Source organism: Lepus europaeus, chromosome 19 (assembly GCF_033115175.1).
Source record: "Lepus europaeus isolate LE1 chromosome 19, mLepTim1.pri, whole genome shotgun sequence".
NCBI classification, from domain to species: Eukaryota; Metazoa; Chordata; class Mammalia; order Lagomorpha; family Leporidae; genus Lepus; species Lepus europaeus.
The window spans coordinates 55,658,156-55,719,103 of record NC_084845.1 but is presented as its reverse complement, the minus strand read 5'-3'; the positions used below and the strand labels follow the sequence as shown (position 1 = coordinate 55,719,103).

At 43.6% G+C, this 60,948-nt stretch overlaps 1 protein-coding gene across 2 annotated transcripts; it reads right to left on the bottom strand.

Moving 5' to 3' along the window:
- Positions 1 to 5,202: 5,202 nt before the first annotated feature.
- On the bottom strand, positions 5,203 to 52,810 carry LOC133748173 (cytochrome b5 type B). 2 transcript variants are annotated; one of them, XM_062176784.1, is made up of 5 exons: positions 52,544 to 52,808; positions 24,456 to 24,584; positions 22,475 to 22,504; positions 12,546 to 12,574; positions 5,203 to 8,730 (listed from the first exon to the last, which is right to left on the bottom strand). In XM_062176784.1, exons 1-5 carry the CDS (start codon positions 52,703 to 52,705, stop codon positions 8,640 to 8,642), a joined length of 441 nt encoding a protein of 146 aa, XP_062032768.1. In that variant the 5' UTR covers positions 52,706 to 52,808; the 3' UTR covers positions 5,203 to 8,639. The 2 variants fall into 2 exon arrangements, with proteins under 2 accessions (XP_062032768.1, XP_062032769.1); XM_062176785.1 differs by lacking the exon at positions 12,546 to 12,574 and having other exon boundaries at positions 52,544 to 52,810.
- Positions 52,811 to 60,948: the final 8,138 nt, after the last annotated feature.

The following is a 60,948-nucleotide window of genomic DNA, read 5'->3' as shown; positions in this document are numbered from 1 at the left end:
ACTTGGAGGGAAAATGCATACCAAATACAGAAAATGATATGGGTGCATCCACCTTAGTAAAATCTCATTTAGAAAAAAACCTCTGAACTGTTTAAAGAGTGATAATTCTCATAAAAAGAGATTCCTTAAGGAGCAAAACTGGGCTACTTAAAAATAATTGTGCTGCTGATGGCCGGCGCCGTGGCTTAACAGGCTAATCCTCCGCCTTGCGGCGCCGGCACACCAGGTTCTAGAGCCGGTTGGGGCACCGGATTCTATCCCGGTTGCCCCTCTTCCAGGCCAGCTCTCTGCAATGGCCCGGAAAGGCAGTGGAGGATGGCCCAAGTGCTTGGGCCCCGCACCGGCATGGGAGACCAGGAGAAGCACCTGGCTCCTGGCTTCGGATCAGCGAGTTGCACCGGCCGCAGCGGCCATTGGAGGGTGAACCAACAGCAAAAAGGAAGACCTTTCTCTCTGTCTCTTTCTCTCTCACTATCCACTCTGTCAAAAAATAAATAAATAAATAAAATAATTGTGCTGCCAAAATGACTTCTACTTTCCAGGTATAAAAGAGGAACACCACAGCTGAAACTGTCAGCAAACTAAACATCCAATCCTACCTGGAACAGGCACCCTTAGTGGCAGGACTGTAAATTTGTGCCAGTCTTATCAGAGGGGCTTGGAATGGTATAAAGACTTATCAGAATGCATAGTCCTCAACTCCATAATTCCAGAGCAAGATATTTAACCTAAAGAAAAAAAAATAAAGAAGCAAAGGGTAAGGTTTCTAGCAAAGATGTCTTTGCAAACAAATGAAGCAGTACAGAATCCCTGGTACATTCTACAGAAAAAATAGTCTAAAATGCTATGAGCATTGAATTTATAACAAGGGGAAATTCTGATTTAATATTAAATGAAAAGAACCTGATACAAGATTGTATTTATACTACAAACAAAGTAATGCAGAGAAAAGCACTAGAAGAAAATACACCAACATACTAATACATCACAGCAATAGTTCATTGCTTTGAATAGAGGACTAACAGGCAACATTTTTGTCTTGCTTTTTTTTTTTTTTTAAGTTTTTAAGGACAGGGTTTGTTTTTTTTTAAACTTTTATTTAATGAATATAAATTTCCAATGTACAGCAAGGACAGGGTTTTTTAAGGTTTTTTTTTTTTTTAATATCAAATCAACAAACTTAACTACATCCGATTCTAGTCCTGCCCAGCGACAAGAATATTCTGAATATAAATTCCTACTCATATCAATGTATAAAGTCTCAACAGCAACACAGCCCCCAAAACAGGAGCAAGCTTCTAGGCTAGTGGTGAAGGTGCCCACATCCCATACCAGAATGCCTGGGTCCCAGTCCCAGCTCCCAATTCCAGCGCATACCATGGGTGGTGGCAAGTGACGGCACAAGTAGTAGGGTCCCTGCCTCTCATGTGGAAGACCTGGATTAAGTTCCCAGCCCCTGGTTTAGCCTGGTCCAGCCCCAGCTGTTACAAGCATTTGGGGAGTGGACCAGCAAACAGGAGTTCTCTTTTTCTGTCCCTCTGACTCTCAATTTTTAAAAAGATTTTCCCAAATAATTATTGTATCTGACCCTGAATGATTTCTCAATGAGAAACAGATGGTAGAACCTAGTTCTCACTATATGTCCTCTAAAATGAGGACAGTAGTAGCATTCAGCTTGTCAGGCTGGTTGGGCATTAAACGTACTATGATGCATATACAGCGCTTAGCACAAATGGTGCATCATCACTTGTGCTTAAAGGAAGGTTTCTAGAACCAGACAGCCTGGGTGCAATTTCAACTCAGTATTTACTTACTTTGTGACACTGGGCAAGTTACATAGGTTTTATGCCTGTTTCTTTATATATAAACTAGGGATTATAAAGTAATTTATCTTATAGGATTGTTAAGAGGCTCAAATGAGGTAATATGGGGTTGGGCCTCCAGTGCAGCAGTTAAGATGCGGCTTGGCACGCTTGCACCCATATGGGAGTGCCTTGGGCTAGTCTTCGCTGCCCCACTTCCCATCTAACTCTCCGCTAATGCAGACCCTGGGTGGCAGCAGATGATGATGGCAGAGGTTGTTGGATCCCTGCCCCCGACATGGGAGACCTGGATGAAGTCCTGGGCTCCTAGTTTCAGCCTGGCCCAGCCCTCGCTGGGCAGGCGTGAGTGAACCAGCAGATGAAAGATCTCTGTGTCTCTCTGCCTTTCAAACTAAAAGTAAACAGGGAAATAGGAACAGAGCATCTAGTAAGTACTTTTATCACTAACAGAGTATTGGTTCAATTAATTCTCAATTCAAATGTAGGTCTGACTTCAGGACTTGAATTTCTTTCTAATGTGTTTCATATATTAACAAAGAGAGAAAAATGACAATGCATTTTTAAGCTTTGTATTTACATTTCTTACAACTCAATTTTTATTTTTCACCAGTAGGACACATTTAGAATTAATAAGTTGAACAGTATTATAAATTTTTGCTGGGGAGACTAGCACTGTCCCATTCCTTGAGTTTTCCTGTGGAGGGCTTTGCCAGGCTCCTGCCCTTGACGTGAGTGCTCTGATCTGACCAATGAGTTTTGTAAAAAGACACAAGATTTGATCTTCCTGGTCAACTCCTGTCTCTCACAGATGAACAGAACTCAACCATGGGGAAGTGTTGCATTTGACCCCGGGAGGCTCTAAGGAGCAGGGGTCTTTGGCCTTGTCTCTCCTCCTCCCCAACTGATGCACAAAAAAAAAACAAAAAACAACAACAGAAAAAAAAAAAAACACAACTAAACTCTCATAGCTGTTTCTTCTGTTGTTCACCTCCATGTCTGCAGAACTCTCTCTATTCAATGTTCAGTTTGAGACAGATCTGTTGAGCTTTCTTATACCGTGACCCCACCTGGGCTTCTCTCTTACAAGTAATTCGTTGATAATTTTTGTTAGGCATTTACATTAGGACCCTTGTAAGTTCAGTTCTGTGATCACATTTCCTTCTTGTACATGTTGTTTTGATCAGAGCGATCATTGCCATTTTTCACTTCTGGTTTCCTATGTTGTTATCACTAATTTCAAATCACTGGATGTGAAAATCAATCCATTCCACATTTTTTTTTTTCTTGGAGCCCGCCCAAGTGCTCTCCTGGAATTTCTCTCGAGCACTCACCATTGTGGGAATCTGGTTCACCTTTCCCCCTTCAACCATCTTTCTCTTGGTTCATTTCAGTCCCTCCTGTCTGTGGCATGTGTCTCCTGGAGGCTTGTGAGGAACCACACTGATGAGGCAATTTCTTGGTCTCTGGCCTGTCTGAACTGACTGAAGCTCGATTGAAAGGCTGACCGCCCGCAGCACCCCACTGCACGCCTTTCCCAGGGCTGCGGTTGGGAAGGTTTGATACCCGTTTCCTGATTCTTTGTAAGTGACCTATTTTTTTCTCCCTGGGAGCTTTCAGAACAGTGGCTCTCGACCCTTACCATGCATCAGATCCCCTGAAACGGACTGATCTGTGGCAGGATGGGACACTGCTGTTTTTTGCAAGGTGTTCCAAGGTGATATCATGCTAAACCGTGCCACATGGACTGAGCCTTCCCCACGGCCCACTCAGTGCTCTGAGTGAATGGAGACATTCACACCCCACTGTGCGATGCCAGTTTTCCTTTAACCCCCCCTCCCAGTCAAGCCTAAGGAATGGGTCCTCATGCCCTTGATGGGATCAGAAGTAGACACTCTCACCAAGGTACCACTCACCTTCTCGCTTCTAGGAATTCCTCTCCATGACGAATTTGGACTGGGAACTGTCCGCCTGATTCCTGCCGTCCTGCTGGGTCCTGGTTCTCACCCCTCCTAAGGGAAGCTGTGCTCTCCTCTCCAAGGGCCCCATCCGACAATCATTCATCAATGATTCCTAACAAGTAGTTTCTTTCACCTCTGTGAGCTTAAATAGGTTTCTGCATCTTACTCTAGGGCAGTAATAAATGATGTGTTTTAAAGTGAGGCATATTTCTTCTTTCCAAAGATACTTCGCGTACTGCCTTATGGGGGCTTAGAGATACTCAAAAATACACAGTACAGGTATCTATTTAGCTAATTAACATTAAATTTCGGCTACCAATTACCAGCAGCTCTATAGACTGTGTATCTCTTACCTTTTATATTTGCGTTAACTGGAATCACAACCTTCTATCTCAGGCTTTCATGAATCAGCCAAGATCTGTCAAGTATCTACCAAATATTCATCACCAGGGAAGAGAGCTGTGATAATGAATTCCTATTGGTATCAAAGATCAAACATTAGATTCAAACACTGTTTGTTTTTTGTTTTGTTTTTTTTTTGACAGGCAGAGTGGACAGTGAGAGAGAGACAGAGAGGAAGGCGCCCTGACCAGGACTAGAACCTGGTGTGCCGGCGTCGCAGGCGGAGGATTAGCCTATTGAGCCGCAGCGCCGGCCAGATTCAAACACTGTTAATAAGGATGGCATTACCCTCTCCTGCTCCTGCTCCTCAATTCCTGTGACTGTGAACTAACCACACCCCAGTGAATGATCTTTCATCTACAAATGATGTCAGTATTGTTGGAAGGCTATCTATCAGTGGGGCCGGTGCTGTGGCATAAAAGGTTAAGCCTCTGCCTGCAGTGAGAGTGAACCAGTGGATAGAAGCGCGCGCTCTCTCTCTCTCTCTCCTTTTCTCTGCTTTTCAAGTAAATAAATAAAAAAAATTAAAAAAAAAAAGCCTATCAATATGTTTTAAAGGCAACTGATGGTTTATTTCCCTTGCTCTATCAACAGTCACTAGAACTTCAATCTCAGTGTTTAAGTTTCCCCATTAGTTTAGATATTTCCAAGAAAAAACAATCATTTGAAGACTAGCACTGCAGATAACAAAACATTGCATATTATCTTTCATTTTCGTTTTATCAGATTTCAGTAAAAACAGAACCCCCAACCTACCTGTTTTCTCTTTACATCCATTAACATGGAAAAAGCTTTGATTTTTGCATCTCATAATTATTAAACAAGCAAGTCACCTCCAGCAAAGAGCAGCAGTAAGAATCCTGCACCGTCACAAATTCCCCCCCAGCTGCACTGTTAGCACAGATACAGGTGACTTGCCTGCTTCACAAATTCCTCTTCCAGAACACCTGAAGTTACAAAATCAACATGTCTACTTAAAAAAAAATTTTTTTTTTTTAAAAGAACGAAGTCAGGGCAAGAAACGGAAAACAGTATCTTTATTGTGTGTAGTTCTAACAAACATTCACTGTGTGCACATTCCGGCAGAAAGAGACAAAGATCTTTGTTCAAAATATGCTGAAATAAAATAGGTAAACAAACTCCATTACTGAATACAGAAAAGGAATGTTAATAATACTCTTTCGTAGCTGAGGGTGAAGTAAAAATGAAGTTAAACAGTCCAAATGTTTTGCTGAAATAGCAAAATGTGTAGGTGTGAGCGAAGAGCAGCTACTACACTTCGGGTAAGACGCTGGGTCTAGAGTCGTTAACTGGACAAACACATCTGTGCTTCTGCAGAACCTTTGTGCTAGTTATCCCCACAAATTCCAAACCCAGCTCTTTCAGAGCACGACAGTCAAATGCAACTAAATTCCCCATTACTCTGTGATATTTGGCAACAGTGTAAGTTAAAAAAAAAAAAAGATTTCTTTTTGGGACCAGAGATGTCTGAATCCATTTCTCTGCGGGTAAGAGGTAATCAATGCTAATACTCAGCATTCCAGTCTCCTCAAATGGGATGAAAGCAGACAGATATCACTTACGATTTTAAGTATGAGATATCATGATGATATACCTGGTCTGTTATAGGCGTTTTTCATTACTCTGCACTGGAACTAAAAGAATACAAATTCAACAATGTATTTATTTCACAAAACATGCATTTCTGATGGCTGCTAGAAGAAATTACAAGTTCCAGTGGATTTTTGTTTCTGCTTAAGAGGTCACATGAAGAGATCTAAATACAAGATGAACTTTGCCGGTATCACAGTCTTATCTTTAAAGATGTGCAAGTCGTCTGGAAACCAAAATCAATTCCTCAGTCAGGAGCTAGGGACACGCTGGGAAATGGGCACTAACGCCATCTACTTTGATGGCACAAAACTTCCCTTAGTGCTCATCAGCCATGATGCATACACCATGGCGTGCAGCAGTAGCAACCAGTCTTCCCCAGGAATAAACCACCACCAACTGAACCCCAGAGACCAGCCCCAGGGGGTCCGGTCAGCCACAGGGACCTCACTGGCTCCCAAGAGGGGTTTCATGACCCAGTAATGTCAAGACCATTTCTAGAATTCCAGCCACTTCTTAAACAAAAGTCCTTTCTGATGGATTTGGCAAGCACACTGTATTACTTTATTGTTCAGGAAAACCTCTGCAAACTCTCACACAAATGTACCTCTCACACCTGCCTGTTTATGTAGGTAGCAGAATCAGAGTACATGAATCCCTACGTGTTTTTTATAATACAAAGTGACATCACATTGGCAGTATTCAAAAGAAGCTCTGTGTATCTGATGGATTTCATGAACAGTACAGAGTCTGAAAATCTTTTTTCTCTGGCTCTCAATAAAAACATGCCAAGATATAAACAGGAAAAGAAAATCAATATGAAATAGAAAAACATACCTTTTGCACCAGAGTTTACCCTAAAACATCAGAAACATCAATTTCACTGAAGACTACAGCTCTTTGACATCTTCTATCAGCATGATGCTCTGGATTCAGTTTTAGAGACTGTCACACACTTCTACAGCTGACTCAAGGTCCCTTCTGGCTTAGTCCCCCTTCCAGCTCCTGGATATTTCTGTGTTCTTCTTTACCTCTGTCCTACCATACTCCATGGACCCGTGCAAGGTGATGATTACAGCAATGCTGTCTCCATCTTTATTTAGGGCAACGCTCTCTCGCCTTCAAAGGAAGGAGCATCAAGTCAGGCCTCTTTTGTTAAATAACCAAGATAAATTGTCCTAAATCAGCATCTAAGATACATACAAACATTCTCTAAAGAAAAAAACTTTGACTAAATCCATATCCTTGACATAAAAAAGTCAGCCAGAAATCTCAAGTTATTCCAAAAATATCATATCCAAGTGTGCAAGTACAAGGTTAATATTATTTTGATGAATTCTAAATTCATTCAACTGCTAAATCACAGAATACAAGACCTGGGTTGAACTTTTTCTTAAATAGTTTGCATGGGCAGACACTGGTTTGCTGGGCAGTTTCCTATCTCATCAACTCCCTGGCAAGATGGGAGGGCGAGAGGGAGGAGATACTGAGCAGCAGGCAGGGTCCTTCTGGAACCAAGCTGCTCTCTGCTGGATATGACAAAGGCTCAGCGCAGACTGGCAATCGCCACAGTTGCTGGCAGAAAATAGCCAGCGAATTATCCCCTCAGGTGCTTCCAAGGGGAAAAACAAAGTCAAATACGCCAGAGAAGCCCTGAACCAGGGAGAAACAGTAACACACTTGTAATTTTAAGTCACAACCGATTTCTCAATGAAACACACATCTGAGGGATAAAAACTACCAGTATTTTTTATTCTTGATGGAAAAACAGAACAAAACCACAAGTTGGAGCCATGGAGGTAAAATACAGATGAAATGGAAAATACTCTCTTGTCACGATTTCCCTCTTTCAAATGCCATTCTGCATGGAAGTTATTTTACTGGGACAAACAGAAGACCAAATTGGAGTTTCTTACTTTTGTAAAATGGGAAATCAAAAACCTGCTGATCAATAAACAAAAAAAGTAGCAAGAATCCCTGGTAAAGCTATTCTATACACATAATTATACGTTTACATTTTACCAGTAAAAGACAGCCCAGGGAGAGCAACGACTAGAAACTGGCACCAAACCAAAGTGAATGCTCTGGAGCTTTTTCTAAACTCCTGTCCTAGAGTAGTGTTTTCAGTGTCTTTTGAAAGAAAGATTCCTCCGAAGCATTTGAGTCTTAGCATCCCAATTCACTCCTCCCTTCCTTTGTCTCTTCCCATTTAAGGGAAGCATAGTTTTGTCCAGCACCACTCAGAAAGAAAAGGGGTTGGACTCACGGGATGGGAAGAGCTGCCTGCTACAATGATTTGGGTGGAGTTTTTCCCTAGTTTTAACAAACATAAACGAGGAATGAGATCAGTTGGCAGTTCTGTTTTCACTAATAGGTAGGCACCTTTACTTCATGAATTATGCTCCTTAGAATAAATAATAAAATTAAATCAGACTTTTAAAAAATTTGGTTAAAAAAAATGGAAAGATAAGAACTTCAAAACTCGAGTACTGTCCTGTTAAGAATGTCTAATGTGCATTCAAAGTATTGGAAAGCAGGCATTTTTACCAAAAAGCAACTGTCACTATCACACATGAACCACAGTTATTAATAGAAAGTAATAAAAATGGCAGGGTGCGTGTGGAAACCAGAGAGGAAACACCAGCAAGGACACAGAGTGAGCAGGTGCTGTGGGTGTAAGGCTCTGAGAGACGAAGGACTCTGGTCCCAGAGGTGGGTATCTGCCCGACCGTCTTGGCTCCAAGAAGGATGAACATAACTGGTAGGATCTGAGGAGAGGGCACTGCTGTAGACCCCAAAGCAGGCCTCTAGTTTTCGCTCCTAAGTGGACTTCAGCAAGGTCTCCTCAGGAGGATCTGCTTTCCGACGTGTAGTGACGATACAGGACACCTATGAGAACAGCGCCTAGGATGGGGAGAATCCAATACGTCCAGCAACTGGAGGAGGTGGGGGATGAGGAAGAGAAGCAAGAGAGCTGTGAGCATTTTATGCCAGATGTTAACTCTCACTTAGCATTCACATGTTGATACTTAAATGGGCAAGAAATTTTGATTTATTTTGGGAAACTTAACGGCTTTTAACACACAGTAACCAGAAAAAAAATCTAAATATTTGGATTGGAGTGACAATTCTAAAAAGAAAATTTTTAAAAGTGAAAAAAGTTACCTTTTAAAAAGTAGTTTTTAACAAAGAGGTTAAAGCAGACTACAAGATGATACCAAAAAAGATGCACACTCCTCTCTGAATGTATTTCTACAAAAACATAGTGGGTATTTCTAGATCATGCAATTATGCATAGTTTAAGATTGTATCCTTTGTGCTTTTATTTTATACATATTCCCAATGAGTAGTTTTAAATAGGAAGAAACATCATTATATAGGTATTTATACCATTCATATATATGTATTATATATGTACTACCATAAATTTGGAAGCAATAGCATGTAATGCAACTATCAACAATATTCTATCTGCTTCATGTATATTTTAAAAATTAAATCCTTTGGACGTGGCGCAGCAGGTTAATGCTCTGGTCTGAAGTGCCGGCATCCCATATGGGCGCTGGTTCTAGACCTGGCTGCTCCTCTTCCGACCCAGCTCTCTGCTATAGCCTGGGATAGCAGTACAAGATGACCCAAGTCCTTGGGCCCCTGCACCCGCGTGGGAGACCTCGAGGAAGCTCCTGGCTTCGGATCAGCGCAGCTCCAGCCGTTGCGGCCATCTGGGAGTGAATCAGCGGATGGGACACCTTTCTATCTCTACCTCTCTCTGTAACTCTGTCTTTCAAATAAATAAAATAAATCTTAAAAAAAAATTAAATCCTTTTTTAACAACTTGATGAAATAGATGCTATTATTCTGATCCTATGCATAGGAAACATAAGCTCTGCACCCCAAATCACAAAGCAACAAGGGAGTCAGGCAGTCTGATTTCAAACCCATCCTCTTAATCTTTATTTAAGCCTGGAAACTAGCCAGGACACACACACTCAAAGCATATTAATAGTTCTAACAGAATTAAGCAAATGGTTGTAGGCTTACAAGGTACTGCAAGAGATTTTCCTGAGGAGTTTCAGAACACTAATTATTCTCCTTAAAATAATTCCTCTTTAATAGAGCTTATTAGCACTGCTAGTTTTAAGATGTAATTCTATGTTCCAAACGACCTGGCTGCCCTCTACTTAAGACATATACAAGTCTTGGTATTAAAAAGTTTTGAAGCCAATAAAACCAGCTGAGGTTCATAATAAAAATTATTCTCTTTGCCTAAACATGCCTAGTATTTTGTATACTTAAGTATGGGAGAAAGTTACTCCAGACAAGTTCAGAATGTCAGCTGGGTAGGGGTGCTGAAAACACAAGCAATACAGCAATGTAACAGCAACTTGGCACCCGGGGGCACTCAAGTACTCTCCCCATAATGGCAACACTCAGACTTCTTAAGGAGTAACAACAAAAGGCTAGAGTCCCAAAGTAGTATTCCCGAGAAAACACTTGAGTACACAAATCTTTCAGTCCTCACAGAATCTTTCCTAATACTTCACTGCCACCAATGAGAAAACCAGAGGAGACACATCTCCACTGCACCAAAGGAGACTCAGGTTTAACAATAATGTCCCGCCATAAAGTAAAATTCTCTCCTTGGAGATTCATCCAGGCTATTCCATGTAGCTATTGCATGAAGCTGTGACTCATTTATTTGTATTGCCTTACAGCATTCTACTGTATGAATACATCACAATCCATTTGTTCATTTTATTAATGAATAGATATTTGGCTGTTTCCAATGTTTGAATATCTTGAATAATGCTGCTGTGAACATTCTTATACAAATTTCATGATACACTTGTGTACACATTTCTATTGAGTATTCCTTAGACACAGAATTGCTGGGTCAAAGGTTCACAGTGTCTGGGGGCTGGCATTGCAGCGTGGTGTGTAAAACTGGCATCCCATAGAGGTGCCAGTTTGTGTCCCAATTGCTCCACTGCTGATTCGGTTCCCTGCTTATGGCCTGGAAAAAGCAGCAGAAGATGGCCCAAGTATTTAGTTCCCTGCCACCCATGTGGAAAATCCGGATGAAGCTCCTGGCTCATGACTTTAGCTTGGTTCAACTCTGGCTGTTTCAGCCACATGGGAAATGAATCAGTGGGTGGAAGACTTCTCTCTCCCTCTCTCTTTGTCACTCTGATTTTCAAATAAATAAAATCTTTTTTAAAAAAAGTTCATGTTGTCAAATTCATTAGCCAAATAATTCTAAATTGTTTTCTAAAGTGATTGGGGCCAGCACTGAGGCAAAGTGAGTAAAGCTGCCTCCTGCAGTGCCAGTATCCCATATGGGCACTGGTTCGAGTCCCGGCTGCTCCACTTCTGATCTAGCTCTCTGCTATGGCCTAGGAAAACAGTGGAGGATAGTCCAAGACCTTGGGCCCCAGTACCCGCATGGGAGACCTGGAAGAGGCTCCTGGCTCCTGGCTTCGGATCAGTGTAGCTCCGGCCGTTGCAGCTGACTGAGGAGTGAGCCAGCAGATGTAGGATCTCTCTCTCTCTCTCTGCCTCTCCTTCTCTCTCTGTGTAATTCTGACTTTCAAATAAATAAATAAATCTTTTAAAAAAACAACAACAACAAACTGAAGTGACTGTATCCATTTGCATTCCCCAAAGAGCAGTTAAGTATCCTGGTAATCCATTTCCTAACCATCATCTTTTTAGAATTTTTAATTCTAACAATCTGGTAGGGGTTAAATATATCCAAAATTTTAATTTGTATCTGATGATAAAAAAGATTACATGCTTGTATATGCTGATATTTATGTTTCCTCTTCTATAAAGTGCTTAAGTCTTCCTCTTATTCTACTGACTTATTTTTTAAAAATTGAGTTATAGCAATCCTGTCTGTATCCTGTATTGTAATTCTTGATCAACTTACATGTACCATAAGTCTATTGCAAGTCTGTGGCTTTATTTTCAAACTGTTTATACAGTATTTGGATGAGCATAAGGAAATGAAAAAGTTCACACTTTTCATATTTGGTTAATCACCTCAAATAAAAGATCTGTTATATGAAAATAACTACTTAATTTTTCTTTCTCTGAAATGCTGTGAGATCTCCAAAACAGAGAACACATAGCTCTTCATAATCTTTATAATGATTTTTTTTCACAAACAAAGGTTTCCACAGTCACCTCAGGTAGAGACACCTGACAAGCAGCAATTTATACCTTCCAGACCTAACACTATGGTATTACTAATTTTACTGCAAGGGATGTATTGTAAGTAAACCTGAGAAAACCCAAATTCCTTAATATGACTGTAATAATGTTGATCTTTCTATAAAATATAAGAGCATATACCTTACACCAAGTGGTTATGAGGGTTAAATGAAATTGAGCTTTAAGTGGAAGTCCCATGGTAGGGCTGAGCTACAGTGGGGTGGGGAGAGGGGAGGACGAGAAGAGCCCTGACTGAATCATAGTTCCTTGTCCATACATGCTGGCCTTTTATTCTCACTCCAATTTATGTCACAACAAAATTTAAAAATTACTCAAGGAATGAAACTACTAGATGACTCAAGAGTTGAAACTGTAAAACTTAATTTTGTTAATATCAATGAATTACTGAATTTATAGTAATTTGGCGAAAAAAATGGATTAGCTGCAAATTATACTCTTATGTTATATATGTATATTTATGGAAGAACATCTTGCGAAACATGTTGAACATAAGGAAGTCCATTACAGGGATACTAACCGTCTGCATGCATTCTTTTGCGAAGGGTCCTAAAGTAGATACAGATTTTAAAAAAAGCAAAAAGAAAGATTAGCACAGCATATAAAAACCTTCATGCTATTTATATAAACTCCATAGCTGATAACAGAACTTCATCTTTCATGCATTTTAACATTTACAACTGTAAAAGCAATGAGTGGACTGGGAATTTTATTTCTGACAGCACATCAGTACTCCTTAGTGTAAACTCACTAAGGAATACACAGACATGACCTCAAATTTTTTAAATGTAAAAAGTGCAAATGATACCAACTATATTGAAATAGACTAATTCCAGTCAAAATGATATGCCTTGGTCAGCTGGGCTTGCCACTGGTAGTAGCTAAGACAGAATTTTCTGAAAACGTTTACAAAAGCCCCCAAAACTCTTGTAACACACAGACCAACTGTGAAAAGCTCTAGAAAAGATCACTGCTTTGTGGCTTACGAAAATGAACTATTTACTCTTGTAAACAATAATAATTATGACTAGACCTTAGGGTTTGTTCCACAGTGTAAAGGCAAAGAAAATATCAAAATAATCTTTAAAAAAGTCTGCCAAAAAAAAATAATGAAGTACTGATATGTGCTCCATTCCACATTAAAACATTACCCTAAGTGAAAGAAGCCAGACACAAAAGATGAAGTTGTATAAGGCTGTTTATATGCAATGTCCAGAATAGGACAATCAGTAGAGGCAGAAAACAGATTACTTGTGGCTTAGGGCTGAGGAAGAGGAATTGGGGGAAAACACAAAATGACTGCTAATGAGTAAGAGGTTTATTTCTGGAGTGAAGAACTTGTTCTAAAATTGATTGTGAATATACTAAAAAGAACTGACTTACACATTTTAAATAGGTAAACTGTATACTATGTGAATTATATCTCAACATAGCTGTTATTAGAAAGTTTTTTATTCCACATAAGTATCAGATGAACAGATTCTATAATACAATGGGCCTGCTAATTTACTGCCAGAAGAAGTAACCCACTATTTGCTACTCCCCAACACATCATCTCTGCAAAGATGTAGAAGTGTGCCAGGGATGAACACAGCATCAGCCATACGTAACCACAATTTTCAATCATCTCTAATTTCCAGAAACCACACATAAAGGTCCAGACATACTTTAGAGCACTCCATGAAAAGAGCTTTAATCTTACATGTCCACAACACTGCCACACAAATGCACAGATATGCCCCAAACCTGAAAGAAATTAGCCTACAGACAAGTGAACATCAAATAAAAGTTTTAGACAAACTAAATTAAAATACTAGCACATTTCTTTGAGACCTTGATAATGACTGCCATCTGGGACATTTCTTTTTTTTTTTTTTTTTTTTTTAAGATTTATTTATTTACTTAAAAGTCAGAGTTATACAGAAAGAGGATAGGCATGGGGGGTGGGGAGCGAGAGAAAGGTCTTCCATCCGCAGGTTCACTCTGCAATTGGCTGCAGCCAGAGCCGGGCCGATCTGAAGCTAGGAGGCAGGAGCTTCTTTCGGGTTTCCTACAAGGGTGCAGGGCCCAAGGATTTGAGCTGGATGGGAAGTGGGGCACTGGGACTCGAACCAGCACCCATATGGGATGCCAACACTGTAGGAGGCAGCTTTACCCACTATGCTACAGCGTTGGCCCCCTGGGACATTTCTGCCAGAACTTTATAGGTTGGGCTATGAGGAAACTGTGTTACGGTCAGTCTTTTTTTTTTTTTTTTTTTTTTTGACAGGCAGAGTTAGACAGTGAGAGACAGAGAGAAAGGTCTTCCTTTTCCATTGGTTCACCCCTCCAATGGCTGCTGCGGCCGGCGCACCGCGCTGATCGGAAGCCAGGGCCAGGTGCTTCTCCTGGTCTCCCACGTGGGTGCAGGGCCCAAGCACTTGGGCCATCCTCCATTGCACTCCTGACCATGGCCCCATTTTTAATCAACTATAATAAAAAAAACTATAATAAAAAATAAAAACAGCGCTGTACATAATAGGTTAAGGCTCCAGCCTGCAGTGCCGACATTCCACATGGTGCCGGTTCGAGTCTCGGTTGCTCCTCTTCTGATCCAGTCCCTTCTAATGCACCTGGGAAAGCAGTGGAGGATGGCCCAAGTGCTTGGGCCCCTGAACCCACATGGGAGACAGGAAGAAGCTCCTGGCTCCTGGCTTCAGGTCAGCTCAGCTCTGGCCACTGCAGCCATTTGGGGAGTGAACCAGTGAATGGAAGATCTGTCTCTCTGTCTCTCCCTCTATCTATAACTCTGCCACTCAAATAAATAAATAAACCTTAAAAAAGAAAAAAAAAAGATGCTTAAGGCACAGCTCTTAGCAGCCAATTCTCTCAGCCAAGTTTGAAAAGAAGCCAAATAAGTTATTTTTCACTTTACAAAATTGAAAAGAGTTCTAACACATAACCTTCCTTCATCTCCACCCTTCCTCTACGCACGGCTTCCAGTCCTCATTTCCACACCAAAGCTCTGTGCTGAATCTAATGGATGCTTAAGTGAAATGCCTACAGTTTATAGCTAACTTGCTTTTATCCCTTTGGGTGCTCAGGCGTATCTTGCTGGTTATGTTCGTGCCCAGATTTTTAATGCTCTCGGCCCTTCACACAGAAAGTAGTAATTGTAATACTACAATTTTCGTTACAACACAGCAGATCAAATCCAAAGTTCTTCTAGCATAAGCCCTACCAAGTAATTCATATTCATGTTTCTTCTCCAGGGAGTTTGGAATTTACTTGCAAACAACAAACTATTCTAAGGCTACTCTGAATTTAGTTCAAAACTATAAAACTGTTTCAATAAAACTGGTTTCTAATGTCCAAGGTGTATTAAAGCTTTAATACCACCATAAAATAATTAAGTAAATAAACTTACTTATATACACAGAAGTACTAAATTTTATGTAAAGCTGACTATAACTGAAATTATATTTACAGGTTTCTTCAAGCTCAATATCAAATCATTTTCTCATTTGCAAAATGAAAGGCTCAGATCAAATGAACTTGAACTCTAAAGCCATATTCAATTAGCACAAATTTTTTGAACCAAGCATACTTTAGCAAAAACTATAAAACTACAAAAACTACTCTGCAGGGCAGAGAGAAGGACACAGCACCCTCTCCTGTCTAGGAAGCCTGAATGAGCAGCACCACAAGCAGATGTCTCCCTCTTTCCCACCAGCTATGATAACTGAGAACTTGCCCGGATACTCTCCCGAGAAGCACTACATACAAACTGCGACCTGACCCAGTCTGAAAATGGTTAAAAGAAAAGACAAGAAGTTGTCAAAATGGACAACCATGTGAGAAAGGATTTGGGGATCTGAGAGGGTGGATTTCATTTATAAGAAAACACGAGAGAAAAGCAGACACTTAAGGAATGTGGTATACTTCGTCATCAGGATATAAATGTAGGGAAGAATGAACCAGAATTATGACAAAACACATTAAAACGTACCGACAGTACAATGAAGTATATCTTCAGTCTACAGAGTTTACAACTAGGTTTTCAAAGGCTGAAATAAAAGGCAAATACAAGGTATATAAGGAGCCTATGTTTTAATTCCTAAATTAGATGTTTGCTATTCCAAAAGGATTCCAAGTAGTTAAAACTACAGGAAGTGGATTTTAAACCACAGGACAACTTTGGCAGATTTCATGGGTATTTGGGTGGTCTAGGAGTTTTTGTAGCTTTTTAGTTAGAACACTTTGGTATCTCTGTGACCAGTAACTTCTAAAAACTTGGGAATTTCTGGCTTCAAATGCTACTGGAAAGGACCCCATGCCTAACACCATCGACCTTACAGCATGAGCTAATTCTTAGGAATTTTAGTGTTAGGTTCATGTTACCACCTAAACAATTTAATAAGTACTAAGGGTAAACGATTTCACCATCTTACAGTTTCACCTACGACACAGTGCCAGGGAATGGATTTTGAGGACAGCCTTCTCACAAGGCTCATGACACTAAAACGTATAGATCACTAGGAAACATTTCTTTTTATAAGAAAACACAGTTTAAGTACTGTCTTGCAAAGCAGATATTCCTAGGTTCAACCAGCTTATGCAGAAAATATTTCCGTCCAGCACCGCGGCTCACTAGGCTAATCCTCCACCTGCGGTGCCAGCACACTGGGTTCTAGTCCCGGTTGGGGCGCCAGATTCTGTCCCGGTGCTCCTCTTCCTGTCCAGCTCTCTGCTGTAGCTTGGGAGGGCAGTGGAAGATGGCCCAAGTGCTTGGGCCCTGCACCCACATGGGAGACCAGGAGGAAGCACCTGGCTCCTAGCTTTGGATTGGCTTAGCGCGCCAGCCGTAGTACACCTGCTGTGGCAGCCATTTGGGGGGGTGAACCAACGGCAAAAAGGAAGACCTTTCTCTCTGTCTGTCTCTCTCTCACTGTCTAAATCTGCCTGTCCAAAAAAAAAAAAAAAAAAAAAAAAAAAGAATATTTCCCTGAAGACAGGGCAACATTTAAAGACAAAAACACTCCAAAAACAAATTTGTATACTACTCTGTTCAGAATCCATTGTGATAAGACATATATCACTGGAGGAAAAGAAATCAAAATAGTCACAAGTCACATGATGACCTCCAGTGGGACCAAAGAAGTAAAAAATTTGTTGTACCAATGGAGGACTGATGTGAAAATGATGTTTACTTTACCCCTGTGATCTCCTGTTTTGTGAAACTACCTATCATTTCTAAATACAGCTTTTTCAGGAAAAGATAGAAATCCTTCAAGTCCCTCATCAAAGGATACTCTGTCTTGCATGAGTGACTAGGCCATCAATCTATGCTTTATTTCAAAAGATCATGTTACAAGACACAAACTTAGACCAGGGAACAATGAAACAACCAAACAGAATTCTTTGGTGAACAGCAATCACTGCTCTTCTAAAGGGCACCTGCATCCACATTCCAAGCTTTAATAAATCAGGTAGTAGATGACAAAAACCCTAAATAATTATTCTATGTAAATTTTTCATTTAAGATAACCATCTAACTATATGACCTAATTATAAACCGTGTATTCTTTTTAGCTGACCAAAAAAGATGCAAACTGTCCTGATATATGTATAAAACATGATACACAAGAAGCTCCCTCTATAAAAGTCAGTAGCATCTGGGGGAAAAAAATGAACCACCCGCTGGTTCACTCCCAAAATGGCCACAACGGCTGGAGCTAGGCCAATCCCAAGCCAGGAGCCAGGAGCTTCTTCTGAGTCTCCCATCCAGGGGCAGGGGCCCAAGGACTTGGGCAATCTTCTACTGCTTTCCAGGCCATAGCAGGGAGCTGGATCAGAAGTGGAGCAGCCGGGACTCAAACCGGTGCCCATCAAGGATGCCAGTACTGCAGGTGCTGGATTTACCTGCTACACCACAATGTTGCCTCTGAAGGTACTTTTATTTTAAAAAACAATTCAAATCCTGGCACAGCAAATGTTATCACATCAAAATTTTTGTCTATGCAACACTAAGTATCAACTTAAAAGAATGAAGATCTTTATGAATTCATAAGGAATAATAATTAAAAATTTGTAAGTAAATAGAAACAAGGTGAAACAGTTTGTTTGACACTTTTTTAAAAAACAAGGGATTGGAGGCCAGTGCTGCGGCTCAATAGGCTAATCCTCTGCCTGTGGCGCCAGCATACTGGGTTTCTAGTCCCGGCTAGGGCGCCAGATTCTGCCCCGGTTGCTCCTCTTCCTGTCCAGCTCTCTGCTGTGGCCCGGGAGTGCAGTGGAGGATGGCCCAAGTCCTTGGGGCCTGCACCCACATGGGAGACCAGGAGAAGCACCTGCCTCCTGGCTTCGGATCAGCGTGGTGCGCCAGCCGCAGCGCGCCGGCCCTAGCGGCCATTGGAGGGTGAACCAACGAAAAAGGAAGACCTTTCTCTATGTCTCTCTCTTTCACTGTCCACTCTGCCTGTCAAAAAACAAAAACAACAACAAAAAACAAAAAACAAGGGATTGGGTCTGGCTTTAGATTGGCACAGCTCCGCTGTTGCAGCCACCTGGGGAGTGAATCAGCAGATGGAAGACCCCCACCCCCCCCGCCGCCTCTCTGTAGCTCTGCCCTTCAAATAAATAAATAAATCTTAAAAAAAAAAAGGATTGTCTATCTGCTTTTCTATTAATCTGTCCATCTATCCATCTGCCCTCATGTATAATATGGAAATCTCTTTGAAAGGCTAAACAGGAAAAGGGCAACTGGTTACCTCCAAAAAGAGGAACTGACAGACCAAAGGTTGGGAATGGGAGGAAGCCTTTTTCTACAGTATACTTTTTTGAATGGTTAAATTCCTTTTATCATTTTCATTATATACTACCCACTCAAGAAAAAAAAAATTTTTTTTTGACAGGCAGAGTGGACAGTGAGAGAGAGAGACAGAGAGAAAGGTCTTCCTTTGCCATTGGTTCACCCTCCAATGGCCACAGCAGAGAGCTGGCCTGGAAGAGGGGCAACCGGGACAGAATCCGGCGTCAAGAAAAAAATTTTAATGAGGCAATAGTAAAATTACTGGGTGTATTTACTGTAATATTTGACTAGTAAAGCAGCTATCACCTAAAAAATACATAGATTAAGATTAAGATTTACACGTACTTTATCTCCAGAGCTGATTAGCTGATAGCTAACCAAGTAAATGCATAATCAAAAGAGAATTCATGGACAAAAAGTTTGCAGGTTATTTGCTGCAGAGTAGGTAGGCAGGCAAACTAGTACAGACAATAATACATCTGTCTCTAAGGAATTTCCATACCCAAAAGCAGACCAGAAAAACAAGTGAAAGATGAGCAGAATGATGTCTGAGCGGGATGGGGGGACACGCTCATCCAGCAAGGAAGAAAGTCACAAAGACAAAATGGTTTTTAATTCTAGTTAACTGACTTTGATTGTTAGGGGATAAGAAAAACATCTGGGGGCTGGCCCTGTGGTGTAGCAGGTAAAGCCATCGCCTGCAGTGCATGGGCACCAGTTCGAGTCCCAGCTACTCTACTTCTGATCCAGCTCTCTGCTATGGCCTGGGAAAGCAGTAAAAGATGGCCCAAGTCGTTGGGCCCCTGCACCCATGTGGGAGACCCGGAAGAAGCTCCTGGCTCCTGGCTTCAGATTGGCGCAGCTCCAGCTGTTGCAGCGAACTGAGGAGTAAACTGGCAGATGGAAGATCTCTCTCTCTCTCTTTCTCTCTCTCTGCCTCTCCTTCTCTGTGTAACTCTGACACTCAAATAAATAAATAAATCTTTAAAAAATAAAAAGAGAAAAACATCTGTTGCCAGATCTATAAATTTCTAAGCTTTTAAGTTTTAGCGGTACAATATTTCAGGTCTTCAACTCAGGAATTATCAATCTAACAAAACAATGGTGACCCTCGGTTATTTCTCTGTGTTGTAGTAAAAGCAATGTGAAAGACAGTTTCCAAAACAACTGCGAAGTGGCTCCTGATTTATAATCTAGAATGGTAACGTTCAGTGAGGGTTGGGGGGATTCTTCTAGGGGGAGGTCAAGTGATTAATTCAGACACGGAGGAGACACAGGGCTGTGAGGGTGGGAAAGAAAAAGTGGAGAGGGGCTGGGACCAGTGGCGTACTAGGTTAATCCTCCGCCTGTGGCACCGGCATTCCATATGGGTGCCGGTTCTAGTCCCCGCTGCTCCTCTTCCCATCCAGCTCTCTGCTATGGCCTGGGAAAGCAGCAGAGTATGGCCCAAGTCCTTGGGCCCCTGCACCCATGTGGGAGACCCACAGAGCAGAAAAGAGTTGTGTCTTCCAGATGCAAGATGTATCTCTTATATAAATGGGAATATCCCTTGAATCAAATATTGAGCTCTGGGGCCAGCACTGTGGCACAGCGGGCTAAAGCCCTGGCCTGAAGAACCGGCATCCCATAGGGGCACTGGTTCTAGTCCCACTGCTCCTCTTCCAATCCAGCTCTCTACTACGGCCTGGGAAAGCAGTGGAAGATGGCCCAAGTCCTTGGGCCCCTGCACCCACATGGGAGACCCAGAAGTTTCTGGCTCCTGGCTTCAGATCAGTGCAGCTCTAGCCGTCGCAGCCATCTGGGGAGTGAACCAGTGGATGGAAGACCTCTCTCTGTCTCTACCTCTCTGTGTAACTCTTTCAAATAAATAAGATAAATCTTTTTTTTTTTTCCCTTTTGACAGGCAGAGTAAGACAGTGAGAGAGAGAGACAGAGAGAAAGGTCTTCCTTCCGTTTGTTCACCCCCCAAATGGCCACCAAGGCTGGCACTGTGCCAATCTGAAGCCAGGAGCCAGGTGCTTCCTCCTGATCTCCATGTGGGTGCAGGGCCCAAGCACTTGGGCCATCTTCCACTGCCCTCCCGGGCCACAGCAGAGAGCTGGACAGGAAGAGGAGCAACCGGGACTAGAACCCAGAGCCCATATGGGATGCCGGCGCCACAAGGCGGAGAATTAACCAAATGAGCCATGACCATGCCGGCCCCATAAAATAAATCTTTAAAAAAACAACGTCAAGCTTTGAGAGTGATATTTTCTGTTCATGTTCAATATTAATCTCGCAATGCCAAGCTCAGTTCAAATTTTACCTTAAAAACACAAATAAGGATTCAAGAATGGGTGGTTCTGGTGCAAGGAGGGGAAGATAAACTACCTGACAGAATTTATAAGGGACAATTTCAGTCCTCTTTAATAAATATTTCAATGTTCCAGAGTTGTAGAGTGTATGGAAGACTTAGTTCACACAATACCATAGACCACAGGGCAACAGCTGACAGATACTGTCAGCAAGCCGTCTCTTGAGTTGGAAGAACCGCAACAAGGCCAATTTGAATCGCTGTGTCGCCCCTGTTCAGTAATACTGGCTCAAGGGGGAAAAGGGAAACAAAAAGCCAGAAGGAACGGAAGGGGGAGGGTTTGTTGCTTCCATGATGTTCTAGGTAGCAATGAAACTGTTGTCCCTTTAAATTGGAGGCAGTGTAACAGTACAGTTGTCCCAGATTTCCTCACAGTAATACCTACCCATGCCAGGCACCCATTACCACCCAGCTTGGGGGAAACAGAAAGGGCTCTCATATTTTCTTCCTGGTATGAAATTCAGTCACATTATGGTTTGCAAGGACTTGCTGTATCACTGAGAAACTGGGAAGAGTGTGGTCTATTTGGGCATACAGGATAAACGAATGAACTTTGGGAAATGGGAACTGAAAGCCCTTCACTTTACAGATAAGGAAGATGCTGCTAAGAAAAAGTCAACGTTCCACTTCTTTTTCCAGCACAGAAACAATTCTCACAATATTCTATTTAAGAATAAGATACTTTCCTATAATCCATTCACTAAGTTCTTTCAAAACAATATGAGGGGGGCCGGCATTGTGGTGCAGCAGGTAAAGCCGCCACCTCCGGTACAAGCATCCCATGTGGGTGCAGTGCTCCACTTCGATCTAGCTCTTTGCTGTGGCCTGGGAAAGCAGTAGAGGATGGCCCAAATCCTTGGGCCCCTGCACCTGTGTGGGAGACCTGGAAGAAGCTCCTGGCTTCGGATCAGCATAGCTCCAGCCGTTGTAGCCAACTGGGGAGTGAACCAGAGGATGGAAGAACTTTTTCTTTCTCTGTGCCTTTCCTTCTCTCTCTTTGTAACTCTGACTTTCAAGTAAATAAATAAATCTTTAAAACAAAAAACAAAAACAATATGAGGTACAGCTTTGGAGTTTACATTTAAGAAAGTAGCAAACAGGCATATTAACAAAATGTTTCCTATTGTTCAAGATTCAGCTATTTTTTCCTGAGATGATACTGACTAAATTCTTGAAAAATAGGATTTCTGCTGGGCAAAAAGACATTTTAGCTTAATAAAAGGTAATTTTTAAAAAAGCAATTTTACCTGAGTAAACAGAAATCTAAAACACTTGTAACACACAAGACAAATTGGTAACTTCTTACCTGTCTGCCATTCCCAGGTTTAAGGTCACTCTGTTAAAAAGAAGGGGGAAACTATTTTAAGACATATCCAAACAAACTCTAGCTGATACAGGCAGAGAAGCAGCTAGTGAAAGAGGAGCAGAGGTTATGTTAGCACTGCCCTGCTGCCCTGACTGGCCTGATGCAGTCCTGCAAACCCGTGCGGTACAGCCCTGGTTGACCCACAGGACAGTTCTGGCTGGCCTGGGAGGAAACCCTGGCCAGCTGGCATGCCACTGCCTGATGCCAGTCTGCACTGTCCAAGCCTCCCTTCCATGCAATAGAAACCACAAGTTCTAAGCTGTAAGCTTAGAACCAGTGCTAGCTGAAAATATCCAATATGGCTGCAACAATCTTTAGGTAAGAATAGTTATCATAGCCAACATTCCCGATCTCATCATGCATGCGACACTCCAATGCTTCCAAGATTTCAAAAAGGGCAAGGAAATGAGTGGTAGTTGAACCCCATCCTAAATTCCACACCCTCTAAAAATTCAACTAAGGCCTCATCCCAGACACCACTTCCTATGAATCCAGATGGTATATAAGATGGCCCCAAACTTTGAGAATTTGTTTTCTCTCACCAGCTTCCTCACCAATTCCTGAGTGTGTACTTTTGCCTTAAATAAATCTTGCTTCTCTGCTCACTTTTATTTGTGTATCTTCCTTGAATTCTTTCTTAGTGGAGACAAGAAGGGAGCAAGCCCAGCCAGGAGCCCCTCTGACAACAGCATTAACTGCTTGTTTCTAATCCTGGAATAACACACTACATCCTACAGGTTATCAACTTTCTGGAAGGCCTTTAGGGTCTGAAGAAAGCTACTAACTGCTCCGCGCCCGCCCTCCCACCCTGACTCTGAGCTTATCAGGGTTCCTTGTTAGAATGTGATGTATGGCCGGCGCCATGGCTTAACAGGCTAATCCTCCGCCTTGCGGCACCGGCACACAGGGTTCTAGTCCCGGTTGGGGCGCCGGATTCTATCCCAGTTGCCCCTCTTCCAGGCCAGCTCTCTGCTATGGCCCGGGAAGGCAGTGGAGGATGGCCCAAGTCCTTGGGCCCTGCACCCGCATGGGAGACCAGGAGAAGCACCTGGCTCCTGGCTTCGGATCAGTGAGATGCGCCGGCCGCAGCGGCCATTGGAGGGTGAACCAATGGCAAAAAAGGAAGACCTTTCTCTCTGTCTCTCTCTCTCACTATCCACTCTGCCTGTCAAAAAAAAAAAAAAAAAAAAAAAAAAGAATGTGATGTATGAGTAGTTCAAAAATAATAATAGGGGCCGGCGCTGTGGCATAGCGGGTAACACTGTTGCCTGCAGTGCCAGCATCCCATATGGGCACCAGTTTGCATCCTGGTTGCTCCACTTCCGATCCAGCTCTCTCTGCTATGGCCTGGGAAAGTAGAGGAAGATGGCCCAAGTCCTTGCACCAGCTTGGGAGACCCAGAAGAAGCTCCTGGATTCAGATTGGCGCAGCTCCGGCCGTTGCAGCCAACTGGGGAGTGAACCAGCGGATGGAAGACATCTCTCTCTCTCTCTCTCTACCTCCCTCCCTCCCTCCCTCTCTCTCTCTCTGCCTCTCCTTCTCTGTGTAACTCTGACTTTCAAATAAATAAATAGATCTTTTTTTAAAAAAATAATAATAATTACTACTTTTAGCAAGGAACTTGCAAAACAACCAAATCACTATTTTAGGTACAGATGCTATTAACTGCATTACCAAAAAATCAATCAGTGAATAAAAAGAATAATCTACCATCAGTTCCTTTAGCTTTCCAGAGATACAATGCCTGTTGCTTGGCACACAGGAGGCTGTATCTTAGCATGGTAAGGCTAGATGATTTCGGAGACAATTTTAGCCTGAGGGCTGGGCTGAATGAATTTCCGCATGAGTAATCCCTTCCCTGATCCTGTTCTGTGGCTACAGCTTTCTCTGCACAGACACTCCCAGCTCTGATGGTTCTTACCGGGTGGACGTCACCAATGTAGTACTGCTTTAGCATCTCTCTGGCATCGGAGGAATGGCCGACATCTTCAAAGCTCTCGCTTGCATCTGCGCCAGCTTGTTCCAGCAGAACCTCTTCCCCACCAGGGTGCTACAAAGAAAAGATATTTACTGAAAAGCAAGCTCGGGTAAGTTTCTTTCCCATTCCTTTTTCCTCTTTTTTCTTTTCTCCCTTTCATGACAGTTGTGGGAAAAAAAAAAAAAAAAAAAAAAAACCTTATTATTTGCCACCTGCCAGGATGCAGCAGGAAGAACAAAATATAACTTCTGTGGTATCGTGGTCAAAAATGCCTAACATGGATAGGTATCACTGGGAGGAAGCCTAAGCTAACCACAAACTCAGAGACAGTCTATCTACTCCACTTCTGAGCCATCTCTCTGTTAATGCTCCAGGGAAAGCAGTGGAAGATGGCCTACATGCTTGGGCCCCTATACCTAACTGGGAGACCAGGAAGAAGTTCCTGGCTTCAGCCTAGCCCAGCTCTGGCCACTGCAGTCATTTGGGGAGAGAACCAGCTGACGGAAGTTCTCTCTCTCTCTTTCTCTCTCTCCCTCTCTGTAACTCTACCATTCAAATAAATAAATATTTAATAATAAATTTAATAAAAATAAAAATACGGAGGCCATGAAAGTCAAGGAAAACTTGAAACACTCTTCCAGCTTAAGGGAGCCTTGGGAGACAGGACAACTGGGAACAGTGTGTGACTTGGGGTTGGTTCCTTTAACCCACAGTATTGAAACAGCTGTAGAATCCTAAAAGGGGGCTTCAGGCAAAGGGTACTTGGAATTCTTGCAACTTAAGCTTGAAATTGCTTCAAAATAAAAAGTTAAATACATAAATAAGTAGGTAGTACCAGAGGAAATAGATTTTATATGGTAAAATAATAACTGGGTAAGTTATTAACAAACTGAGATGTCTGGGGCTAGCGTTGTAGCACAGCAGAATGAACCACCACCTGCAACGCTGGCATCCTATGTGAGCTCCAGTTCAAGTCCCAGCCGCTCTACTTTCAATCCAACTTCCTGCTAATGTGCCTAGGAAAGCGGCACATTATGTGGCCCAAGTACTTGCTCCTGCCACCCATGTGGGAGACCCGGATGAGGCCACAGGCTCCTGGCTTCAGCTTGGCCCCGCCTCAGCTGTTGTGGCCATTTGGCGAGTGAACTAGCAAATCAAAGATCTCTGTCTCAATCTCTGCCTTTCTCTCTGACTTTCAAATACCATAAATAAATCTTAAAAAGAAAAAGAAGTTGAGATGTCTTGTTTTCCTGATTGTAAAATGGCAATAATAGTAAGAGCCCTACCCTAACAACTACGGTATTAATGAGTAAGAATAAAAGAAAAAACCTTGTACTTGAGACTAACAAAGTGCAGTAGGTATAGTATACTTCCATCTATGACCCCAAAAAGCAGATCCAAATATTCTTGCACACACATAATGTATCTCTGGAAACACTGACAAGAATCTGGTGATTGAAAGGCGGGGAGAAGGAGGGCTCTTCTCTCTGTAACTTTTAAAACTGTTTGACCAAGTATTACTACTTAACTCAGAAAATAAATCGCTTTTTAAAATTACATTTAACACAGACCCTGACTCACTCAATAAACATTTACTTATAATCAGCAAATACAGAATTTATGTTACTCAACACATCCAAAATAGTATTTTTTAAATACTAGGTAGTGCTTTTTAATTACTTTTTTTATAGCAACCACTTAAGCAGGAATATTATCATTCCTATTTTCCAGGACTAATCCAAGTGCCATCTCTCTGTCACACTCATGGCCTTTGAGCTCCCAGAGGATGAGCTCTATTTTTGTCTCTGAAAAGGTCTCACACAGGGAGTGGACCTCCAATCCCAGCGTTTAGGCGCATTATTTCAAAGCAAAACAGCTACCATGCATTTGTTATTGCATATGAAACTGTATTTTTCGTCAGGGAACGTTCCCAAGTCCTCAGATTTGGGATTGACAACCCAATTTGCTCTGCACAGCTACTTTGGAAAATATTTTTTCCTTTTGATACATCTCAACTATTAAGCTGCCTTTGACGGAAAAGGCTAACAAACCCTCCTAGCAGCTTAAGGTATTTCAGGGAATGACTTAATTTATGAATTTGTACACAGGTCTTTCTAAAAAATAATTCCATTTTCAACAATCTCTCACAGCTTATAAATAAACAAGCAAATAATTTTAAAAACACTTTTAGAAAATATATAGGGGCCAGAACTGTGGCGTAGTGGGTAAAGCCGCCGTCTGCAGTGCTGGCATCTCATATGGGCATCGGTTTGAGTCCCAGTTGTTCCACATCCGATCCTGCTCTCTGCTATGGCCTAGAAAATAAATCAATTTTGGGGGGCTGGTGCCAGTATCCCCTAAGGGTGCCAGTTCGAGTCCTGACTGCTCCACTTCTGATCCAGCTCTCTGCTATAGCCTGGGAAAGCAGCAGAAGATGGCCCAAGCCCTTGGGCCCCTGCATTCACGTGGGAGACCCGGAAGAAGCTCCTGGCTCCTGGCTTCGGATAGGCGCAGCTCCGTCCATTGCAGCTAATTAGGGAGTGAACCAGTGGTTGGAAGACCTCTCTCTCTGCCTCTCCTCGAACTCTGACTTTCAAGTAAATAAATACATCTTTTAAAAAATAAAATATATAGAAGTGAAAATTATATATTAACTGTGATAAATTTGGAAAACACAAGAATGAATAATGAAGCACAGTCCTACAATAGAAATGTTTTAACAAATTGACAAATAAAATTTCATGTTTTTCCTGTATATTCCTTCATTTCGACCATAATTTTACAATTTTTGCTATTTTATGTTTTAAGCAGTGATAAGTAAATTTGTTTCTACAAAGTGAATTTATACGGTGCATTTTTTTTATTTAAAAATTTTTTTACTTGACAGGTAGAGTTATAGACAGTGAGAGAGAGAGAGAGAGACAGAAAGGTCTTCCTTCCGTTGACTCACTCCCCAAATGGCCACCACGGCTGGTGCTGTGCCAATCCAAAGCCAGGAGCCAAGTGCTTCTTCCCAGTCTCCCATGCGGTTGCAGGGCCCAAGCACGTGGGTCATCCTCCACTGCACTCCCGGGCCACAGCAGAGAGCTGGACTGGAAGAGGAGCAACCAAGACTAGTATCCGGTGCCCATATGGGATGCCGGCCCCAACGGTGCATGTTTTATAGCCTGCTTTTTTTCATCAGGACAAGGAGTTTCAGAGTGGTCACAGCAAACCTTTGGTTTAGGAACTTTCAGTCTAAAATGTGTTTTTTTGTTTCTTTTTTAAAGATTTATTTATTTATTTGAAAGGTAGAGTTACAGAGAGGCAGAGGCAGAGAGAGAGAAAGGTCCTCCACCTGTCCAGCAATAGTTAGCTCACACAAATATCTGGTTGCAAATATCTGATGCCCAACTAAAGTAGTCTTCAGAGAAAATGGAAACTGTATTGCCAAATAGTCTTTCTTAATATAAAAGTACCACTTCAACACCCCAGAGGATGGATTTTCAAAAATCTAAAAGGAAAACAGGGAGGCCTTCTCCTATGACCGGTTACTCTGTTTCTGGACATAATGAATGAAAGGGAATGTATGGGGCCAGGGCTGTAGTGCAGCGGGTTAAAGCCCCGGCCTGCAGTGTCAGCATCCCACAAGGGCATCAGTTTGAGTCCAGCTGTTCCACATCCAATCCAGCTCCCTGCACCTGGGAAAGCAGCAAAGGATGGCCCAAGTGCTTGGACCCCCACACCCATGTGAGAGACCCAGAAGAGTTCGAATAGGCTCAGCTCTGGCTATTGAGGCCATTTGAGAAGTGAACCAGCAGATGGAAGAACTCTCTTTCTCTAAATAAGACTTTTTTTTTTAAAGGAATGTAAAAAATGTCCTCTCTCTCTGACCCGCAGATGAATCAACAACAAATTCTCAAGCTCTGTCACAACCAAGGTGGTCCTATTTCAACTGACCCTCTGTTTTGTTTTGTTTTTTAAGATTTATTTATTTATTTGCAAGGTAGAGTTACATAGAGAGAAGGAGAGACAGGGACAGATTTCCCATCCACTGGTTCACTCCCCAAGTAGCCACAATGGCCAGGGCTGAGCTAGACTGAAGCTACTACAACCGGTATCTCATGTGGGTGACAGGGGCCCAAGCACTTGGGGCATCTTCCACTGCCTTTCCAAGTGCATTAGCAGTGAGTTGGAATGGAAGTGGAGCAACTAGGACTCGAACCAGTATTCGCGTGGGATGCCAGCATCGCAGGCGGCAGCTTAACCTGCTATGCCACAATAGGAACTCCCCAAACCTCTGTTTCAAGGCTGTTCTGTAGCAAGGAATCAAACTAGTCATATTCGATGCATCTTGAGGAGGTTCTGCATAATGGTACTACACTGCAGTGTATTTGGTTCCACAGCATTTACTGATCTGGGCCAAGATAACGGCAATGACTAATAAGAAATGAAATTGGAGCAGCCATGCCCACAGACACCAACCAAGCTTCCAAGACAAAGTGAGAAGTTTCAGAGCTAATGGATCACCAGTGGATACCAGATGATGTCAAAGAAGAGTTCATGGCCCCTTCTATTTTGAAGCCATGTTCAAAAACAAAAAGAAATTACAGACCTCTGTGAAAACCAAAGACTAGCTCTGCCAACACCTGGAATAGCCCTTAGCCAGGTAACTCTCTTTACAACTGAAGCCTCTCTGTAGAATAAAGAGGATGTATGGGCTAGGGGATAGCAGCAAAGACAATTCTCACCTGAGCCAGGTTCCCTTTCAGACTTGGAACTAGCGAAAATGAGGAGGTCGTGGGCACTTTGCCTAACAGTTAAATACCTGCATCCATATGGAGTGCCTGGGTTTGAATCTTGGCTCCAACTCCTGATTCTACCTGCCTGGGAATGCGGACCCAAGTAGAGGGGTCCCTGCCACCCAGGTGGGAGTACTATATTGAGTTCCCAACTCCTGGCTTTGGCCCCTACCAGGCCACAGCTATATAGCCATTGAGGGTATTTGGAGACTAAATCAGTTTCCTAAACGGGATCTCTCTCTCTCTCTCAAATAAGCTTTTTTGTTTGTTTGTTTGTTTTGCTTTTTAATTTAAGAATAGCGTATGCAGGATGACTTACAGGAAAGAGCCACTTAAGAAGTATTTTAAATTTTCTTCTGGTAACTCTAGATGAAAAGCAGAGAAAGGGGAAGACTCACACCAGTAATAATACCTAAAAACTTGGCAAAAATTCAATCTTTGGAAAAAAGTCAATTATCACTAATTATTATGTGCAGTCTGACTTAACCACAGTGAACTCCTATTTTCTTGGGATCTAAATATTGCAGTTTTTTTTTTTTTTTTTTTTGACAGGTAGAGTTAGAGACAGTGAGTTCACTCCCCAAATGGCCACTACGGCTGGCGCTGCACTGATCCAAAGCCAGGAGCCAGGTGCTTCTTCCTGGTCTCCCACATGGGTGCAGGGGCCCACCACGCACTTGGGCCATCCTCCACTGCCTTCCCGGGCCACAGAAGAGAGCTGGACTGGAAGAAGAGCAACCGGGACTAGAACCCAGTGCCCATATGGGATGCCGGCACCACAGGCAGAGGATTAACCAAGTGAGCCACGCCGCCGGCCCAATATTGCAGTTTTACACATAACTGTGTTAGTATTTTATAACTTTCTTTCCAAAAAATAATTTTTATTACCTCAAGTGGAGCAACTGTAGTCATTATTTTAATTGTACAAACTCTATTTACAGTGAATACCCAGGGTCAAGACAGACTGAGCAAACCCTCTTTATTTTTCAATATTGCTCAGGAAATACAGGTGACAGGGACATACTGCCAGACCCACCAGTGCTTTCAGGATCATCAAAGATGGGATGAAAATAACAGATTCTTTATTTGGAGTTCAGAATCTGTCAAATTTACTTTACTGCATATGGACACTCAGCTGCAGAGTTTACGTAACCTTGTAAGAAAAGAAGGCAGCTGTTGGCAGACACATAGATGAAGGTTGCCCAGGAATTATTCTGCCTGGATTAAATGTCCCAGGGAAGTGGCAAGGTGCCATTTCTGTACCAAGAAGTAGATATAATTTGCATGTTAAGCATCAAAATCAAGAACAAATGACTCTTGACTCTACAGGTTAAACCATTAGTTTTTCTCTAAGAAACAAATCAAATAGAAGTAAAACTGGAGAAATTGAAGTAAAATCTGTAGATTGTATCAAAATCAATAGCCTGGTTGTAATATTGAACTATAGTTTGCAAAATGTTACAATTAAGGGAAACTTGGTAATGGGTACAAAGGATCTCTCTATTATTGCTCACAACTGCAATATGAATTGCAAATGCAATATGCACATGAATCTACAGTTATAAAATTTCAATTAAAAAAAATCAAGGGTTGGCATGTGGTATAGTGGTTAAAGACACCGTTTGGGACTCTGCATCTTATATCAGTATTTGGGTTCCAGTCCCAGTTCTGTTTCCAATTCCAGCTTCTGCTAATATATACCCAAGTACCTGGGGCCAGCACTGTGGCCTAATGAATTAAGCAGCCACCTGTGAAGTTGGCGTCACGGCTGCTCCATTTCCCGTCCAGCTCCCTGCTAATGTGCCTAGGAAGGTGGCGAAGATGATCTAAGTCTCTGGACCGCTGCACCCATGTAGGAGACCCAAATGAAGCTCCTGGCTACTGGTTTCAGCCTGGCCCAGCCCTGTCTGTTGGGGAGTCTGTAGGCCATTCTGGGATGAACCAGCAGATGGAAGATCTCCCTCTAACTCTGCCTTTCAAATAAAATAAATAAAAAAAAATTTTTTTGACAGGCAGAGTGGACAGTGAGAGAGAGAGACAGAGAGAAAGGTCTTCCTTTGCCTTTGGTTCACCCTCCAATGACCGCCGTGGCCGGTGCACTGTGCTGATCCGATGGCAGGAGCCAGGTGCTTCTCCTGGTCTCCCATGGGGTGCAGGGCCCAAGCACTTGGGCCATCCTCCACTGCACTCCCGGGCCACAGCAGAGAGCTGGCCTGGAAGAGGGACAACTGGGACAGAATCCGGCGCCCTGACCAGGACTAGAACCTGGTGTGCTGGCGCCGCAAGGTGGAGGATTAGCCTATTGAGCCACAGCGCCGGCAAAATAAATAAAATCTTAAAATAAAGTAAAAACAAGCACCTGAGTGGGTATCTGCCACCAACATGGGAGACCCAAACTGAGTTCCTGACTCCAGCCTGGCTCAGCCCTGGCTGTTGTAGGAACTTGAGGAATAAACCAGCAGTTGAGAGATCTCTCATTTTCTTTTTCTCCCTTTCTTCTCCCCTCCCTTTCATCTCTCCCTTTAAAAAAAAAAAAAAAAAAAAAAAGTGTGGGAGGAGTGGAGATTCCTGAAGCATATACTTAAGAGAAACATGTAACAGGTCTATGTACACACAAATGATCACAGCACCTTTATTCACTATGGCCCCAAACTGGAAATAACCCAAATGTTAATAGAAAATGTATATTATGAAAAAACTATTCATGGGGGGCCGGCACCGTGGCTCACTTGGTTAATCCTCCACCTGTGCCACCGGCATCCCATATGGGTGCCAGTTCTAGTTCCGGTTGCTCCTCTTCCAGTCCAGCTCTCTGCTGTGGCCCGGGAGGGCAGTGGGGGATGGCCCAGGTGCTTAGGCCCCTGCACCCATGTGGGAGACCAGGAAGAAGCACCTGGCTCCTGGCTTCGGATCGGCGCAATGCCGGCCGTAGCGGCCATTAGGGGAGTGAACCAATGGAAGGAAGACCTTTCTCTCTCTCTCTCCCTCTCACTGTCTGTAACTCTACCTCTCAAATAAATAAAGGAAGTGGCCAGAAGATAAAAGATCTCTCTGTCTTCCCTCTCTCTCTTAACAGTTTCAAATAAATAAATAAATCTTAAAAAATAAAGAAAAAAAATAATTTCTCAGGCATTTGGAGAGTGAACCAGCAGGTGGGTTCTCTCTGTGTCACAAATAAATTTTTATTACAAAAATAATAACTACACACATTAGTACATACATTCATTAAAAAGAATGTTCTATATGGAGGCTATATTATGCATAAGAGGCATTTGGAATTAAAAGTTGGGATAAAGCTACTTTGGGAAAGAGGAGTATTAACTGGAAAAGGAGCATTTCCAGGGTCCTCACCATTCTCTTTCTCAACTTGGATGGTGGTTTCATGCATGTTTTCACTTAGAGGAAATTTGTTGGATATGCTTTTCGGGCTTTGAGAATTTTTCAGGTATAGTTTTTTAAAATATGAATCATGTGATTGGTATTTGTTAGAAAGAAAGAAAGACACACAGACATATCTAGATATGTTTACTTATTTGGACACAAGGCAGTTTTTCAATTTTTTTCAGTTTTATAACACTTTCCTTCAAACAACATTTTGGATGAAGCCCAAAACATACAGTCAACTAAAGGTGATTAAAAAGTGCATAGCAATTTTCAAGAAACAATTTGAAAACCACTGACACAAACAAAAGTTTGAGAAAGAACACCAGACTCCAAATTAAATAATTCCAATGTCAGACACAAGACAGCGGGTTTTATAGGAAGATAAACTTAATTTCAGTCCTGCTGCGTCTAAGATAATACCAGGTGCTCCAGGAAGTACAAGGAGCTAAGCTCAGAAACTAGGTCTTTGGAGAAAAAGCAATGCAATTTTCAAACTTTAAAATGCACCAGAGAAGGAAGAAATAAATTCGGATAATACATAAGAAATTGTATGCTTTAAATTGATTCAAATACCATTAGGCACAAGAGTATGTTCAAGGGGCCAGTGCTGTGGAGTAGCAGGCTAGGCCTCCACCTATTGGCATCGTTATCCCATATGGGTACCGATTTGTCCCAGCTGTTCCTCTTCCAATCCAGCTCTCTGCTTACCGCCTGGGAAAGCAGTAAAGGATGGCCTAAGTGCTTGGGTCCCTGCACCTACATGAGAGACCCAAAGGAAGCTCATGGCTGCTGGCTTTGGATCAGCTCAGCTCCAGCCATTGCAGCCATCTGTGGAGTGAACCAGTGGATAGAAGACCTTTCTCTCTGTTTCTCCCTCCCTCTGTAACTCTGCCTTTCAAATACATAAATAAATCCTTAAAAAAAAAAAAAAAGAAAAAGGGCCAGCGCCGTGGCTCACTTGGCTAATCCTCCGCCTGCAGCGCCAGCACCCTGGGTTCTAGTCCCGGTTGAGGCGCTGGGTACTAATCCGGTTGCTCCTCTTCCAGTCCTGCTCTCTGCTGTGGCCTGGGAGGGCAGTGGAGGATGGCCCAAGTGTTTGGGTTCCTGCACCTGCATGGGAGACCCGGAGGAAGCATTCGGTTCCTGGCTTCAGATTGGCGTAGCTCCAGCTGTAGCAGCCATTTGGGGGGTGAACCAACAGAAGGAAGACCTTTCTCTCTGTCTCTCTCTCTCTCTCTCACTAACTCTATCTGTCAAGTAAAAAAAATTTTTTTTAAAAAAAAGATTGATGGGCCAAGATTCAATCTTGGAGATTTGCCTATCAACATGTTTGGCCCAACAAGTTCCAGTCTGCAAGTACTGATAAATGAAGTCTTGGCTTAAAATACATAGCAGTAAATCATGACATTGGATTAGTCAATGGTTTCTTCAAGACACCAAAAGCACAAGCAACAAAAGAGGAAAATAAAAAGATAAACTGGCCTTCATTGAAATCAGAAACTTTTGTACTTCATACAGCTAATAAGAGACATATCCAGAATACATAAAGCTCAACACAGAAACAAATAACTCAATCTTTTAAAGGGGCAAGGGATTTGAATAGACATTTTTTAAAAAGAAGATATACAAATGACATGTTAAAAGACGCTTCATGTTATTAGTCACAAGAGAAATGTAAATCAAAACCACAAGGTAATTCTACTTCAAACCCACTAGACTGGGTATAATCAAAAAGTCAAACAATCACAAGGTTTAGGGGGATGTAAAGAATAGGTGCCATCTTGGAAGAAGAGAGCAGCCCTAACTAGACAACCAAATCTGCTAGAGCCTTAATCTCAGACTATCCAGCTTCCAGAACTGGGAGACTGTAAGTTTTTCACTCTTTATACAAATTATCCAGACTTGAATACTTTGTGACACCAGCACAAATGAACTAGACATTATCTCAACTACTTTAAAAGATACAAGTCAACAACAGGAGTCACTGTGCACTTGCTCCACATGTAAGACCTCTGTCCTCAATAAGTTGTACTATGAGAGTTAACAGTAAAATCTGTGTCAAACAGTACTTTATACTTTGTGTGTCTGCATGGATGCACACTGTTGAAGTCTTTACTTGGTATAGAATTGATTTGTATATGAAAATAATTGCAAATAAATCTTAATGAAGAATGGCATGGGAAAGGAACTGCTATATTCCAAAAGTTCTACCTATGAAACTTATATTTATTAAATAAAAGCTTTCTTTAAAAAAAAAAAAATGATGGGAGATCAGCAGCATGGCAAGCTGCTACTTCGGATGCTGGCATCCCATATCAGAGTATAGGTTCAGGTGCTGGCTGCTCTGCTTCCAATCCACCTTCTTACTAATGCACTTGGGAAGGTAGCAGAAGATGGTCCAAGCCCTTGGGCCCCTGCCATTCATGGGGGAGACCAAGATGGAGTTCCTGGCCTCTGGTTTCAGACTGCCCTGCCTGGGCTTGCTGCAGACATTTAGGTAGTAAACCAGCCGATGGAGATCTCTGTCTCTGTGTATCCCCTTCTTTCTCTGTCACTCTTTCAAATAATATTAATTAAGTAAAAAAAAAAAAAGTAACAGGGGTAGACATTTGGCATAGTGGTTAAGATGGTACTTAGGATGCCCCCATCCCATGTTAAAGTAAATGGGTTCAAGGTCTGGTCCTGCTCCTGATTCCAGCTTCCTGATAAGGAGCACCTGGAAGACATCAGATAAGGGCTCAAGTACTAGGATACTGCCATCTATGTGGGAGACCCAGATAACCTCTTCTCTTTTTTTAAGATTTATTTATTTATTTGAAAGGCAGAGTTACAGAGAGGCAGAGAGAGAGGTAAGTCTTCCATCTGCTGGTTCATTCCTCATATGGCCACAATGGCTGGAGCTGAACCAATCCGCAGCCAGGAACTAGGAGCCAGGAGCATCTTCTGGGTCTCCCATGGGGTGCTGGGGGCCAAGGACTTAGGCCATCTTCTACTGCTTTCCCAGGCCATAGTGGAGAGCTGGATCACAAGCAGAGCAGCCAGGACTTGAACTGGTACCCACATGGGATGCTGGCACTGTAGGTGATGGCTTTACCCACAACGCAACAGCGCCGGCCCCCAGATAAAGTTCTTGACTGTTAGCTTCTACCTGCCTTAGCCTTGGCTGTTGCAAGCATCTGAATAGTGAACCAGCAGATGGAAGATATCTGTGTGTATGTCTCTCTCAGTCTCTCTGCCTTTCAAATAAAGAAATTTTTGTTTTCAAAAAGTGATCCATTGAACTTCATCAATAGTTAAGAATTGCTCTTTAAGAACCTAAGCTTCAGTTATCTGAAAATTCAACTCAAAGAAAAAAATCTTAATTACATAATGATTAAGAATAATGGAAGAAGGGGGGCTGGTGACATGGTGTGATGGGTAAAGCCACTGCCTGCAGTGCTGGCATCCCATATGGGTGTGCCAGTTCGAGTCTCAGCTGTTCCATTTCCAATCTAGCTCTCTGCTATGGCCTGGGAAAGCAGTAAAAGATGGCCCAAGTCCTTGGGCCCTTGTACCAGCATGGGAGACCCAGAAGCTCCTGGCTCCTAGTTCCTGGCTTCAGATCAGCACAGCTCTGGCCACTGCGGTCATCTGGGGAGTGAACTAGTGGATCAAAGACCTCTCTCTCTCTCTCTCTCTCTCTCTCTCTCTCTCTCTCTCTCTGCCTCTCTATAACTCAGACTTTCAAATAAATAAATAAATCTTTAAAAAAAAAAAAAAGAGCAATGGAGAGGCCAGCATTATGGCACAGTGGGATAGGCCGCCTCCTGCAATATCAGCATCCCATATGAGCACTGGTTCAGGTCCCAGATGCTCTACTTCTGATCCAGGTCCCTGCTAATGTGCCTGGGAAAGCAGCAGAAGACAGCCCAGGTGTTTGTGTCTCTGCAACCCATGTGGGAGATCCAGAATGAGTTCCAGGCTCCTGGTTTGAGACTGGCCCAGCTCCAGCCATTGCAGCCATTTGGGGAGTGAAATCAGTGGATTGAAGAGATCTCTCTCTCTCTTTCTCTCCATACTCTTTCAAATAAATAATTAAATATTTTTAAAAAGAGTAATGGCGCATTATTGAGCTTACAAAAAATTTTTTTCCATTGAGAAATCTGTTTACAATAGAATTAACAAAGAAAAACAGGTGTCAACTTCTAAAGAGGGCAAAACCTTCCCATTATTGGCCCATATCATTAAAATTATTTTTAATAATTTTAATTTAAATTTAATTTTAATTTCCACTGGGAGCAAGAGGTTGTGTAATACATATTCCCTTCATCAGCAAGCCAAATGAAAGCCTTGAGACTTTCCCCGGGATCATATTACTCAATATTTGCCCTACAGGTGGCTTCTATCATTTAAAGCTCTAAATTAACACACTTGTCATGTGATCGCCAAAGCAAAAGTATTTTATTCACTTTATTCCCAAGAAGGTCAATGATTACAGTTAAAGTCAAAAGCTCAAACTTCAATCCCAACATATATAAATATACGCAAATAATGCTACTGTAGCATTTTGAGGTCAGTATTTTAAGAACAGAATATATTGTTTCTCAAAGTTAAACATTTAAATACAGGGTCACTACTACCTCATGTATGACAACTAGATTCTTAGCAGAACTGTAGAGAAGATATACGGTAAGTATGTTGAGGAATCCTTTCCTACTTGAAATTTTGAAGATTTGGGAAATTAAGAAAAGGAAAAGCCTACCTAGATCTAGAACTTATAAAAGTAGGGAGAAAAGATACACATCTGTACAATTTATTGAATATTACATTTTAAATTCCCTGATTATACATGCCACCCTTACCAAAACAGGAACTTTATTTTTATTTTATATATATATATATATATATATATATATTTTTTTTTTTGGGGGACAGGCAGAGTTAGACAATAAGAGAGAGAGAGAGAGAGAGAGAGAGAGAAAGGTCTTCCTTCCGTTAGTTCACTCCCCTAATGGCTGCTACGCCCAGCGTGCTGCTTCCTCCTGGTCTCCCATGCAGGTGCAGGGGCCCAAGTACTTGGGCCATCCTCCACTGCCTTCCCAGGCCACAGCAGAGAGCTGGACTGGAAGAGGAGCAGCTGGGACTAGAACCCAGCATCAATATGGGATGCCAGCGCTGCAGGTGGAAGATTAACCAAGTGAGCCATGGCACCGGCCCCAGGAACATTTTTTAAAACTCTTAGTTCCACTGATCTATTTGTTGATTCCTATGCTTTAACAATTATCTGCGAGAGATTTTCCTCCTGCTGACAGTGGGCAGCAACCCCTACCCAAGCCCACATCCAGAATTCAAGGCACTTTCACGCTAAGAAAAACATGTAAATGACATTTTCTGTTATTGTTTTTATGTAATTTTTAGAAATTATAGCCAAATCACTTTTTAATCCTTTGACAAATGTTCTGAAATCTGATATAACATTAAAAAACAAAGAAACAAAGAAAAGAAGTTCTTTTGATGATTTAAGTAGGTGGACAGGCCCCATCCCATACCTATTGAGTCATAATATCCTGGGGTAATTAATTTTCTTTTGTGAATACCTGTCAGATATTTATATTATGGATATTTGCTCTGTGGCTTGCCTTTTCATTTTCTTATCAAAATTTCTGAACAGCATTAAGTTCTCAATAATGTGATGAACCAAATTTATCCTTTTTTTTCTTTTATAGTTACTGCTTTTGTGTTCTCTAGAAATCTTTCTGCCCCAAGGTTACAAAAATTTTCTCCTTTTTCCTCTAAGTTTTATAACTGTACATTTTATTATTTCATATACATTTACAATTACGCTTGCGATCAATTCTGAAATATTTTTTTGTTTATGATGAGGCAGAGAAAAAAGTTATTTTCCAGCGATTCCAGTGCCACTTGTTGAGAAGGCTGCCCTTCCCTCTGGTTACTTAACTTAGCTGACTCATCTGCTGAGTCCTGTGCTTTAATAACTATAACAGAGATTGACACCACTGTCAAACAGCAGTTGGTGGCCATGTGTGGTCTATTTCTGGACTCTATATTCTATTCAACTGCTACGTCCAACAGTATACCAATACTACATTGTACTGATAACAGTAAGTATAAAAAATCCTTCACCTTTTCCTTTTTTTTTTTTTTAAGGTTTATTTATTTGAAAGGCTGAGCTACAGAGAAGGAGAGGTGGGGGGTGGGGGGGCTTCCATCTATCCATTGGTTCATTCCCCAAATGGTTGCAGTGGCCAGGGCTGGATCAGTCCAAAGCCAAGAGCCAGGAGCCTCCTGTGGGTCTTGAACATGGGTGCAGGGGCCCAAACACTTGAGCCATACTCCACTGCTTTCCCAGGTGCATGAGCAGGGAGCTGGACTGGAAGTAGAGCAGCGGGACTTAAATCAGTGCCCACACAGGATGCCAGCGCTGCAGGCAGAGGCTTTACCTACAACACCAGGCCCAAATTTTCCTTTTTCAAAGTTGTTTAAGCTACTCTAGTTCCTTTGTACTTTTTTTTAAAAAAAAAGATTTATTTATTTACCTGAAAGTCAAAGTTACACAGAGAGAATAGGAGAGGCAGAGAGAGAGAGAGGTCTTCCATCCACTGGTTTACTTCCCAGCTGGCCGCAATGGCTGGAGCTGTGTCGATCCAAAGCCAGGAGCCAGGAGCCTCCTCTGGGTGTCCCACATGGGTGCAGGGGCCCAAACATTTGAGCCATACTCCACTGCTTTCCCAGGTGCATGAGCAGGGAGCTGGACTGGAAGTAGAGCAGCGGGACTTAAATCAGTGCCTATACAGGATGCTGGCACTGCGGGTGGTGGCTTTACCAGCTATACCACCATGCCAGCTCCACTTCTTTTAAAAAAAAAAAAAAAGTTTACATATTTATTTTAGAGATAGGGAGACAGAGAGAACACCTATTCACTGTTTCATTTCCCGATGCCTGTAATGACGGGCTAGCCCAGGTCAAAGCAAGGAAAGGAACTCAATCCAGGTTTCCCACGAGGGTGGCAAAAACCCTAAGTGAGGTTTTCTAGTCCATAAATATACTATCGATTTATTTAGAGAATTGTAATCTCTGCAGTTTATTTTTTCAGATACATGTCCATACCAAATCTTGCAGGTAATTACACACACATACTGTATCCTGAAGGTGATTTTTTTAAATGAATGTTTATTTTATTTATTTGAAAGACAGAGTTACAGAGAGAGGTAGAGACAGAGAGAGACGTCTTCCAACCACTGGTTCACTCCCCCTAGATGGCCACAACGGCCAGAGCTGAGCCGATCCGAAGTCAGGAGCCAGGAGCTTCTTCCGGGTCTCCCACGTGGGTACAGGGCCCAATGACTTGGGCCATCTTCTATTGCTTTCCCAGGCCATAGCAGAGAGCTGGATTGAAAGAGGAGCAGCCGGAACTCAAACCCGCACCCATATGGGATGCCAGTGCTTCAGGCAAGGGCTTTAACCTGCTGCTCCAAAGCGCCGGCCCCAAAGGTGATTCATTTTTAAAAATGCAAGTGATTCTGAGGCATGGCTGGAGCTGAGAAACACTCTTTAAAAGGTCTATCATTCCGGCCGGCGCCCGCAGCTCACTAGGCTAATCCTCCACCTGTGGCGCCGGCACCCCGGGTTCTAGACCTGGTTGGGATACCAGATTCTGCCCCGCTTGCTCCTCTTCCAGGCCAGCTCTCTGCTGTGGCCCAGGAGTGCAGTGGAGGGTGGCCCAAGTGCTTGTGCCCTGCACCTGCATGGGAGACCAGGAGGAGGCTCCTGGCTTTGGATCAGCGCAGTGTGCCAGCCATAACAGCCATTTAGGGGGTGAACCAATGGAAGGAAGACCTTTCTCTCTCTCTTTCTCTCTCTCTCTCTCTCTGTCTAACTCTGCCTGTCAAAAAAAGAAGAAAAAAAAAAAGTCTATCATTCCATACTGTGAAAAACAATAGCTTTCAAAGCAGGGACCAGCAAATGGAAGATTTTTCTCTGTCTCTCCCTCTCTCTCTGTAACTCTGACTTTCAAATAAATAAATAGATACATATTTTTTTTAAAAAAAGAAAACACAGAAGTAAATCATTATGACCTTGGATTTGGCAATGACACCAAAAACAAGAGCAACAAAATAGAAAAATCAGACTCCATCAAAATTAAAAACTTTTGAACAGTGAGAAAGTACAAAAAGAACCCACAGGATGGTAGAAAGTATTTGCAAATCATGTAACTAATAAAACACTAATATCTGTAATAAAGAACTCCAACTTAGGAACCCCCAAACAATCCAATGTTAAAACGGGCAAAGAAATTAGACAGACATTTCTCTAAATGAGGTACAGATGACAAGCATATGAAAAGACGTTCCATATTAGCAGTCATTAGGGAAATAAAAATCAAACCACAATGTGATATCATTTTATACCTGCTAGGACAAGCTACCAAAAGAAAATGAAAAACAAGGAAGAAGCATTTAGTCTAGCAGTTAAGTCGTACGTCAAAATGACCATGTCCCACATTGGAATGCCTGGGTTTGATTCCTGGCTCTGGCTCCTGAATCCAGCTTCCTGCTAACGCAGACCCTGGTGATGGCTCAAGTAACTGGGTCATTGCCACTCACTTGGAAGCCCTAGGGTATCTCAGCCCCAGCCAGGGGCCATTGCGACATCTGAGGAGTAAATCAGCAGAAAAGAGCTCTATCTCTCTCTGCCTCTCAAATAAATAAATAAATAACTTTTCTAACATCCCATATGGGCACTGGATCGAGTCCTAGTTACTCCACTTCCTATCTAGCTCCCTGCTAATTTTATCTGGGAAAGCAGCAGAGAACGGCCCAAGTCCTAGGCCCCTGCACCCATGTGGGAGTCCCATGGGTCTCCTGGCTTCAGCCTGGTCCAACCCTCAGCCATTGTGGACATCTGGGAAGTGAATCAGCAGATGGAAGCCTTCTTTTTCTCTTTCTGTCTCTCCCTTTCTCTCTAACTCTGCCTTTCAAACAAATAAAATAAATCCCTGGGGCCGACGCTGTAGGTAAAGCTGCTGCCTGCAGTGCCCGCATCCCATAAGGGCACCAGTTCAAGTCCTGGTTGTTCCACTTCCAATCCAGCTCTCTGCTATGGCCTGGGAAAGCAGTGGAAGATAGCCCAAGTCCTTGGGCCCCTGAACCCACATGGGAGACCCAGAAGAAGCTCCTAAGCTCCTGGCTTTTATCAGCTAAGCTCTGGCTGTTGCGGACAACTGGGGAGTGAACCAGTGGATGGAAGACCTCTCTATCTCTCTGCCTCTCTGTAACTCTGCCTTTCAAATAGATAAATCTTTAAAAAATAAACAAAAATAAATCCTTTTTTAAAAAGTGAAAATTATAAATAGCAGAGTCAATATGGAGAAATTGGAATCCTGTTGTACAGCAGAGATTGTAAAATGGTAGAGTTGCTATGGAAAACAGTTTGGAGGTTACTCAAAAAAAAAAAAAAAAAAAAAGGCAAACATAGAAACTCCCCTTCAGATATATCCAAACAAACTGAAAACAGGCACTCAAACAAATAATGTATGCCTATGTTCTCTCAGCACTGTTCACAACAGGTAAGACAGCCGGTGTCCATCAACCGATGAACACTACAGATAACCAAGGGTGCTATACACATTCAGTGAGGTCTTACTGAGCTTCAAAATTTAACACAATTCGGATACGCTACAACAAACATCAAAGACATTATGCTAAGTGAAATAAACCAGCTATGAAAGAACAAGTACTGTACAATTCTGTTTATATGAGGTATCTAGAGTAGTCAAATTCACAGAAACAGGAGGATTATTTAATGGGGACAGAGCTTTAGTATGGGATAATGAAAATGTTCTGGAGATAGATGGCAGTGATAGTTGCCTAACAACATGAATGTACTTAATGCCACTGAACTGTATGCTTACAAATGGTTAAAACTGTAAACATTAAGCTATGTATATTTTGTCACAATTTAAAAAAAACACATATACTAACTGAAAGAATTCAGACAGGGGCTGGCACTGTGGCATAGAAGGTTAAGCCTCTGCCTGCAGTGCCAGCTTCCCATGGGTGCCAGTTCAGATCCTAGATGTTCCACTTCCGATCCAGCTCCCTGCTAATGAACCTGGGAAAGCAGCAGAAGATGGCCCAAGCCAAGACAGAAAGTAGATTAGGAGTTACCAGGAATTTGGGGAGAAGAATGTGGAGTTACTGTCTAATGGTTACAGTTTCTTTGGATCGATAAAAAGCTTTGGAAACAGATTGTGGTGACAGCTGCACAAAACCGTGAACATAATTAAAGCCACTGAAATGTATAGTTAAAAAGGATTAAAACGGCAAATTTTGGTTTTTATGTGTGTATAAACCCATAATAAAAAAAAAGAAAATCTACATTTACATACTTATATTTAATATAAGCCCCACATCTCCTTTTGTTTGAATCATGGGAAAAAAACACAAGTAAGACAGAAGAGTGTGGAAGTTTCCTGAGTAATTAGATCAGTTGTCCACACTACTCAAATCTATTAGACAAACAAAATTCTCCCCGACTTTTATTAAAAGAGATTCCTTTACTCAGATAACCTTTGTGTTTTAACACTAATGGGCGGTGTCTCCTCTTACATTATATAAGCAGTTACACAATATTACGAATAAAAGTTCAAATAAACTACATCACAACCAAGATTATAAACTCAAAGGAGATGAAACAATGACTGGGATTATTCACTTCTATTTCAGTCAAGCAGTGACAATCCAGACAAACACTTCACAGCTATAAAGGAAATTTTGTAATGTCCTCTTGGGAAGAATTTTAGTTGGTTCAACTATCCAAAGAACATGTGGTGGGGAGAAGGGGAAGCCTTTTAAGTTTTCCTTAAGTTCATTTGCTTCACTAAGTGCTACTGGGAAAGGACAGAAAATGTATGCGTTACCAAAGAAAAGGAAGAGGACAAAGTACTAACGGAAAAGAATACTTCCTGATCACTCATTCTATGGAAAGAACAGTGGACTGAGGACTAGGAAAGAGGAGAATGTGAAGAATGACAAACAGTTATATAATAAAAGTGTAGAGGAAAAAATACACATCCTTTATGGGTGGAAATTCCATACCGATGTAATAAAAATATTAACAACAGAGATCACCTGACTTGGAAAATGAAATCTAGAAACATTAACATTGAGGAAACTGCAAAATTAGGTTGAGTGACTAAAAAGAGGAACCTCTAGCCAAACATATTACCTCATCAAAATAAAACATGGAGGTTAAAATTCTGGACAGGATAAAAGCTAGCTTCTAAAAAAGCTCGACAGGGCAGAGAAAGTTGGTAAACAGAAGGAAGCTGTGCAGGTCCCCAGGTATCTACTTTATAATGAGAATGAGCCTGATAAGACCTGCAGGTCACAGAGGAGAGGCAAATTCACTGGCTACCAGAGTCATCCCTGTGCAGGGTCTGCAGGTCAGGTCTGCAAGATCCAAACCTAACTTGATACCCTTATCCCACTGTTAGAGATTCTCAAAACTCTTTAGATGAATTCATGGCAATTTTTTTTTAAAGATTTATTTATTTGAAAGGCAGAAAGACTTTCCATCTGCTGGTTCATTCCCCCAAATGACCACAAGGGCCAGAAGTCAGAAGCCTGGAACTCCATCAAGTTCTCCCACATGGGTGGCAGGGACCCAAATACTCGGGCCATCTTTTGCTGCTTTCCTGGGTACATGAGCAGAGAGCTAGATCAGAAGTGGAGCAACTGGGACTTGAACCAGCACTCTACTATGAGAAGCTGATGTCTCAAAGCAGCAGCTTACCCTGCTGTCCCACAATACCAGCCCTCACGGTATTTATTTATTCACAGTTGGAATTATTTTTTTAATCTTTCTTCCACAATAAACTCCAAAGGAACAGAGACCACAGATGGCTTCTCCATGGCTGCTTCAGAATACAGCATGGTACCAGGAACTTGTGGGATCCAGGGAGTGCTCAGTCTGCTCTCAGGTGTGTGTACACGTGAGCATGTATACAGCCACACATAAAATGACTAAGCAGATGAAAGTAGATTCACCCTCACCCAGGCAGTGCCTAGAGATTAAACCTTGCCTCAGCTGAATTCTAATCTTCTGTTGGACTAATCACTTGGGACCACTCAAGGAAAGATGGTATTCATTCTGTAGATATCATAATTCCACCTGATGGGTAGCAATCAAATTGCACTTTCTTTTTGACTAGCCTGGGAAAACGTTAGTCAAACGCTGAAGTTTTCAGGGAACCTAGGGTTGCACTAAGTGGAGCCTGAACTCTCAGTCCTTCAAGCACTTGCCACTCAAAAGATGCTGCAGCAAACTATATAATCTTGTATTAGTAACAGAAATAACCGCTAATATTTATTGAGCTCTTTGTGCAGGTACCATTAAGTGTTGACACACATTATTTAAACTGTCACAACACCAAGCACCCTGGGAAGTGTGTGCCATTGTCTCCACTTTATAGGTGGAAAGGAACCTTGACAGTGCTTATTTAGGTTAAAAACCCAACTACTGAGAGAGAGAGAGAGAAACTGAACCAGATACTTGGACTGCAAAACCAGAACACCCAGACATGAAAAAATAACAGGGCAATAATCAGCAAATATACAATCCAATAAAAAGATGGGCAAGATTGAACAAAAGACAAAAGGTCAATAAGCCCAGGAAAAGATACTGAACATCATTAGTCATCAGGAAAATGCAAGTTAAAACCACAAATTACATACCAGGACACACCCATCAGAATGGCTGTGTGTAAAATGACTAACAAATACACTGTGTCTGTGAAGATGCAGAAAAATTGGAAACTCATGGATGACTAGTGGAGGTATAAAATGACGTCAACAGTCTGAGAAAAGGTCTGGCAGTTGCTTACAAAATTTAACAGATGACCCAGCAATCTTACTACTATGTATTTAAGCAAAAGGAATGAAAACATTTGTCCATACAAATAGTTCACAGCAGCTTTGTTCACAACAGCCAAAAACCAGAAAGAATCCAAATGCCAAGCAACAAGGGAATACATACATAAATGTTGGTATATTCATATGATGAAATATAAAGGAATAAATACTTATAAAATATAAACGAATCTCACAGATACATTAATCATAAGAAACTTGACAGAACAATATACACTTTTCTAAAGTTGAGGAATCCAATGAGGGGAGATAGATTTGTTGGACAATGGGTTAAGCTGCCACCTGAAATGCCAAATTCCCTGGGTGTAAGTTGGTGTTCTGCCTGCTCCACTTCCAATCTAGTTCCTTTTTAGTTAAATGCTAAAAAAAAAAAAAAAAAAAAATCAAATCAGTGGGGGTGGAGCACAGCAAGGGATGGAAAAAGACTGATCAACAGATACCAAGTAGAGTTAGGAGTAAGTTCCAGTGTTCTAGTGTACAACAGGGTGACTGTAGTTAATAACACACTGTAAATTTCTCTATTAAAAAAAAACACACACAACTAGGGACTGGCCTTGTGGCAGTGGGTGAAGCTGCCCACTGCAACACTGGCATCCTGTACGATGCAGGTTTGCATCCCAGTTGCTCCACTTCTGAACCTGCTCCCTACTAATGCACCTGGGAAAGCAGGGAAAGATGGTTAAAAGGCTTAGGCCCCTGCCACCTACATGGGAGACCCAGATGGAGTTCCAGGTTCCTGGCTTTGGCCTGGCCCAGCCCTGGCCATTGTGGTCATTTGGGGAGTGAACCAGCACATGGAAGATATCTTGCTCTCTCATGCTCTGTCTTTCTTCCCCTCCTCTCCCTCCCTCTCTTTGTAACTCTTTCACATAAATAAATAAATCTTAAATAAAAAAATTTAAAAAAACAGAAAAAAGGACTTTGAACATTTTTAGCATAAAGAAATGTTATGTTTGGCTGGCGCTGTGGCTCATTAGGCTAATCCTCCACCTGTGGTGCCGGCACCCGGGGTTCTAGTCCCAGTTGCTCCTCTTCCTGTCCAGCTCTGCTGTGGCTTGGGAGGGCAGTGGAAGATGGCCCAAGTGCTTGGGCCCTGCACCCGCATGGGAGACCAGGAGGAGGCACCTGGCTCCTGGCTTTGGATCGGTGCAATGTGCAGGCCACAGAAGCCATTTGGGGGATGAACCAATGGAAGGAAGACCTTTCTCTCTGTCTCTCTCTCTCTCACTAACTCTGTCAAAAAAAAAAAAAAAGAAATGTCATGTTTGAGACAAGTTTACCCTGATTGGACATTATACAATCTACATGTATCAAAACATCACATGTCCCCCATAAATGTGTACAATTTTTTATGTGTCAGCTAAAAATTTTTAAATTAATAAAATTCACTGGACTTGACATTGAAAATCTGTATATTTACTGTCTGCACATTAGATCTCAATAAAGCTGATTTGGCAGGGGAAAAGTAGATAGAAAATGACAGTAAAAATAAGAATGGGAATAGGAGAGGGAGGAAGAAGAAGGGTAGGAGTACAGGTGGGAGGAAGGGTTGAATGGGAACAATCACTATGTTCCTAAATTTATATTTATGAATAGCATGAAGTTTACATATCTTAAATAAAAGATTTCTGGGGAAAAAAAGAGAAAAAATGATAAACCCAAATATTTATCAGTAGGAGGTTGCTTAAATAAAGTATGATCCAGGGTGTCATGGCACAGTTTCTGATTCTAGCTTCCTGCTGAGGTACATCCGGGGAGGTAGCCCGGGTCCCTGCCACCCACATGGGAGACCTGAATTGAGTTCCCTACTCCCAGCTTCAACCTAGTCCAGCCCCAACAGTTGCAGGCATTTAGGGAGCAGAATGGGAGATCGATCTCTCCCTCTCTGCCTTTCAAAAAATATTAATGACACTTTTTACTACCCCGGTTTGCCACCATTCTGGTGCAAAGCATCGCTTGCCTTAATTACTCTAACAGCTTCCTACCTGGGCTCATCAATGCTACCTTTGCCCTCCTTCAGTCTCTTTTCAACAGTACAGTCAGAACGACCCTAGAAAACCAATACATCACATCAAGTCATTTTTCTGCTCCAACATTTCCAATCTCAGAACAAAAGCCAAAGTCCTTCCTAAAACCTGCAGAGCTACACACAATCCAACCACCAGGGCCTCCCTGACAGGGCCTCCCTGACTTTTCCTCAAACATGCTGCACACACTTCTACCTTAAGGCCTTTTTTTTTTTTTTTTTTTTTTTTTTTTTTGACAGGCAGATTTAGACAGTGAGAGAGAGAGAGACAGAGAGAAAGGTCTTCCTTCCATTGGTTCACCCCAAATGGACGCTACAGCCAGCACACTGCACCGATCCAAAGCCAGAAGCCAGGTGCTTCCTCCTGTCTCCCATGCAGGCGCAGGGCCCAAGCACTTGGGCCATCCCCCACTGCCTTCCTGGGCCACAGCAGAGAGCTGGACTGGAAGAGGAGCAACCAGGACAGAATCTGGCACCCCAACCAGGGCTAGAACCCAGGGTGCCGCTGCCGCAGGCGGAGGATTAGCCAAGTGAGCCGCAGCGGGCGCCGGCCTACCTTAAGACCTTTGAACTTGCTCCTTTGGCAGGAATGTTTTTCCCACAGCTATCCACATCATTAACTCCCTAGATAGCTTCCTAAAGCCATCTCTGGCGATCACACTAAAATTTTAATCCTTCATCCTTACTACATACTTTCCACAGTCCTCTTTCCTGGATTTTTCTTTTTTAGCACTTCTGCTATCTAACATAGTATATCTACTCTGATTTTTGGCTGCCTGGCGTAGATGGTAATCGCCATAAGAGCACTAATGTTTATTCACAACTATACCTGGAGATCCTAGAACAGTACCTGGCATGAAATAAAGGCTGAATAAACATTTGATTAAATTAATGAATGAATAAGGTTGGGATGAAAAAAATGGTGACAGAGACTACAGAACAGATTACACAAGAATGCAGGTGAAGAACTGCAGCTCAAGCTCCAAGGGAAACCTTGGCATACCAGATGCCTCTGGCTATACTAGCATGTGGGAAACAGATTAGTAATCACCACCTGAGACTGGATTAATGCTCTCCATATGGACTGAGTACTCCTTCCAAATTCACTATCTACTCTGAATCAATCAGGAAGAAATTTGGGGGCTGGCATTGTGGCATAGTGGGTAAAGCCACCACCTGCGACACCAGCATCTCATACGGGAATCAGTTCGTGTCCTGGCAGCTCTACTTCTGATCCAGCTCCCTGCTAACGGCCTGGCAAAGTAGCAGCAGAGAGCCCAAGTCCTTGGGCCCCTGCACCCAGTGGGAGACCCAGATGAGGCTCCTGGCTCCTGGCTTCAGCCTGACCTAGCCCGGGCCATTGCAGCTATCTGTGGAGTGGATGAAGATTCTCGCTCTCTGTCTGCCTCTACATATATAACTCTGACTTTCAAATAAATAAATAAATCTTAAAAAAAAAAGTGGGGGGGAGCTGGCACTGTGGTGTAACAGAAAAAGCCACTGCCTGCAGCACTAGCTTGAGTCTCAGCTGCTCCTCTTCCAATCCAGCTAATGCACCTGGGAAAGCAGCAGAAGCTGACCCAAGTAATTGGGCCCCTGCACCCACATGGGAGACCCGGAAAAAGCTCCTGCTTCCTGGCTTAGGATTGGCCCAGCTCCGGCCATTTGCAGCCATTTGGGGAGTGAACCAATAGAAGTAAGATTTCTCTGTCCCCCTCCTTTCTCTGTAACTCTTTCAAATAAATAAAAAGAATTTTGGAGGAAATGAAGCCACAAATGAAAAATGTGACTGCCTTTCCACTATGAACTATGCTCTAACATAAAACATGATTGTTGGCCGGCACCATGGCTCACTAGGCTAAAACATGATTGTTATGAGGCAAACATCAGGGGACACAGCTAGAATTTTGTGTTTTGTTTTTTTTTTTAAAGATTTAATTTTTTGAAAGTCAGAGTTACACAGAGAGGAGAGGCAGAGAGAGAGAGAGAGAGAGAGAGAGAGGTCTTCCACCCAGTGGTTCACTCCCCAGATGGCCACAAAGGCTGGAGCTGCACCAATCCGAAGCCAGGAGCCAGGAGCTTCTTTGGAGTCTCCCTAGCGGGTGTAGGGGCCCAAGGACTTGGGCCATCTTCCACTGCTTTCCCAGGCCACAGCAGAGAGCTGGATAGGAAGTGGAGCAGCTGGGACTAGAACTAGAGCCCATATGGGATGCCAGCGCCGCAGGCCAGGGCGTTATCCTGCTGCCCCACAGCAGCAGCCCCTGTTTTTTTGATTTTTTTTTTTTTTTTTTTTTTGACAGGCAGAGTGGACAGTAGAGAGAGACAGAGAGAAAGGTCTTCCTTTTGCCGTTGGTTCACCCTCCAATGGCCGCCGCGGTAGCGCGCTGCGGCCGGCGCACCGCGCTGTTCCGATGGCAGGAGCCAGGTGCTTCTCCTGGTCTCCCATGGGGTGCAGGACCCAAGGACTTGGGCCATCCTCCACTGCACTCCCTAGCCACAGCAGAGAGCTGGCCTGGAAGAGGGGCAACCGGGACAGGATCGGTGCCCCGACCGGGACTAGAACCCGGTGTGCCGGCGCCGCAAGGCGGAGGATTAGCCTAGTGAGCCGCGGCGCCGGCCTTTTTTTTTTTTTTTTAAAGACTTACATATTTTCTTTGACGGGTAGTGTTAAAGAGATAGACAGAGACAAAGATCTTCCATCTGCTGGTTCACGCCCCCAATGGCCACCAAGGCTGGGGCTAGGCAGGGTCGAAGCCAGGAGCCAGGAGTTCTTTCTGGGTCTCCCAAGTGGATGGCAGGGGCCCAAGCACTTGGGTCATCTCCTGCTGCTTTTCTGGGTCTGTTAGCAGGGGGATGGATTGGAAGTCAAGCAGCCGGACTTAAACTGGTGCCTGTATGGGATGGCAGCTTTGCAGGCGGTGGTTTATCCCGGTGCACCACTGCCCTGGCCCCAGGACTAGAATTCTGAAATAATCCTATGCAGACAAGAGAAACCGAGGATCTAAAGCAGACCTTGCCAACATGAGAACCTCTCTGAACCTCTTTCCTGTACCTCTGTTAAAATAACCATCACTACCACCCAAAGTCAATCTTTTTTTTTTTTTAAGATTTATTTTATTTATTTGAAAGAGTTACAGAGAGAGGTTGAGACAGAGAAAGAGGTCTTCCATCTGCTGGTTCACTCCCCAAATGGCTGCAACAGCCAGGAGCCAGGAGCTCCTTCCAGGTCTCCCACATGGGTGCAGGGGCCCAAGGACTTGGGCCATCTTCTACTGCTTTCCCAGGCCATAGGAGAGAGCTGGATTGGAAGTGGAGCAGCCAGGACTAAAATCGGCGCCCATATGGGATGCCAGCGCTTCAGGCCAGGGCTTTAACCCGCTGCGCCACAGCGCCAGCCCCCCAAAGTCAATCTTAACAACTTGCTTTGAGGATAAAATAATGGGAAAGCATTTTCAAAAGCACAAAATGTTATACACTATACAAATGCACTGTTAATAAATTCTGAGTTTAACTTCCTATCCCCTAAAAACACTGTTCATTTTTACCTGGAGTTTTAAGTTTTTCTAGAATTATGAATCATCACATAGAGATTTCTCTTCTAGCTCCCAAATTAACAGAAAAAATACTGGGGCTGGTACTTTGCTTTAGTGGATAAGGCACCACCTAAAATGCCAGCATCCCATATGGGCACCAGTTTGGGTCCTAGCTGCTCTACTTCCAAGTCAGCTCCCCGCTAATGTGCCTGGGATAGCAGCAGAAAATGACCCAAGTCCTTGGACCCGGCACCCAATTAGGAGATCCAGAAGAAGCTCCTGGCTCTTGACTTCAGATCAGCCCAGGTCTGGTCTTTGCAGCCATCTGGGGAGTGAACCAACGGATGGAAGATTCCTCTCTCTGTGCGTCTCTCCCTCTCTGTGCCACTCTTTCAAATAAATAATATTTTTTAAAAAACAGAAAAATACTTTTTCAAAGAAAGAATAGAATCAGATTACAGTCAGACTATATTATGCAAGTTTACCATGAATTAACTACAAAGTTGCTAATCCATTACTCAAAATAAAAGGCTATACACACACACACACACACACAAAGCCTCCAGCTAGTCTTAGTGTGGCAGGGGAGAAACAAGGGAACGTTCCAAGGCCATGGAAACGCTGGACTTCTTGACTGAGGCTGTGAAGACATGACTGAATACGTTTATCAAAACTCATCCAACTGTACATTTCAACAGGGCACAATCTATTGTATGTGCATGAAGCCTTCACGAACTCGGTTTAAATAAATAAAAACATCCATCCTATTTCCTTAAATTAAGAAAGGAATCATCACTCAGTTGCGCCGTGGCTTCTAAGGGAACTTGTGCAATGAAATACAATGGCTGGACGATCTGAGTGACAGTGGCTCTTGAACTCAGGTCAACTCGTGAACTTCCGGCCTCGCATCGGAAACAGCAGAAGCATAATCAAGGGAAAAAAAAAAAAAAAAAAAGAACCCCAACTTTTCCTCAAGAAAATGAAGAAGAAAAAAAAAAAAAAACGGAATTCCTTCACAGGGCAGCCTGGCAAGGTGCAGGCCTGGAGCGCTTCAGAACCAGTTCCAACCGGACGCAGGCCGTGAAGTGTGTGACCTTGAGAGTCCTCAGTCTCCCCTTTCTGTACAATGGAGACAGCGCCGGCTTACGCTCGTCCACACCAGCACACGGCACACCGAAAGTGCTCCACACGCGACAGCACAGAAGGCACCAGCACTGGGGGCTGACAGGAACCGCGCGCGGCCGCGCTCCCCGCCCCCAACCCGCCCAGCTTCCCTGCGGCTCACGGCGCCTTTCCGGGCGTCAGCAGCCCTCCCGGCCCTCCGCAGCCCCCCGGGCGTCTCGCCCCCCGACCCGCCCGGCGCCCAGGGGCCTCCCACCTCGTTGAGGAAGCGGGTGATATCGTAGACCCGCCCGTGGATCACCAGCCACAGGTCCTTCGGGGAGTTGCGCTTGGCCACCTCCTCCAGCCGGTAATAGGTGACGGAGGTCTCGCCCCCTTGCCCTTTCCCGTCGCTGCCGCTCGCTTCCGCAGTCGCCATTGGGCCGCAGACGCCTCTTCTCCTCCACTACCCGGGTTTCCACAGCTAACTTCCTCGAGGAAGAGCCCGCGCGCAGCTCTCCTCGGCTTCCGTAACCAGGGCCCCGAAGGCCTAGCAACAGCCAATCACGCTCCCGCTTCCGTCCTAGTGACTTTTCCTCTCGCCAATGACACTAGCGGTTCAGTCCTAAAGTCCGCCCACTCGGCTCCCGATGGTCCAACGAGCCAATCAGAGCCGTCGACCCTTCCAATCCCGCCCAGCAGATAGCGTGATGTGGGCAGGACGGCGCCTAACGGAGACGGCGTTGACAGGTGTCACTTCAGGACCGGTTCCCCGGTCCGCGGCCTAGCGGCCAGCTTCCCGCGTCGCTTCCCGCCGTGGGTCCCTCCAGAGTCGCGTTTTTCCCCGACCACTGGAGCGGCCTGCCCGCAGGCTTGGATGCGAGCGAGCTCGTCCCGCTGAGGGCGCCTCCTCACCAGTAACGCGGGCCGACAGCCTCCGCGTTAGAGGGATCTGGTTGTGTCTGCCAGGCGCTCGGCACGGGGGAACCCGACGGCCAGCGTTAGAACTGCCCCACACTTCTACCACTGCAAAGAAACCGACTTGCGAACGACTTCTTCGGTGATCGGGCCTACCTGCACTAGTACAGGTTCTAAGTTTTCTAAAACACAGTGCACCTCAGATGTCCCCGGCTAGAGGTCCAAGCGTTTCGGAATTCCAAGTTTGGTTAACGTGCAGCGTTGGGAGCTCCTTGTTTTTTGTTTTTTATTTATTTATTTTTTTTTGACAGGCAGAGTGGACAGTGAGAGAGAGAGAGACAGAGAGAAAGGTCTTCCTTTGCCGTTGGTTCACCCTCCAATGGCCGCCGTGGCAGGTGCACCGCGCTGATCCGAAGCCAGGAGCCAGGTGCTTATCCTGGTCTCCCATGGGGTGCAGGGCCCAAGCACTTGGGCCATCCTCCACTGCCTTCCCGGGCCACAGCAGAAAGCTGGCCTGGAAGAGGGGCAACCGGGACAGAATCCGGCGCCCTGACCTCCACTACAGCTGGTGCGCTTCGAGGATCCGAAGGCAGGAGCCAGGTGCTTCTCCTGGTCTCCCATGCGGGTGCAGGGCCCAAGCACTTGGGCCATCCTCCACTGCACTCCCGGGCCACAGCAGAGAGCTGGACAGGAAGAGGAGCAACCGGGGCAGAATCTGGCGCCCCAACCGGGACTAGAACCTGGTGTGCTGGCGCCGCTAGGCGGAGGATCAGCCTGTTGAGCCACGGCACCGGCCCTGCTCCTTGTTTTTAACTAGCATCACAACCGACAGATTAGTCATCCTGTTACGGCATTTTCATCGCATCGCCGGCACAGCCTACCCACCTTGATTCTCTGTCTTTCACTAATAGTTCCCACCATTCTCTTCTATGCCTTGTGCACCAGCCACTGGTTCCTAAAGCTGCTGGTTTGAAACCCACGTGATGCAGGCATCCCGGGTACATTCAGTTAATGCAGGTTCTTCCTTCCCGGTGCCTGTTCACCTTTCAAGTTTCCCTTCAGTTTCTTCTTTTTCACAAGTTGTTCCTGCCTATCTGAGCTCTAGTAGTTCTATTTCCCTATAGCATATACTATTTGACGAGATCCACTATCTATAAGCTTTAATTTCCCATATCTATCTCCCTTTTTAGGGCCGAAACAAATATAGCAATTTTTCAATATTTGGTTTCTCCAACATACATTTTTATTATTGTTGTTTTAGTTTTTAGAGATTTATTTGTTTATTTGAAAGGCAGAGTTACAGATAGGCTGAGAGAGAGAGAGAGAGAGAGAGAGAGAGAAAGGCTTTCCATCTGTTGGTTCACTCCCCAGATGGCCGCAATGGCTGGAGCTTGAGCCTATCCAAAGCCAGGAGCCTGGAGCTTCCTCCAGGTCTCCCACGTGGGTGCAGGGACCCAAGCAGTTGGGCCATCTTCTGTTGCTTTCCCAGGCACATAATTGGAGCAGCTGGGACTCGAACCTGCATGCATGTGGTATGCCAGCACTGCAGGCAGCAGCTTTATCCTTTAAGTCACAGCTCCAGCTATTATTGTTGTTAATAGAACTGAACCATGGGCCAGTGCTGTGGTGCGGCGGGTTAAGCCATGGACTGCAGCGCCAGTATCTCACATGGACACAGACTCAAATCTTGGCTGCTCCACTTCTGATCCCTGCTAATGTGCCTGGGAAAGCAGTGGAGGATGGCCCAAGTCCCTGGGCTCCTCCACCCAATTGCTTTTATGTCTGTTGAAAATTGGTTGGCCATACAGGTGTGGGTCTTCCTCTGGACTTTTCTTTTTCCTCATAGTGAGGTAGTTGCCTTTCCTTTTGCTTTACCCTCCTCCCCACCCTGCCCCTTTTCCTTCCCGAAGCCAGTTCCACTGGTCTTGATTACTGTGGCTGTCTAGCAAGGATTCAAATTGGCATGTGAATCCTCCAACTCTGCTCTTACTATAAGCAAATTATTTTTGCTATTCTATGTCTGCTTTTCCATGTAAGTTTTTAAAAATCAGCTTGTTGAACCAAATGATCAGGTTGATATCACTGGTGATAAATTGTACCAACAGCACATACCGCTTGGTGTGATGTTTTGAGAAAGACACTTCCCCCCTGCAGCATTCTTACCCAAACTCCTAAACACCACATAATTGTGAGGGAAAACATCAGGCAAACCCAAATCAAGGGAATTCTACAAAACACCCGATGGGGAGCTGGTGTTTAGCAGAGTAGTTACACATACCCAAGTATCTGGGTTGGATTCCCAGTCCCACCTCCTGACTCCAGTTTCCTGCTAATACAGATGGTAAGGGCAGTGGTGATGACTCAAGTAATTGGGTTCCAGGACCAGCACTCTGGTGCAGTGGTTAACTCCCTGAAGTGCCAGCATCCCATATGGGCGCCAGTTCAAGACCTGGATGCTCCACTTCAATCCAGCTCTCTGCTATGGCCTGGGAAAGCAGTAGAAGATGGCCCAAGTCCTTGGGCCCCTGCACATGTGTGGGAGACCCTGAAGAAGCTCCTGGCTCCTGGCTTTGGATCAGCACAGCTCTGGCGGTTGCAGCCAATTGGGGAGTGAAACATTGGGTGGAAAACCTCTCTCCGCTCTCTCTCTCTCTCTTTCTCTCTCTCTCCCTGCATCTCCTCTCTCTGTGTAACTCTTTCAAACAAATAAATAAATCTTAAAAAAAAAAGTAATTGGGTTTCTACTGCTCATATAGAAGTCCTGGATTGTGTTCCAGGCTCCTGACTCCAGCCACAGCTTAGCCTTCGTTGTTGAAGTCATTTGAGGAGCGAATCAGCAAATAGATGCGCGTTCTATCTCATTCTCTCTCTCTCTCTCTCTCTCTCTCTCTCTCTCTCTCTCTCTCTCCCCATGCCCTAAATAAATGTTTTAAAAATATCTGACTAGGGAGGCCAGTATTGTGGCACAGGTTAAGCTGTGCATCACTAGCATCCCATATGAGCGCCAGTTTTGGTCCTGACTACTCCACTTCCAATCCAGCTCCCTGCTAATGTGCCTGGGAAATCAGTAGAAGATGGCCTGAGTACTTGGGTCCCCTCAATGTCAGAGACTCAGATGGAGTTCCAGTCTCCTGGCTTCAGCCTGCAGCCATTTGGAGAGTGAACCAGTAGATGGAAGATATCTCTCTCCCTCCCCCCCCCCCCCCCCGTCTCTCCTTCTTTTTCTCTGTAACACTGCCTTTCAAATAAATAAATCTTTAAAAAAAAAAAAGAGTGGAGCTTGAGACTGGAGCCTAGGTACTTCAGGATGAGCTGTCTTACCCGCTAAGCCAGATGCCTGCCCTGAATCTTTTATTAATTTGTAGTTTTCAACAGAGCTCTTCTACATCTTTTGATATATATATATATATACTTCTATTATATATGTATTAATTTATTTATTTGAAAGGGAAAGTTACAGAGAGGCGGAGGCAGAGAGAGAGAAAGAGAAGCCTTCCATCCGCTGGTTCACTCCCCAAATGGCTACAATGGCCAGAGCTGGGCCAATCCAAAGCCAGGAGCCAGGAGCTTCTTCAGGGTCTCCCACGTTGGGTCAGGGGCCCAAGCCCATCTTCCATTGCTTTTCCGGGCCATAGCAGAGAGCTGGATCAGAAGTGGAGCAGCCGGGTCTCGAACCAGAGCCCATATGGGATGCCGGCATTGCAGGCAGCGGCTTTACCCACTACGCTACAGCACCAGCCCCTATTTTATATTTTTATGCTATTATAAATTGCTTCATTTTCCAATTGTTTCCTGCCAATATAAATACACTCGATTTTGTACACTGACTTGGTATCCCATGGCCTAAATTAGCATCCACACTAAATGTACTTATAATTCTGGTAGCTGCTCTGTAAATGTCTTAGAAGTGTGTAATAGCCACGTGATCTGCTAACAGATGGTGTCACCTCCTCCCTCCCAATCTGTATGCTTACTTTCCCTCTTGCCTATGGCACTGGCTGAGACTTCTAGCACAAAGCTGAATAGAAATGGTGAAGCAAGCATCCCTCTCTTCTTCCCAGTCCCAGGAGGATAGCCTTTGGTCTTTCACAATCAAATATCATTTTTCAGGGCATCTGCCCTTTATCCGCTAGAGGAAATTTTCCTGTATTTTCAGTTTCCTGATATTTTTGTTTTGGCTTGTCTTGAATTGTTTTTATCAAGAAAAGGTATTGAATCCTGCCTAATATTTTTCTGTACCCATTGGTATGATTATGTGATTTCCTCACTTATTTTGCTAATATGCTGAATTGCAATGAATGGTTTTCAAAAAACAACCATCTTTGCATTCCTGGGATAAGCTTCACTCAGCTATGATGTTAGACTTTTCTCTACATTGTTGGATTACATTTGCTATTTTTTTAAAAAGATTTATTTATTTATTTGAAAGTCAGAGTTACACAGAGAGGAGAGGCACAGAGAGAGAGAGAGAGAGGTCTTCCATCCGATAATTTACTCCCCAGTTGGCCACAACGGCTGGAGCTGAGCTGATCTGAAGCCAGGAGCTTCCTCCAGGTCTCCCACACAGGTGCAGGGGCCCAAGGGCTTGAGCCATCTTCTACTACTTTCCCAGGCCACAGCAGAGAGCTGGATCAGAAATGAAGCAGCTGGGACTCAAACCTGCTCCCATATGGGATGCTGGCGCTTCAGGCCAGGGTGTTAACCCACTGCGCCACAGCGCCGGCCCCTTTTGCTATTATTTTTAAAAGATCTTTCTGTATGCATCGATGAAGGGGACATTGGTCCATAATATTCTCCTCTTGAATGTCTTAATGATTTTTTTTCAAATATTTACTGAGTAGTAACCGATAATTGCTCTGTCAGTTAAACAAAACCCTTAGTACAGTGCCTATCACAAAAAGTCCTAGCAAATGCTGGCTATTTGGGGTTATTATATCCAGATGCTATAAATGAGAACTAGTTCTAAAGAAGTTTTGAGGAAGTTGGCACTTTCCATAAAGAACATTTTTAACATTACCATTTTACTATTGCTGTTTTAACATACTGCAAAATCCTTTCCCCGGGCTGTCTAGGTGTATGCTTTGTGATCGGTCTCAGATAACAGCAGGATCAGGATCTGTGTGTAAGACTCTGCTCCAGGGGAGTCCTTATTTATCTTGCAAGCACATTTTACTGCTTTTTTATAAATAGTGGGATTAGAACAGGAAACTGTCAAGACACATATTGTGCATGCTCTTTGAGACCAGAGAGTAAAGAACAAAGATTCTGCCCCACATTTTGTAAACATCAGGCAGTCTCCTCTGGAGGCGTGAGGGAGAGCGTTAGAGGGTATTCCCCTTTGCTATTCCAGGAGCGAAATACAGGGAGACTGCCTGTGAATCTGCTCTTGCCTTTCTCAAAATATTATGTGCCCTGGAAACCTACTCTCTTCCTCTGCCAGAGGGAAGACGAATTTTAAAGCTGTCACAGTCCATCTCTCACTTTCCCTTGTCAGGGCCAGGCCTGAGCCCTCCAGAATCCTGGAGGCTTCAAACACTGGGTACAAAGTGAGGAACCTGTGTGCTCCAGGGTATGGCCTCAGGGAAGGCTTGGTTCCCGCATCCTAGAGGAGTTCCCACCTGTGGGGCAGCCAGACCTCCCTGGCCTGTTGTGTGGCCTCTGCTTGAGCTTTCCCCAAGGCCATCTTGTTGAGTCTTTTGCCACTGGGTACAAACCCCTAGTAGCCCAGTCTAGCCCAGACTCTAGAAGGGAAAGAAAATACAGGCTGTGCAAATAGCATTGACAAGGATGCTTTTTTTTTTTTTTAATTTGTATTTTTTTGACAGGCAGAGTTAGACAGTGAGAGGGAGAGACAGAGAGAAAGGTCTTCCTTCCTTCAGTTCACCCCCCCAAATGGCCGCTACAGCTGGCAAGCTGCGCTGATCCGAAGCCAGGAGCCAGGTGCTTCCTCCTGGTCTCCCACGCGGGTGCAGGGCCCAAGGACTTGGGCCATCCTCCACTGCAGTCCCGGGCCACAGCAGAGAGCTGGACTGGAAGAGGAGCAACCGGGACAGAATCCGGCACCCCAATGCCCTGACCGGGTCTAGAACCAGGGGTGCTGGCGCCGCAGGCGGAGGATTAGCCAAGTGAGCTGTGGCGCCGGCAGGATGCTTTCTACTATGAGTTGGTTTATTTGGCTTCAGAACAGTTTTTGGGCTTCCAGTGTTTATTAGCTTGTTTATTTTCAACAGAAAATAAATACATTCACCTGTAAGATGCCCACAACCCATATCAGAGTACCTGGGTTTAATACCTGGCTCTGGCTCCTGGCTCTAGCTTCCTGCCAATGCAGACCCAGGAGGCAACAGTAACAGCTCAAGTAATTGGATTTCTGACACCCACATGGGAGACACAGATTGAGTTATTGGCTCTAGCTTCAGCCATTCTAGATATCTGGGGAGACCTCTCTCTCTCTCTTTCTCTCTCTCTCTCTCTGCCTCTCCTCTCTCTGTAGCTCTGACTTTCGAATAGACGGATGAATCTTTAAAAAAAAAAAAAAAAAAAGATAATGCGGGACCAGTGCTGTGGCATAGCAGGTAAAGCCACTGCCTGCAGTGCTGGCATCCCATATGCACGCTGGTTCCAGTCCTGGCTGCTCCACTTCCAATCCAGCTCTCTGCTGTGGCCTGGGAAAATAGCAGAAGATGAACCAAGTGCTTGGGCCCCTGCACCCACATGGAAGACCCGGAGGAAGTCCCTGGATCCTGGCTTCAGATGGGCACAGCTCCAACTGGTGCTGCCAATTGGAGAATGAACCAGTGGATGGAAGACCTCTCTCTCTCTCTCTCTCTCTGCCTCTCCTTCTCTATCTGTGTAACTCTGACTTTCAAATAAATAAATCTTAAAAAAAAAAAAAAGATAAGGCATGGGCTGCTGGTGTTGTAAAGCAGTGGTTTGAACGGCCACCTGCTGCAATACCAGGCTTCCATATAAGTACCAGTTCAAGTCCTGGCTGTTCTAATACAATCCAGCTCCCTGCTGATGTGCCTAGAAATACAACAGGAGATGGTTCAAGTATTTGGGGTCCTTTCACCCACATGGGAGGGCCAGATGAAACTCCTGGCTCCTGACTTTGGTCTAGCCCAGCTCTGGACATTGCAGCCATTTGGGGGGTGAACCAATGGATGGAAGATCTCTCTCTCTCTCTCTCTCTCTGTGACTCTTCCTTTCAAATAAAAATAAAATAAATCTTAAAAAAAAAAAAAAGGAAAGACAATGCATGCAATGGGAACTTGGTACAGATATTACACCACCAGTAGGGATGCCTGTGTCCCCTAACTGAGTGCCCAGGTTTGAGTTTCATCTCTACTCCCAATTTCAGCTTCTTGCAACATGTACCATTGGAGGCAGCAGATTATAGTGCAAGTACTTGGGTCCCTGCCGCTGATGTGGGAGACTTGGATAGAGTTCTTGGCCCCCAGGTATTTGGGAAGTAAGCTAGCAGATTCTGTCTTTGCCTCTCTGCCTCTCAAATGAAATAAATAAATGATTTTTAAATGAATAAAGGGTAACACACATTTTATATGAACTTTCTGAAGATCCCTCATATATGTGCATGTAAATATATATACAAATATATAGTTGTAATATGTAAATACATATATATCCAGTTCCCACCACATAACCATTTTTATTTTTCTATTTATCTTCTCCACACCTGCTCCCTTTTCAAACAAAGCATAGTTATATTAAGGATCCTCAAAATGTTCATAGATATGTGTATTA

Bases quoted from the DNA above. Each gene is read 5' to 3' on its own strand.
- LOC133748173 (XM_062176784.1), bottom strand. From the start codon at position 52,705: ATGGCGACTGCGGAAGCGAGCGGCAGCGACGGGAAAGGGCAAGGGGGC. The intron at 22,505-24,455 runs GTAAGAACCATC...TCTTTTTAACAG, and splicing joins ACATTGGTGACGTCCACCCG to AGTGACCTTAAACCTGGGAA. The intron at 8,731-12,545 runs GTTAGTATCCCT...CACCTCCTCCAG, and splicing joins CAAAAGAATGCATGCAGACG to TTGCTGGACGTATTGGATTC.